Source organism: Miscanthus floridulus, chromosome 3, assembly GCF_019320115.1.
Source record: "Miscanthus floridulus cultivar M001 chromosome 3, ASM1932011v1, whole genome shotgun sequence".
In the NCBI taxonomy this organism is placed as follows: domain Eukaryota; kingdom Viridiplantae; phylum Streptophyta; class Magnoliopsida; order Poales; family Poaceae; genus Miscanthus; species Miscanthus floridulus.
In genome coordinates this window covers 91936369-92008457 of record NC_089582.1, presented here as the reverse complement: position 1 = coordinate 92008457, position 72089 = coordinate 91936369, and the positions used below count along the sequence as shown (strand labels likewise).

At 45.9% G+C, this 72089-nt stretch overlaps 2 protein-coding genes and 1 pseudogene across 2 annotated transcripts; all 3 read left to right on the top strand.

The window, feature by feature from the left end:
* The first annotated feature begins 28479 nt into the window (after positions 1-28479).
* LOC136541908 (uncharacterized) lies at positions 28480-30362 on the top strand (annotated as a pseudogene).
* A 7491-nt stretch (positions 30363-37853) lies between these two features.
* On the top strand, positions 37854-40747 carry LOC136541905 (uncharacterized). Its single transcript, XM_066534079.1, has 3 exons — positions 37854-38263; positions 39151-39911; positions 40075-40747. The coding sequence occupies exons 1-3, from the start codon at positions 37961-37963 to the stop codon at positions 40565-40567; spliced, it is 1557 nt and encodes a 518-aa protein (XP_066390176.1). The 5' UTR covers positions 37854-37960; the 3' UTR covers positions 40568-40747.
* A 221-nt stretch (positions 40748-40968) lies between these two features.
* On the top strand, positions 40969-42750 carry LOC136541909 (uncharacterized). The gene is made up of 2 exons (XM_066534082.1): positions 40969-41484; positions 41590-42750. Exons 1-2 carry the CDS (start codon positions 41170-41172, stop codon positions 42745-42747), a joined length of 1473 nt encoding a protein of 490 aa, XP_066390179.1. The 5' UTR covers positions 40969-41169; the 3' UTR covers positions 42748-42750.
* Positions 42751-72089: the final 29339 nt, after the last annotated feature.

Sequence of the window (72089 nt, the reverse complement as noted above, 5' to 3'; positions counted from 1 at the left end):
ACCTGAGAGGATGACGACTTATGAGCTAGATGTTGATTGTCCATACATTTTTTATGACACACTTTGCACGATGGAAAAATTGGATGATATGCAATTTTAAGTTTATTTGCCCTCAAATATGGTGGATGGTTGATGTAGGCTTTTCTCATGTGTTGGATGAAAATAATCTAACTGAAGCAAAAGAGAAATGCCTAGATCTCGACACCCAAGCTATTGACATCATGTATAGATCTTTGGATGATAGCATATTCAGAGAGATCATTGACATGAAGACCGTCCATGAGATTTAGAGTTATCTCAATGAGAAATATGGGATGGTCTCTGACGATGAGGATGGGCCTAAGGAGGAGGCGCATGAGTGTGTTGAGCATGACCACGATTTGGTGATTGTGGAAGATTGCTCCACCTCATGGTCAAGTGATGATGATGATGATTCTACCACAAGATCACTTGACAAGATTGATGGTAATGATGATGGATCATGCTCAGGTTATGAGAGTGATGTTTCTTCAAGCTCTCCAACTACATCATATTGCTTCATTTCACAAGGTGACACTAAGGTATCTAATGCAAATGTGATTGATCTTGATTCATATGAGGAGCTTCTAGATAGATATGGTTGCATGATCAAAGCTTTAGAAAAAGAGATGGATAAAACCAAGAAATTGAAAAATGAAAACTCTTTTCTAAAGAACACATGTGAACAACAAAAGCATCTACTTTATGTAACTACTTATTCACATGAGGAGCTAAAATTGGCTCATGAGGAACTTAGTGTTACTCATGATAACTTGGTACAAGACCATGCTTTTCCCACAAAAGAGCTTTCCAATGAGAAAATTAAAACTAGTGAGAGCTCTTCACATGGGTCAAATGATCAATTACATAATGTCACTAACCCTTGTGATATAGGCAAGAAGCATGTATCCACCTCTTGTGATGATTTATTAGCTATGCCATATTCTTCACATATAGATGCTTGTTCTACTTTTATGTCTTGTGAGACTAACATTTTGAAGGAGAACATTGAGCTCAAAAGTGAAGTGAAGAATTTGAGCAACAAGTTAGAGAGGTGCTACAACTCTCAAGTCACCTTTGAGCATATGTGGAAGAGTCAAAGAAACTTTGGTGACAAGAGTAGTGTCGGCTTCAAGGCTAGCAAAGTCAATCATAAAGAAAGCCACAATGACATGAGTGGCATTGCCTTCAACAAGAGCAAGATCAAAGGCAAGAGATGGGGCAAGAGAAGATATGAAAGAGAAATGAAGAAGCAAGAGCAAGAGAAGCTCTCTCATTTCATGTGCTTCAAATGCCATGAAGTGGGACATCTTGCAAATGGTTGCCCCAACGAAGAAAATCTCAAGTTGAAGAAAGAGGAAGAGAGGCTAAAGCATGTTAAGTGCTACAAGTGCCGCACATGGGGTCATCTTATCTCTATGTGCCCAACCAAGCAATTGGTAAAGCAAAAAGAAGAGCCTCAACCAAAGCCACAAGTTGAGCAAGAAAAGAAGCCCCAAGTTCAAATCAAGATCAACCATGAAGATGGTGGTGATTTGATGATAAAGAGGAAGAAAACAAGAAGGGGTGAAAGAGCAAGAGAAAGGGCAATGCATCCGAGGATGAATCAAGATGCAAAGAAAGTGAGCAAGAACAAAGAAGAAAAAATGAAGATGATTGCTCACATCAAGTGCCATAGTTGTGACATTTTGGGCCACCTCGCTTTGGGTTGTCCAAACAAGCTTGAGAATTAGGCTCAAGCAAATAAGAAGAAGCAAGGCAATGAGAAGCACCACATGAGCAAGGAAGAGAAGGCTCAATTAAAGAGAAAGTGCTACTCATACCGGGAAAGGGGACACATGGCTAATTCATGTCCCCTAGGTAATAATTCTAAGCTTATTTCAATTGATGATTCTATGCTTAGGAAGGATGACAATAGTACCTCATTGGTTGCAATTGCAAAACATTCTACTACTCATACTAAGACTATGCCTAAGTATGTTGCACCTAACTTGAGAGGACTCAAACTTGTTTGGGTACCATGAAAAAGTGGATGATTGTGTGTAGGTACAATGACATGGGAGGCTTGATTCAATGGAACTCTTATTGTTCATCATATATTGAGTCAAGTATTGAAGTCTAGTGCTATTCTATCTCAATGCCAAGCCAAGAATTAGTGAAGTCCAAGTGCTATCAACATATAAATGCAATATTCATATTGTGGATGGTTTATTGATATATTTGATGGCTTGCAAATATGAGAGTTTAAGCTTGCTAATTGGATGATCATAAGCTAACCAAGGTATATCCCTAATTGATCTCATTCATTTGGGTGCATATAAGTTGATTGAATTGGATAAATATGTATATGTTGCTTGCTATGAGATGATTGAATGGATTAAATGCTTAGAAATCAAATTTGAGTTAGGTTGGATGGATAAATTCATAAGATGACATTTAGTAAGTAGATTGAATGGATATATATCTTGTGAAAGTATTCATACCAGTTAATTTCAAGTTTGATTCACATTTGATAAAGTATAGCTCAAGTATTGAAATCTATCCTTTTTAATAAATCTGAGTGAACCGAGTTCAAGTCTGAGTTTGACTGATCAAATCTATTTGGATTGTCTTGAAGTTTGGTATGCATGCTCTAGACTTATGGTATAAGATGCTGTATGAATCTCATGAGAATTAGATAATAAATGTTTTGGTTTTGGAGTGGATCTTGTTAGCTATAGTGCAGCAGTTTTCAGCATGTAGCAGTGTGGGAAGATATGAAATTTAGTAGCAATCTAGAAGTCCAATGAAGCTCAAATTATTACAGTTGCTAGATGACTTAGTGAAGCACATATCCACCAAATTTTGTGGTATTTGGATATGTACATTTTGGAGATATGAATTTTTTCTTTGAAAGATACAGAATCTGCCAGAAAAATGACAACTATTGGATTGATCAATAGTCACTTTGATTGAAAGGCCCTCAAGTTGGAAACATATCTATAAGTGGTTGGGGAACCTAAGTTTGGTTTTAAGATGTGCTAGAAGCATGATGAGCAATGAGTATAAGGCCATTTGATTGTGGAGTATACTTGGCACACATTTGGTATTCAAATTAGAAGATCAAGATCAAACTCAGGATGAAGATTAGGTTTAAGTTCTAGTGACAATTGGAAATCATTTGATAAAAATAAATAGACTTAAACAAATAGAAAGAAAAGAACTTAAATAAATATTCAAGGTTTCTCATCAAATTAAGTCCATCACTTGGATCAATCAATCAAATCATTTCAAGTGAGTGTCAAGAGTGGTTTTTTGGAGAGGTCACTTCTCCCTATGTGTAGGGGCTTATAGTATTTTATAGGTAAACTAAGTGTGGTACTTGGAAGGCTAACATAAAAGTGATAATATAAGGAACATTTGAGATGCTTAGTTGAAGATATCAAAAGGATTGATCAAGAAAGCAAGCAACACCCAAAAGAGAGCAAATCATTAGAATTCAAGTGGTTTCTCACATTTGGTGCTCTCAAGCAAGCAATGACAAATGATGAAGCAAGCCAACCACAACAAGAAGTGCACTTGATTATTAGTGGTTCTCAAATCATATGGATGAAGAATAGATTTCATTATTAATGATTGGTCTTCACCAAGCTTATAAGTGGACTTCACATTGCTATTGGAGAAATGAATTGGAATCTATGTGACTATCCTCTACTCTAACATAACAAAGGTATCATTGTGATGTGCATGATCATTTTCATCCCTAACTAGTATATGGTTAGTGCATATAGTACATGCTTATAGGATCATGTATGACAAATGAAATTTTAAATTCATAGCCTACCACTATTGCTTAAATGGTTGATTGATCTAGTGGTAGTGTATGAGTTTTGTTCATGAGCTAGTGAACCTAAGTACTTGATTTAATTTAGATTACTAACAAGTATAACATTGGTAAGATAACCCTTGTAAGAGGTGTGAAGAAGCTTGTCGGTTCAAACTGGACTTGGAAACTTAGGCAAATCAATTTAATTCAAGTCAAGAATAGAAGCTCATGATAGTGACAAGAGTACATGAACAAGACAACAATGCAAATGGATATCTAGTTTGTATGTTTCAAGTGGTATCTAGACTCAAACAATTTTTTAAGAAGAATTCACAAGTGGTGTCTAGATCAACTTATAAGTGATATCCTACAAGTGGTACTCATAAAGATAGAAAATATTCAAGAAATGGTTTTTATTGACAAAACCAACAAGTGGCTCCATGATAGAAAATTCTTCCAAGTGGTGTCATTCCAACATATGTGGTGGTGTCCATAAAAATGCAAGATTCAAGTGACAACCATCTACCCCTAAGTGCAACCCTTTGTATCAAAAATAGGCATACCTTTTATGGAAATTGATGACCAAGTGGGAGAGATTGGTACAAAGATATGAAAGATATAAAAGCTTTGGGGGAGAAGTAGTTGTTTGGACATGGACATGGACAAAGAGGGAACAACATTGAGGAATGGAGAAGGATCAAAATTCTTGGACAAGAGAAGCACACAAGTAGGGGGAGCAAGCTCATGAACTTTGATTGGTTGCATTTGATATGTGCATATTCATATTCTTGCTTGCATTGTAAAAGTTTTTAAATTTGATATGCATGCTTGTGTGTTGTATGCTAGTTATAGAACTTGAATGATGATATGATAACTAGCATGCATAGGATGGTAGCTAGACTTGTGTTTTTCAAGCAAACACTAGAACATTGCTTATAATGTTGATCTCATGGGGTTTCTAGTGTTTTTGCTGTCTAGCTACTCATGATGCTAAAGATGGTGTTAAAAGTGCAACTCCAATTAGTATCACGCTTCAAAGGTTATTCTATACACCTTAGCATCACTTAGTAGTGGTAACACTCCCACAAATTTCATATTTATGCATGTGTGCAAACTTGAAACCAAACCATTTGAGCACACATGTAGGGGGAGTTATCACTACCAAGTTGGGTTTTATGGTGCTCATCCAAATCTTGACATAGAGCTTAAATATTGGATAAGTGGCATAAAATCCTAATCAAGTTAGCAATTTACACTTGTGTGAAGTGCTAGCTTGAAAAGAGCTTAATTTCCATATCTTTGTAGTGTTGTCATCAATTACAAAAAAAGGGGAGATTGAAAGGTCCTTGTTTGGTTTTGGTAATTGAGTGACAACCTTAGGTGGACTAATGTGTTTAAATGTGAGATACACAGGTGATTAGTCCACAAGTACATCGTGATGACCGGACTCTGGGAGCTGCGTCCGGTTGTTATGACCTATGCGTTAGGTCATCCCAAAATCTGCCTAGTGAAGGGGTAACGGCTCTATTTGTTCGTGGGGTTATAAGTAGAGCACTTGGATGGCCTTGGGCTGATCATTGAGCACCCTTAAGCCTTGGTGGCTTGTGTAGGTGTGCTTGGGAGCCATCTAACTCACATACACTTGATAGTGATCATCCGATTGAGTGTGAGTGTGATTCTAGTACAATTGCATTGTGAGAGTGCATCGAGTGGCACTAGGTGATCGAGTTATAAGTTGGTGGTGCTTGTTACTCTTAGAGGTTGCCACCTCCTAGATGGCTTGGTGGTGGTCTCCGTCAAAGCATGCAAAGAAGATTGTGCGGTGCTCCGGAGAAGTGATTGTGAGGGGGATTGTGTTCACCCCGTGGGAGCCACGAAGAGCAACTCTAGTAGAGAGAGACGCGAAGGGTGACAAGTGGTCCGGCCAAGTCAAGTGCTAGAGCTTGTGGTAAGTACTCCATGTGGGAGAGTGTGACTTGCATGTCACCACTAGCAAGAGGACCAGCAGCAACCTTGGAGCTTGTCTCAACGGTGACTAGCGTGTTGGCAAGCACATGAACCTCGGGATAAAAATCACCGTGTCATCCTTGTCTTCCCATTGGGTTGCATCCCCTTTACATGAGCTTGTAATTACTTCCATATACATTGTGCTTGTGTAGTTGCTCTTATAATTAGTTATCTTGTGTAGCTTGCTAGTTACCTTCTTGCTTGTGTAGCATAGAAGTAGCTCCCTTGCGTGACTATTTTGGTTTGAGCAACCTAGTTAGTCACATTGCTTAGTTTGTGTAGCTAAGTAATTTGCATTCTCTAATTCATCTTGTGTAGCCTTGTTATTGAGCATTGCTAGTGATTTTAGGAGCTTTGTGCTTTTGCTTACTATATTGTGTAGGAGCTCCCCTGGTTGCTTGAGTATTAGTGGCATAGGTTTGTGTGACCTTGCTTCTAGAATTGGTTAGGTGAGCTCTAGGTAGCCCTACACCTTTGTTGCCTAATTAGGCTCTTTGTAAGGTGCTTGAGTACTTAGATAGAGGGGTATAGTCTTGGCTAGACCGATAGTATTAATTCTATATTTATTTCGGTTAGCCGACGCAATTAGTTTTAGAAAGGACTATTCACCCCCCCTCTAGTCCACCATCTCGACCCTACACCTGTGCATGTTCGTGGGACTCCTCATTGGACTACGCCACACCATGCTCCTAGTGTACGTCAGCCATGGAGGTGATGCCAGACTCTATCACATCGGAGGAGATGTCATTTGCACTAGGTTCAAGGCGGTAGACGTGCTCAGCCCATGCATGTTCGTGGGACTCCTCGTCGAAGTACACCACCCCTTGCTCCCAGCATACGTCAGCCATGGAGGTGGTGCCAGACTCCATCAAGTCAGAGGAGATGGCATCGTAGGACCTCACGGCGGTGGAAGTGCTCAGCCCGCGTGTGTTGTGGGACTCCTCTTGTTGGACTATGCCACGCCATGCTCCCAGCGTACGTCAGCCATGAAGGTGGTGCCATATTTCATCACGTTAGAGGAGATGGCACCATATGACCTCAAGCAAGACTCTATCACATCGAAGGAGATGGCACTGAAGGACTCCATTTGCTAATGTCTAGTTTCTTACACACTCTTATATAGTCATTCTTTCCTTGAGAGGAATGTTGCACAATGGTTACAAATCAATAGGGAAAAACACAGTGCCATGCTAGACTACGTCATGTCAAAGGAGATGGCGCCGCATGTCCTCTGAAAGTGCATCTAGCCCTTTAGTGGGTTTTGGATGATTGAATGACAACACGATTAAAGATCTAACATATTTGCTAAGTGTTGGATACGAAATTAGTTATCTCACTGATACTTGAATTGATTGTATAAATCCAAAATGATGTGTTGTTGTTTAAACAATCTAGTTCAAACATAAGACAACAATGCAAATGTAATTAATGCAAGGCTTACTTATTGTGGGATTTCTATGGCTTATTATAAAGCAAGCACATTGAGAATTAGGTAATGAGACAAGAGGGATTGCATATTGGAATGGTCTCATATTTGAAGCTTGCTGCTTTGAAAGACAACTATACAAATGAATGAGTGAATTATGAGCTTAATGGATGTTTCAACACAAGGTGTGACTTGATGGTTTGTGATGGTGAAGATAACAAGGAAAGGCTTCGAGGTACTAAGCAAGGGTGAAGGGCAAGTGATGGCTTGGCGACCGAGGGACCTAGCTAGGGTAAATAAGAAAGTACTTGCATTTAGTTGAGGTACCAATCAAACTATGATGGTCACATTGAAGTGGAGGATCAAATATATATTGGAAGTGACTTGATACATTTGAAGTTAATTCTCATCTATTGAATGGAATCTAGTCGCATGCTCAAGATGGCTATGCTCAAGAAGAAAATCAAAGTTGACATGTTGACACCCTCACTTGAAGATTCCAAACTATGGCATTCGTTTTGAAGGAAATCAACTCAAGAGGTTTAAATTTCATCTTTCATTTTATCTTGAGTAAAATAGGTATGTCGTACTATTAAGAAGGATGCATCATGTTGATAGATATTATTCATAAGTGCTCAAGCCAACCCATGTGAGGTTTGAGTGAGAGAGAATCACTAGAGCTAACTCAACCTACTATGGCTGAGCGAGTCTAGTATGGCCTTGGTCACAACAACTTCTTCGGTGTTCTCAAGTTTGGTTTGTTGGAAGTTTTGGCAAGTGTCAGGAGTTCCAGGAGTAGGAAGTTTAGGCAAGCGTCGGGAGTTCTGACGCCTCACGTGCCTTTAACTTTCTAACCGTTGGTGCATGCAGGTAATACCGAACATGTTCGGTATTCACCAATGGCTCTATAATGACTAGTTTTTTTAAAGGGGCTATAAATACCACTAAGCCTCCACCTTTGGAGGCTGTTGATTCTGCTTATTGCCCTACACGTTTTTAGCTTGAGAACACTCTTCAACCCTCTTGAGTGAAACCATCTTGTGGGTTGAGTGAAATTCAAAATTGAGAGCAAGCCACCCTTGAGCACTTGTGCATATTTGTTGATCTCATGATTTGCATTTGTTGCTCTTGGACTCTTCGGTCCTAGACAGCTAGGCATCGCCAGAGAGCACCTAAGAGATTGTAATGTGCCTCGGGAAGTTTGTAACGGTCTATTCCACTGTCGCAAGGGAAGAGATCAACTAGTGGAAGGAGAAAAAGAAGTTGGAAAAGACTCTGGCTAGAGTTGACCTTCGTGGGTCCTCTAGAGCTGACCTTTACTGGGTCGCTCGCAGCCCCCCTCAAGGGAGAGTAGGACTCGACGGAGTCTGAACTTTGGTAAAACAAATATTGTGTCTCAATTCCTTCTCATTTTGTATTTGTGATCTACTTGTGTTGCTTGATCTTGTGAGCAGGTTACTTGTGTGAAACACAACATCTAGTAGGTACCTGCAACTTGGATTGAAGATTCACTACTATAGATTGATTTATCACTATCGCTGCTTTCACAGCCATAGTGATAGAAGCGATGGTGTCATACTTCCACTGTCGGTTGGACTGATAGGGGGGCTCCTAGGGAAGGAAACCGACCATTAAAACTTCTACCACCCATGGGTTAATAATAGATGTGGCAGTGGTATTTTCTCCATCGCATGAAAAGCTGAGCCAACTAGGATAGGTGTTCTAGCCGTCAGCCCTACACGACCGTTTGGTCTACCGGTGGTAGTAAATTCAGCATGAGTTATTTCCCTATTTCCTAACTACCCATAACATAGTTGCATCACCAATATTACTCCGTAGTACTTCCACTTCTCCATCTTCAAGGTTGGTGCATTGTTCCTCTTTCCTAGTTTATGTGAACATTGCATGCCTCGCGTCGCGCCACCGCCACCTCTTGTACGGCTGGCGCATTGTTCCTCTCGCAATTTGTATGAATCATTGCATGCATTATGCCACGCCATCGCCAGATCCAAAGGCAAAGGTATGCTTTCGCACTTCATTGATGGATCTTTGTTGGATTATTTTCCTCTTTAGTGATCTCATTACTAAGGAAGCTCTCATCCTACTGCACAATGACAATCGCAGGCTCTTCAAAATGGAGGCAGCCCCAAACAATAGGAACGCACTGGCTAGCCTCACAGAGGATGTTGTTCTAGAGATCCTCCGCAGCCTCCTCGCCCGCTCCTTGTTCTCTTGCAAATGTGTCTATCGCTCCTAGAAGCGCCTCATCTCCAACAACCATCAGGTGTTGTCCTAGACTATGGCTGGCTTCTTCTATGATAGTGTGAACAGCAATTGAAACTTCACTAGCGTCTCAGGTGTACGCCCACCTCCTTCAAATTCTTGCCCTTCAACCCTAACAATGTAGCTGTCTTAAATTGCTGCAATGACCTCATCCTATGCTGGTGCCTTGGGGCTAATGGATACCACTATGTCATCTGCAATCCAATGACCTAGAAGTTTAATATACTACCACCTAGCACCCATGATGTTGGCCATTCTATTGGTGAGGCTCGCTTGGGGTTCAATTCGACAGCCTCCTCGCACTTCCATGTGATTGAGTATGTGGATGTCGACAGTTTGTGTGCAGGTGTGGAGATCTACTCATCTAAAACTACAAAATAGATTATTGGTGTTTGTTAACTTGTCACTTGTTTAAGTAGCCACCTAATGTTTGTTGACATTTTTTAACATCACCTTTGCTCATATATATAGGGAGGAGCGTCAATCCTGAGCCCTCGGATCAAACCGACTTGAAAGAACGGCGTAGATGCAAACCCTAAGGCAGTGGATAACCGACATAGTGAGATGGAGGCTAACATGGGGGCCTACAGGCTGGCTGCCCTATAAGTGGGGTCGGGCCGGCTAGCCCCACCTAGCGGCCACTCGTGGCCTTCTTCGATGGTCTGCCTTCTAGTGTCCTCTGGAACCTTCTGGAGTTGTTTTCGTTGTGGATAAACATGATTAAATCTGACGTTTGGGTCCACCTTGATGGTTTTCTAGATAAACCCTGTTGAAAACACAGATTCACCCAAACTCATGGAATTTGTTAGCTTAAACCCCTAAACCTATATTGATGATTATTTTCATGCCCTTATACAAGTTACAGTAATAGTTTATAATGGTTGTTAACTACCGTCAACAAACTCCCCCAAGCTTAACCTTTGCTCGTCCTTGAGCAATGCTAAACTCAATAATAGATCAGTAGTTTCTTTAATGTTTTCACTCCTCAAAAGTACACATGTGTTCAATCAAGAATTCTCCTCTGGATTAGAATAAACTGATCTAACTTTCAAACTTACCCATATTACCTTCAACCATGGGGCTTCTTAACCTTCACTTGGGTTTTTAGCACTATGTCTCAAGTCAAGCACTATGTCTCAAGTTCTTTCCTCAACCATCATTCTGGAGTTTTTATAGGTTTTAAAAATAAAACTCAGAGCTTCCTTTGTATGACACTCTCAAGTCTCTCAATATATGTGGTATTTGTGGATCCTCACCAAGGCAATAGTGATGTTATGCCTTTCCTTTTCTACAACTAAGGCTTTTGTGGAGCTCATAGGAGTGGAGAAAGCATGAAAGAACATACTTGCAATGCATGTATTGTAAAGTCAAACCTCGGATCCAAAGAGAGTTGAGTCATACAATCAAATCAAGATGTGCATGTGTATGGATTATATGATGGATATATATGGTGGCTAACCTAATTCTACTAGGCTCCTTGAAAATATATCTCTTTTGAAACTTAGAAACAACTTTGCAAGAAAACATGTGTAGGGTCAAGATGGTGGACTAGAGAGGGGTGAATAGTCCTTTCTAAAAATTATCACGCTAGCTAACCGAAACAAATGCGGAATTATAACTATTGGTCTAGCCAAGACTACACCCCTCTATCTAAGTTCTCAAGCACCTTATAAAGATCCTAAATAGGCAACAAAGGTGCCGGGCTAGCTAGTGCTCACCCAACCAATTCTAGCTTGCAAGGTCACAGAAACCTATGCAACTAGTACTTCAAGCAAACCGGGGAGCACCTACACAATCTAGTGATGCAAAGCGCATAAAGCCTAAGCTCACTAGCAATGCTCAATAACAAGGCTAGACAAGCCAAATTAGAGATCTCAAATTACTTAGCTACACAAACGAAGCAATGTGACTAACAAGGCTAGCAACTACACAAGCACAATATATATATATATGAAAGTAAATACAAGCTTGAGTTGGGGACTTGCAAACCAACAAGATGAAAAAGGTTGACATGATGATTTTTATCCCAAGGTTCACTTGGTTGCCACCAAGCTAGTCCTCGTCGAGACAAGCTCCAAGGTTGCCACCGGTCCTCTTGCTAGTGGTGACCCGTAAGTCACACTCTCCCACATGGAGTGCTTACCACAAGCTCTAGCACTTGACCCAGCCGGACCACTTGTCGCCCTTCACGTCTCGCTCTACTAGAGTTGCTCTTTGCGGGTCCTGCGGGGTGAGCACAATACCCCTCACAATCTCTTCTCTGGAGCACCGCACAATCTTCTTTGTGTGCTTCAATGAAGACCACCACCAAGCCATTTAGGAGGTGGCAACCTCCAAGAGTAACAAGCACCACTGGCTTGGAACTCGATTACCTAGTGCCAACACTTGCAATCTCTCATGCACCACACTAGAATCGCTCTCTCACTTAGCGGATATGATTAGCACTAATAACAAGTGAGTTGGAGGGCTCCTAAGCACTCTCACACAAGGACACTAAGTCCCCAAGGTGCTCAACCCCTTAAATGGCCGGCCACCACCTCTATTTATAGAGGGAGGCCTCAAACTAGCCGTTTGGACACGTGCAGAAAAGTGAACTGCGGACAGTCCGCCCTTATAGGCCCGGATTGTCCGCCCTTATGCTGAAACTAGCCATTAGATGCAGCAAAGGTCACCCTAGACAATCCACCCCTTAGGGCCTAGACAGTCTGCCGTTCACCTAAAACTAGCCGTTGATGTTCAAATGGTAACCGTGGACAGTCCGAGAATTATAGGCAGACAGTCCATCGCTCAATCCTGAGAACATGTCTAGAACCTTTGTTCCTAAAAAATTAGCCAGCAAACAGTCCACCCTTATAGTTTTGGACAATCCATCATTGATTTCCAATAGCCTGGACAGAGTTTCCAGTAACCTAGCTCGCCACCGATTTTAGCTGACGGACAGTCCGCCACCCAGAAGCAGATAGTCCGCCGTTCACCTGTCAGCCCATGAACAGTGCAAGCATCGCGTCTGGTCCCTCCCAAGCATCAGCATCTAAGGACCGCGGATAGTCCGCCGCCAAAGGGCAGACAGTCCCCCATTGTCTAGAAAGCATTCCAAAGCTTCCTGCAACCTCCTCCTCGCTTCCAACTTCTTCTCCTTTGTAAATGTGCTAACACCACCTTGTGCTCGTGTGTTAGCTTTTCACAAACATTTTATCAAAGGATTACCACTCTTTTCACCATGCCACTTGATCCTAGTAATGATGCAAAGTTAGATCACTCGAGTGGCACTAGATGACCGATATGCAAACAAGTTTGCCCCTCTTGATAGTACGACCATCTATCTTAAACCCGGTCATCAACTTCTCTACTCACCTATGACCGACCAAATGAAATGCCCTATAAATATACCTTTGCCTTGTGCATTCCATTCTATCTCCTTCGATATTGGTGCAACACATGCACTAACATGATCACAAATGATATGATCCACTTCATATCATCATATGACTGTATTGGTTCATCGATCTTGACTTCACTTGCTCTTCACCATTGCCACGGTCCATCGGCACCAAGTCATCACTCAACTTGCCCTTCACACTTACAACCTATCCATCGAGCCAAGTCTTGTCTTGATCTTCTCCACCTTAGTCACATGACTCAATGTCATGTCTCATATGCAATGAGCTCCTTCATCATCACATGTGTAAGATTTGCAACAAGTTCAAGCCATTTCACCTCCATGGCAAGTATTGCTTACACCCATGTACTTATGGACTCATCACCTATGTATCTCACTCAACCACATGTTAGTCCACCTAAGGTTGTCACTCAATTACCAAAACCAAACAAGGACCTTTGTATCTCCCCTTTTTGGTAATTGATGACAACTCTACAAAGATATGGAAATTAAGCTCTTTTGGATTCATGTTTCTTGCCCAAGCAATTTTACCATGTGTAAATGATTTTGGACAAGTACCATAAACCTGCATTGGTAGTATTAGCTCCCCCTACATATGTGCTAGAGTGTTTGGTTTGAAGCTCACACATATGCATAGATTGGAATTGTGGGAGAGTAATTACTACCAATGATGCTAAGGTGTAAAAATTAACCTTTAATGCATGATACCAATCGGAGTTGCACTTTTAACACCATGCTTAGCACCATGAGTAGCTAGACAACAAAAATACTAGAAACCCCATGAGATCACCACGTGTAGAAATAGAAGTCTAGCTACCATCTTATGCATGCTAGTTTTCATTTCATCAATCAAATTCTACAACTAGCATACACCACACAAGCATGCATATCAAATTTAAAAGCTTATGCTATGCAAGCAAGCACATGACTATGCACATATCAAATGCAATCAAACAAGTTCATGAGCTTGCTCCCCCTACTTGTGTGCTTCTCTTGTCCAAGAATTTTGATCCTTCTCAATTCCTCAATGTTGCTCCCTCTTGTCCATTATCCATGTCTTAGTCCAACTTCCAATGATATCTTTGTACTAATCTCTCCCCTTTTGTCATCAATTTCACAAAAGGTGTGGATCTCTTGATACAAAGGGTTGCTCTAAGGATAGATGGTTGACATTTGAATCTTGCATTTTTTATGGACAGCACTACATGTGTTGGAATGACACCACTTGTATAGCTCTTGAGATACCACACATAGGATCTTTGACCTTGATACCAATTGGTGGGACACCTCCCTCTAAGTCATTGCATGGGTCATCCATTTGCTAAACTTGAGCTCTTGTATGTGAGTGATGCTTTCTTCATTTGATGATCATTTAAAGTTGAGGATCACTTGTGGAACCACCGTCTTGTATGATTGATACCACTTGTAGAAATGTGATACCACGTGAAAGCATGGAACCACTTGATGGATTTGTCAATAAACACCATTTCTTCAACATTTGCTATCTTCATATGTACCACTTGTAGGATATCACTTGTAAGGTGATCTAGACACCACTTGTGAATACCACTTGATGAATCAATTGAATCTAGATACCATTGGAAAAACTAGATATCCATTTGCATTGGTGTCTTATGCTTCTACTCTTATCACTTATCATGAGCTTCTAAGTTGACTTGAACTAAATTGATTTGCCTAAGCTTCTAAGTCCGGTTTGAACCCTCTCTAAGCTTCTTCACACTTATTTGGAGGTTATCTTATCGAGGTTGTACTTGTCACTTGTTGGCAATCCAAATTAAATCAAGTACTTGGGTTCACAAGTTCATGAACAAACTCATACTCATACCACTACATCAATTAACCATTCAAGCAATAGTGGTAGGTTATGAATTTAAACATTTCATTTGTTATACATGATCCTAATAAGCATGTACTATATGCACTTAACCGCATACTAGTAAGGGATGAAAATGATCATGCACATTATAATGATATCTTTGCTATCTTGGAGTAGAGGATAGTCACATAGATTCTAATTCATTAGTCCAATAGCAATGTGAAGTCCATTTTATAGCTTGGTGAAGACCAATCATCATAGATAGAGTCCATTCTTCACCCATATGATTTAAGAACCACTAATGATCAAGTGCACTATCTTGAGTTATGGTTGGCTTGCTTCTTCTTTTGATCAATGCTTGCATGAGAGAACTATGAGTGAGAATACCACTTGAATTGTCATGACTAGCTCTCTTTTGGGTGTTGCTTGCTTTTCTTGATTAACCCTTTTGATTGCTTCAACTAAGCATCTCAAATGTTTCTCGGATCACCACTTCCATATTAGCCATCCAAGCACCATACTTGGTTTACCTACACATAGGCGGTAAGCCCCTACACTAGGGAGAAGTGACCTCTCTCCAAAGAACCATTCTTGACACTCACTTAAAATAGCTTTGTTTGATCGATCCAAGTGATGGACTTAACTTGATGAATAACATTCAATCCTTCTTTAAGTCATTTTGTTTTTACTTGTTTAAGTTTTTTTCTTTCTACCAAAAGATCTCCAATTATCACTAGAACTTAAACTTCACTTCATCTTGAGTTTGATCTTGATCTTCCAATTTGAGTACCAAATGTGTTCCAAGTACACTCTACAATCAAATGGCCTTGTACTCTTTGTTTATCATGCTTCTAGATCAATCCAAAACCAAACTTGGCTACCTCAATCACTTATAAACATGTTCTAACTTGAGGACCTTCCAATCAAAGTGACTCTAGATCAATCCAATTATTGTCACTTTTTTGGCAGATTCTGTACCCTTCAATAAAAAATTCATATATCCCAATGTACAGATCCAATTACAACAAAATTTGGTGGAGATGTGACTCACTAAGACTTCTAGCAGCTGTAAAAAATTGGGCTTCATTTGACTTCTAGATTGCTACCAGATTTCAATTCTTCCACTATTGCTATATGCTGAAAACAGCTACACTATAGCTGACAAGATCCACTCCAAGACCAAAGCATCTCTTATCCAATTATCATGAAATTTGCACAGAACTTAATACCATAAGTCTAGAGCATGCATACCAAGTTTCAAGCCAATACAAATAGCTTTGATCACTCAAACTCAGACTTGATCTCAGCTAACTTAGATTTTTAATTTAGGATAGATTTCAATCACTTGAGATATACTTCATGAAATGTGTATCAAACTTGAAACTAACTTGTTTGAACACTTTTACATGACATATATCCATTCAATCCACTCACTAAAGGTCATCTTATGAACTTATCCAACTCAAATCAATTCAAACTTGATTACTAATCAATTTATCCATTCAATCCACTTATAGCAAGCAACATATGCATATTTATCCAATTCAATCTACTCATATGCACCCAAATAAAATGATCAACAAGAGATATACCTTGGTTGGATCATGATCATCCAATTAGCAAGCTTCAACTCTTGTATATGCAAGCCACCAAATAACACAAAGAATCACCACAACTTTGATCTTGCACTTGTATGTTGTAGCACATTTGGGCTTCACTAACTTGTCATGGCATTGGGATAATGATCATCACTTTGCAATACTTGGCTCAACTATATGGTCAACAAGATGAATATCATTTGAACCAAGTCTTCAATGCCGATGGTACCTACAATCAATCATCCACTTTTTGATGGTATCCAAACTAGTTTGGGTCCTCTCAAGTTAGGAGCAACATACTTAGGCATTGCCTTAGTATGAGTAGCGGGATGTCTTGCAATAGTAACCATATAGGTACTATTACCATCCTTTCTAAGCACTATATTATCATCAATTGAAATGGGCTTAGAATTATTACCTATGGGACATGAATTTGCCATGTGTCCCCTTTCCTGACATGAGTAGCAATTTCTCTTGGTTAGAGCCTTCTCTTCCTTGCTCTTGAATTGCTTCTCATTGCCTTACCTCTCATGAGTTGCTTGAGCCTTTTTCTCAGGCTTGGTAGGATACCTCGAGACAAAGTGCCCCATATCTTCATACTTGAAGCACTTTATGTGAGCATAGACTTTCTTCTTTTCTTGATTCTTGTTCACTATCTTGGTATCTTGAATAAGCGTTGGATGCCTTGCTCTTCCCCCCTTCTTGTTTTCTTCATCTTCTTCTTCATCATTAAGTCACCACCATTTTCATGGTTGATCTTGATTTGCTCTTGGGGTATCTTTTCTTGCTCAACTTGTGGCTTGGGTTGAAGCTCTTCTTGTTGCTTCATCACTTGCTTGGTTGAGCACATAGAGGTAAGATGACCCCTTGTGCGGCACTTGAAGCACTTGATATGCTTTAGCCTTTCTTCTTGTTTCTTCAACTTGAGCTTCTCTTTATTTGGGCAACCATTTGCAAGATGTCCCACTTCATGGCATTTGAAGCACATGAAATGAGATAGCCTCTTTTCTTCTTGCTTCTTCATCTTTCTTTCTCTTTTTCTTTCACCCTTTGTCATGCTCTTGTTGAAACCAAGGCCACACTTATCACCATGTGTCGGGTTCATATACCTAGGGTCCCTCATGGACCTGCTTCCCAACAAAAGCCTAGCCCAGTAGATGATGTTGTGAATGACGCACAACTCCTGGGCCGGCCCAAAAACCTAATGATAGGCCAGAAGGATGATCCAATCTCCAACTGGAAGGCCTAGCCAAGGAGAAACGACGCTCGCTTCTGACTCTAGCCCACCTCTTCGACCGAAAGGCCTCACTTTCAACTCCGATTTGCCTCTCCAACCGAAAGGACTAGCCAACAACGCTTCTGACTCTAACCCGCGTATCCGATCGAGGTTACACCAAACCTATGCTTACAGCTCTTCTCCAACAGGTGTAGTCAGAGCTGACTGAAACCAATCGATCGGGGACACCCACTCAGTGAGGACCAGGAAACGGGTGAAGCAAGTAAGGGAGGACGCTCAAGTCAACCACAAAACCAAGGACCGTACCCTGTACACTTGTAGGACAGTACCGACATGACATGCCAGAAGGGTGCCCTACAACGTTCCAGGCATGTCAGAACCCAAGCAGTATTATGGGCGCCAATGATTTGCCCTACAATGTTGTGGGCGCCATCAATTCCCATACCAGGCAAATATGGTAAAACCCCCCACATGCCTCTAGGCATTGACAATGTTGTGGGCGTCGTCATTTGTCATACATGGTGAATACGGTAAGACCTCCCACATGTGTCTGACACAAATAGTGTTATGGGCGCCTACCATCATCCTATACCCGACGGCATGGGCAACAAGACTTAGTAGCATATGTACTCTCACACACTCTCTCTCTCACTTGTAAAGGCTACCCCCATCATCTATAAAAGGGGATGCACTCTCTCCCCATGGGTTGATCAATCAATTCACAACTCAAGCAACACACACACGATTCGAATGACCAAGGATCCCAACGAACAATAGATGTCCGAACACTTAGCGCATAGCGGAGCTCCTATCACTCTCGGCCCTTCAGACTGGAGTTCAACCGGACCTCTTGCACCCCCCATCTTTTTCCCTTCCGTTTATAACCCCATAGCAAACTTCGAGCACCTAGGCTTAGGAATAAAGTCACTGACCGACTCAAACTGGACGTAGGGCATGTTGCCTGAATTAGTGTAAACCCTGTGTCATTAAGTGCTAGGCCACATCTGATCACAACGTATGGCAAAACTACAAATATTTACGTGTTGGTCACTTTCTGCACCGACAGTTGGCATCGTCCGTGGGGAAGACATTGTACGTTCACACTTTTGGTCATCAGATGGCCCACTTTTCTGCCATCTTCGCCATGGTGGGCTAAAGCGATATGACTCGCTTCGGCTCACTAGAGTTTCCCACACTCCCACCGGTTTGGATGTGGGTTCCACCCGTCTTCGAGCTATCCTAGGCCTTCCTCTTTGGAAGCCTAGACTTCATCACCGACCGTCTTAGCGTGCTGCACCTCTGCATGGAGGCACTTGTTCCGGTGCCCATCGGAGGAGACACGTCCTCCATTGGCTCTGGGACACCCGATGACTTCAATGGTGAGGCGTCTGTGCTTCGTTCCGTGCATACGCTCTACTCAAAGCCCACTATGAGTAATGTACGCTTTGTTATTTACTCACTATTTACTATCTTTCGCTGATTCTCTAGAGGGACCCCTTGTCCCTATCACAACCACCATGCAACCGGTTCCCCTATAGCCTTGTGTCCTCCGCGGATGCGTATGCCCAAGGGCTCTGAAGGATGCTGACATCGCCCCCTCTCATATCTGAATTTGTGGGGAGGGTGAGCTATGTTCCTGCCTCTTTTCACAAGCTCCTAGATGACGATGTTGAGAGCGATGGCTCTAGCATCAGCAATGTCATGGCACCTAGCCACCCGCTATCCTAGGAGTGCGCTATGGCGGATGCCCCAAGACAGCTGTCTATGGTAGTAGAGTCTCTTTAGACCCACACCCCTCTGAACCCACGCGCGGATGCCCTCGCATGTGCCCAGGCGCACGACGAGGAGCTACGACAAAGGCGATAGAACCAGTCACTACCTGCGTCAGCGTGCTTAGCACACTACGATACGCCTCATGCGCGTAACCCGGTGAGCAGCGCTCAGGGTCACATCTGCTAGGTCCAGCACTACATCATCCATAGGAGGGACAATCCCCCACAGTTCGCTCAGGCAAGCCAGAACATCGCTGCAGCGACGATGATCCTGTGTGGCCTCCCTAAGCTGGACAACCCCCAGGAATAGGCGATCCACCAGAACCTCCGGGCATTGGTGGAGACCGCCGCCATTCAACAGGCGGAGAGCTCCGTGTTGCAACACTGACTCATGGCCTCTATCCCCACTAGGGGGCGGGGACGCACTAGACACATCACTCCATCCACTTGCCACTATAGCCACCAGGCGCAGAATAGGAGGGCACAGCTACGCCACGGCCAGACCCGACACCCTCTCCACACTGACCGCCTAAGTGCGAACGCCTTGGGCCAAACCAAGACGCTCGCAGCAGCATCAACAACTGGTGTCGGGCCCGACATGATGATGACGTCCATCGAGCGACAGTGAGAGCAGATGACACAGGCTCTGACCGGACCATCGAGGAGACCAGGGAGATGCACCCTAGGCGTGGTCACTAACCGAATGACCAGAGTCCCAGCCCAGATGGCCTGGGACCATGGGCCTTTGGCCGGCACATCCAGAGAGCGTTGTTCCCATAGCGCTTTTGACCGCTGACCAACATTGCCAAATATACTGAGGAGATGAATCCCGATATATGGCTCGAAGACTTCCAGCTCGCCTACCGAGCCGGGGGAGTGGACAATGATCACTTCATCATTTAGCACCTCCCCATCTGCATGGGGGAACATGTTCGAGCGTGGCTTGAATTCCTCCCACACAATAGCATCTGCAACTAGGTGGACCTCAAGAGGGTCTTCATCGAGAACTTCCAGGGGACGTATGTCTGCCCTAAAAACTCCTAGGACCTCAAGAGCTGCTAGCAGGAGCCCAGGGAGTCCCTATGGGATTACATCCATAGGTTCTCAAGGCGGTGCAACTCCCTACCTGATGTCGTCGATGTAGATGTCATTAGCGCATTCCTCTTTGGGACAACCTACGAGTCCCTAATCCACAAGCTTGGCTGCCTAAAACCCTGAACCACCCACAACCTGCTCGATGTCGCCACGAACCATGCCTCCGGCGAGGAGGCAATCAAAGTGGTCTTCAATGGAGGTCGGGACAAGGGCAAGGCCAAGTGCGAGGACCAAGACGAGGGCCCCTCCACATAGAGGGGCAAGAAGAACAAGAAGGATCGGCACCGACCGGTCAACTTCGCGTTGGTCGCCATAGCTGATCGTGTAGGCAAGCAGCCCCCATAGGGCCTGCCTAACCACTTCAGCAAGCTCATGGATAGCCCCTACACCAACCACACTTACCCCATTAAACACCTATAGAAGGACTACGAGCTCCTCAAGCACTTCCTGCAACAAGCCGGTGGGCCAAAAGAAGGAAAGGGTAAGGAGGCAGCAGCCAAGAAGGGAGGGATGGCGGGCAAGGATGGGGATGGCTTCCTCGAGCCTAAGGAATGCATCATGATCTTTGGGGGATCTGATGCCATCTACTCCAAGCACTAGCACAAAGTGCGCTACCGAGAGGTGTGTGTCGCTGAAACGGCCATCCCCTACTTCCTTCGCTAGTCGAAATCTCTGATCACTTTTGATCGGAGGGACCATCCATCCCACGTCGCCAGACCAGGATGCTACCCACTCATCATCGACCCCAACATCTACAAAAAGCACCTCACCAAGGTGCTAATGGACAAAGGCAGCGGCCTCAACATCCACTACGTCGACACCCTCGACGCCATGCGCATCCCCCGGTCGGAACTCTGACCGGCGAGCTCTTCCTTCAATGGCGTGATCCCAGGAGCATAGGCGTACCCGCTCGGGTAGATCGACCCGCCCGTCATGTTTGGTGACCGAGCCAACTTCCGCTTGGAGGTGCTCACCTTCAAGGTGGTGGACTTCCTAGGGTCTTACCACGCCATCTTGGGGCAGCAATGCTACACTAAGTTCATGGCGGTCCCCAACTACACCTACCTGAAGCTAAAGATGCCGAGATCAAACATCATCATCACTGTGGGTAGCACCTTCTCACACGCCTTCATGTGCGACCATGAGCATTATGAGCTCACCACTACCGTCATCAACTCGTCTGAGCTCCTATGGCTCGGGGAGTTGTCAACCCCAACAGTCCTAGACTGCAACAAACCAACTGCTTTGACGTCCTTCCACCCACTCAAGGAAACTAATGCGGTGGGGATCAACCCCACTGACCCAACCAAGATGGTGCGGATCAGGACCTAGCTCTCGGCCAAATAGGAATGCGAGCTCATCGACTTTCTGTGCGCCAATCATGATGTCTTCGCATGGAAACCTTCCAACATGCTAGGCATACCATGAGAGGTCACCGAGCATGCACTACACCTCATCCTAGGCTCGAAGCCCACCAAGCAATGCCTATGTTGCTTCAATGATGAGAGGCGCAGGGCCATAGGCGAGGAGGTCGCCAAACTCCTGGCATCTGGATTCATCAGAGAGGTATTCCACTTCGACTGGCTTGCTAATCCTGTTCTTGTTAAAAAGAAAACCAGGAAACGGAGAATGTGTGTTGATTATACTGGCCTCAACAAAGCATGCCCAAAGGATCACTTTCCTTTGCCACGCATAGACCAGATAGTCGACTCCACCTTAGAATGCGAGATCCTCTCCTTTCTAGATGCCTACTTAGGCTATCACTAGATTGCAATGAAACAATCAACTCACAACCTCGTTCATCACACCGTATGGTTTGTACTATTATGTAACCATGCCTTTTGGTCTAAAGAACGCTAGCGCCACCTACCAAAGGTGCATGCAGCAATGCTTCACCGACCAAATTAACCCGCTCGATTAGCCTGATCAAACCAAGCGGCCAAAACCAACAATCACCATCTATGTTGATGACATAGTGGTCAAAACGGCTCAAGCTTGTGACCTGATCGCAAACTTGGCCGCAACGTTCATGAACCTCTAAAGGTTCAACATCAAATTGAATCCCGAAAAATGTGTTTTTGAGGTTCCAAAGGGGAAGCTGCTTGGATACATCATGTCTGAATGAGGTATCAAGGCCAACCCCAAAAAGATCATGACCATCTCCAACATGGACCCTACATGCAATGCCAAGGGCATATAGAGGCTCACCGGTTGTTTGGTCGCCCTGAGTCGGTTCATCTTCTGACTTGACGAGCAGGGGATGCCTCTCTACAAGCTCCTCAAAAGGACAAACACATTCATCTAGACTGAGGAAGTGCAACAGGCTTTAGAGAGCCTCAAAACATCACTGATGTCGGCCCCAATCCTCGTTGCTCCCGAACAGGGAGAACCCCTCCTCCTCTACGTCGCGGTGGGCAACCACATGGTGAGCGCCACCCTAGTCATTGAAAGGGAGGAGCCAGGACACCACCTTAAGGTCTAGCGACCCATATACTTCATCGAGGAGGTACTCACTGACCCTAAGGTCTGGTACCCCTAGGTGCAAAAACTCCTATACGCCATGTTGATGGCAACCTTGAAGCTCCTGCACTACTTCACCGACCATGAAGTTGTGATCGTTGCTTTATACCCGCTCTAGGACATTGTCCACAACCACGACACCGCAGGACGGATCTCCAAGTGGGTAGTCGAACTCATGGGCCACAACATCAGGTATTTCCCCCGCAACGCTATTAAGTCTTAGGCTCTCGTGGATTTTGTCACCGAAAATGGATGGAGGTCCAGCTACCGACCCTAGACGTCACCCACGAATACTGGATGATGCACTTTGATGGGTCTGTCATGGCGCTCGGCTCAAGGGTTGGAGTGGTTCTGATCTCCCTAGATGGGAGTAGGCTCTGCTACACCATCCGTCTCCACTTTTCATCCTCAAACAATGCCATGGAGTATGAGGCCCTCATCAATGGACTACGCATCACCATCGAGCTTGGCGCTACGTGACTCTATGTTCACGGCGACTCGGAGCTAGTTGTTGACCAGGTCATGAAGGAGTCCTCCTGCAAAAGCCCCCTCAAGGCAACATACTGCCAAGAGGTGCGCAAGCTCAAGGATAAGTTCTAGGGGATTGAGCTACATCATATCCCTCGAAAGGACAATGATGCCACCGATTTTCTCACCAAATTGGCCGCCAGGTGGGATCCTTCTCCGAGCGGGGTCTTCATTAATGACCTCCATGAGCCATCTGCCCTCATTCTAGAAGGTCCGATCTAGACACACCTCGATGCCAACCTAGCGCTCGGGGGCTCTGACCCCGACGCCAAACCGACACTCAGGGGCTCTGACCCTAGTGCCTCCATGACGACGCCCACCGACATCGCCTTGTTGGCACTCGATCAAACCGACTAGCGAGCGCTGCTACTCACCTACCTTGTCGAGGAAGTTCTCCCATCCAAAAGGACTAAAGCATGGCAAATCGCTCGACGTGCCAAGACGTTTGTTGTGCTCAGTGATGAACTTTACAAACAAATCCATCGAGGGTACTCATGAAGTGCATCCCTACCGACCAAGGGAAACAACTCCTCCTTGAGGTCCATGCTAGAATCTACGAACATCACATGGTCCCAAGGTCGCTGGTCGGAAAAGCCTTTCGCCAAGGTTTTTACTAGCCCACTACACTACGAGATATAGAGGAGGTCATCCGTATGTGCGAGGGATGCTAGTTCTACGCTCGGCAAACTCATTTGCTGGCACAAGAGCTCCAAACCATCCCCATCACCTGGTCGTTCATGATCTAGGGCCTCAACATGGTAGGACCCCTCAAAAAGGGCCTAGGCGGCTTCACTCACCTACTCATGATGGTCGACAAGTTCACCAAGTGGATAGAGGCCAAGCCCATCACCAACATCCACTTGGAGGAGGCGGTCAAGTTCTTCCTCGACATCATCTACCAGTTTGACGTTCCTAACTGTATCATCACTAACCACGGAACTAACTTTACCAGGAAGAAGTTCCTAGACTTCAGTGATGGATATGACATCAGGATCGACTAGGACTCGATCGGACATCCATGTACTAATGGCTAGGTCAAACGTGCCAATGGCATGGTCCTCTGAGGACTTAAGCCATGAATCTTTGACCGACTCAACAAGTACGCTGGGCGATGGGTTGCAAAGGTCCCAGCGATCCTCTGGAGCCTGAGAATGACCTGAACCGATCCATAGGGTTCACACCCTTCTTCCTAGCCTACGGAGCTGAAGCAGTGCCGCCCTTCGACATTGACCACGGTGCCCTAAGAGTGAAGGCCTTCGACCATGATCGAGCCATGGAGGCTCAATAAGACACAGTCGACCTACTCGAGGAGGCCAGCGAGATGACCATCATCCGCTCTGCTCGTTGCCAGTAGACTCTCCATAGGTACCACGAGAGGAAAATTAGAGGAAGGATCCTCGAGGTCGGAGACCTCGTGCTTTGAAGGACCCAATTGCCCAAGGAGAAGCACAAACTCTCTCTACCATGGGAAGGACCCTATATGGTGACTGAAGTGATCCGACCAGGCGCCTACCGACTGAAGGACGACAACAGCGATATTCTCACCAACACTTGGAACATCAAACACTATAGGGGCAAAACCCCCCACCGGCATGGTCCTAGGCGGCTTCTCCTTCGACAAGGCTTGCTCGAGGAAGACCCACTGGAAAGAGTCCACGTACCGCTCCATACCAAATTAGGCCTCGCAGACGGTGATGAAGCCGGCAACATGCAGCACCCTAGCCGGATTGAGGCACTGTAGCTCTAGGCCCCACTCATCAAGAAGCCCACACAGGATCTAGTGCGCCACTTCCTTCAACAGAAGTAGCCCCTTCTTGGCAAAGGCGGCTAGCACCGCCTTGGGTGGCCTCTAGCTCGACATTGCGCTCTAGATTCATGAACTGATCTGTGAGTTCTCCCCCTCGCTTACCCTCTCTCTCACTTAGGAACCACCATGGCACGCAAGCACTCTTGGTGAGAAGGAGGAGAGGCAGTAGTTGGTGAATAGGAAAAGGATTGCGGCAAGAAGCCCTCTCCCTTCCCCTATTTAAGGAGAAGGCGCAATAGTTGGGGAAAGGTGAGGGATTGGGGTAAAAAACTCTCTCCCTTCCCCCATTCAATGCGGATGGGATATGACGGGACGTGCCCTAACCAAGGGGACGCACCCTGCCCGACGAGACGGTGCCTGGTCAGACAGGATGTGGCCTAGCCATGGCCCACCACTACCGCACGCTGGGCGTGGGAAACAAGGCGCAACCGCATGCAGGCGGCCCTCCGCCTTCCCAAGCGGAACTTGGAAAGGCCCAAGTATGGGATCTCCGCCCAGGGGAGACCAACAGGCTTCCTGAGTTGATCAGAAGGCTTAGGTGAATGTTGAGAGATAGGTAAGGAGCAGAGCGATGTCCCATGTGGGCCATGCCAACTCCGTCATGAACGACGAGCATTACCAACCCCCACTATTTCTTTATCCGATAGGAGCTCGTCAAACCCCATCACTTGAGTCATCAAGGTAGCATTACCAACCCCCACTATTTCTTTATATCACCATTCATTCATCTACTGTCATTCATACATTCATACACGCATTCATGCATTCATTCATACTAATCATTCATTCATCCCATACATCCGAAGCATCGCATATGCAGTTAAATGCATCACAACGCTCCGTGTTGCATTACGAAGCGGCAGTTGCCTCATTCAACATGAGCAATGACCGACTGGGTTCAAAGGCTGGCCCATGAAGGGCTCGAGGCTGCCCCGTGCCAAACAGAGCCAGGGGAGAAAACATAGATGAGCCCTGAGTGGCCCTCACCTAGTCTGCCCCGAAGCAAATAGGATCATCTTAGCCTTCTTATTTGATCCTAACCTCAAGCCATGCTCATAGAATCTCCATCGAGGGGATGCCAGCGGGCCACCCGGGTCAATCTCCAGAATGACCCATGCATCTACCAGGATACGGGTTAAGGAGCAGTGGAATGCCACATGAGGGCTATGTCGACCCCGTCACGAACGATGGACCCAAATTTCACTCGAACGTACCCGTTAGCGAGCTCACCGAGCGCGTCACTCGAGCCATCGAGGCAAGCGACGTTAGCTTAGCCTCTCTGGTTGCGAAAACCGTGGATGGGGTAACGCATGAACTCAAAACGCCTTGGCACGTTCGACGTCTAGATCCATGACTCCGACTCGTCCGATCCCTCATTGCACCTAGCGCCTAGATCCGCGACTCTGACTCGCCCGATCCCTCGACACGACCAAAACACCTCGGCACGTCCGATGCCTGGATCCGTGACTCTAACTCGCCCGATCCCTCGTTGCGCCTAGCGCCTAGATCCATGACTCTAACCCGCCCAATCCCTCGACACGACCAAAATGCCTCGGCATGTCCGACGCCTGGATCCATGACTCTGACTCGCGTGATTCCTCATTGTGCCCAACGCCTAGATCCGCGTCCATGCCCAAAACGCCTGGGACCACACTCCTGGAAATGATGGGACAAAAACTAGAAAGAAGAGGCTACATCCACCAAGATGCACGCACACACGCCCGCTAACAACCCCCCTAGCGATTCTGCCCGAATCACCCGGGGGCTACACCCGCGAGTGCGCTCACGCGCACCTGTTCTTGAAACAAAAAATTCCCCCGCTGGCAACATGAACCCCCCCAGATGATTCTACTCGAATCGCCCAGTGGCTCGGGGGCTACACCTGCGGGTGCACTCGCACGCACCCACTGTCAAAGACAAAAATCTCCAGACGATTCTACCCGAATCACCCGGGGGCTTGGGGGCTCCTGTCGGGTTCATAAACCTAGGGTCCCTCATGGACCTACTTCCAAACAAAAGCTTGGCCTAGCAGATGACGTCACGAACGATGCACAACTCCTGGGCCAGCCCAAAAACCTAACGACAGGCCAGAAGGGCGATCCAATCTCCGACCGAAAGGCCAGCCAAGGAGGAACGGCGCCTGCTTCCGACTCTGGCCCGCCTCTCTGATCGGAAGGCCTTGCTTCTGACTCCGATCCGACTCTCCAACTGGAAGGACTGGCCAGCAACGCTTCTGACTCCGACCCGCGTCTCTGACCGGGGTTACACCAAACCTCTACTTATAGCTCTTCTTCGACTAGCGCAGTCGGAGCCGACTGGAACAAACCAACCAGGGACGCCCGCTCGGTGAGGACCAGGAAATGGGCGGAGCAAGTAAGGCATGATGCTCAAGTCAACCGCAAAACCAAAGACCGTACCCTGTACACCTGTAGGACAGTACCGACAGGACATGCCAGAAGGGTGTCCTACAACCTTCTAGGCATGTCAGAACCAAGTAGTGTTTTGGGCGCCGACGATTTGCCCTAAAGTAAATTTTGCCCATAAGGACACATGCCCTGCTGCTGTGGATCATAAAATTCGTACTGAGTTTCGTGCCTAGCAGAAGTGGCCCTGTTCGCTTGAACTACTTTAACAGTACTTTTCAACGAATAAACAGTGTTTTCTCTCCCAACAAGTAGTCCAAAATAGCAGGGCATGTACCCTTAGGGGCAAAAAAACTACATTTAGAAACTTAATGAGAGTGATAAGTGGATCATGAATTAATAATGAAGAGCTAACTATTATATGATAGGCTAAGAAGTATGCTGTAAAGATTCTTATAGGTAGCAGCAGGCTGTATTATTAGTTTGCTCTAACGTGGCTGCTTTTGTATGACGTGGATCTCTTCTCGCCGGCTGAAAAACGCTTAGTATACTTGCTCTAAGCCTTTTCAAAAAGTACAGGCCCAAGTGACATCGTAGCTAGTGTGACCTGGTTATTAATCCTAAACTTTACTCCAACCAAAGACGAGCAGTAATATAGAATTCCCCGCCAAGACAAGACCCAAGATCGCCGGCGACTGCTCTGGTCCGCTGGCAACGGCGGCCGCCCCAATGACGAGCTGAGCTTCCCATCCCGCGGCGGGAGGAGAGGACACTAAGCGAGGGACAGTGCGGAGGACACGGACGGATGGGGCCGGCGGCGTGGGAGCGGCGGCGGACGCTGGTGGTGGTGAACCTGGCGTCCATCATGGAGTGCGCCGACGAGGCGCTGCTGCCGGCGGTGTACCGGGAGGTCGGCGCGGCGCTTCACGCGACGCCCGCGGGGCTAGGCGCTCTGACACTGTGCCTCTCCATCGTGCAGGCCGCCTGCTACCCGCTGGCCGCCTACGCCGCGGCGCGCCACAACCGAGCTCACGTCATCGCCGTCAGGGCCTTCCTCTGGGCCGCCGCCACGTTTTTCGTCGGAGTATCGGACACCTTCCTACAGGTAATTAGCTGCTTTCCGCTGCTGCTTTACAAGTGCTGTTTGATTTGTTCCTTGCCTCTTGCTTCCATGCTGTTCCTTTGAAATTTGCTCTGTAGATCTTCTCTGGTAGACTGGTACAGAACTACAGATGCACAGTGGATCAGCAGAGTCTGACAAGCGCTCATTGACATCCAACACTTGTATGAATGTTCAGATTGCGATCTCACGCGGCCTGAACGGGATTGGCCTAGCTCTGGTGGTGCCATCGATCCAGTCACTGGTGGCCGACTCCACCGATGAGGCGACGCGCGGCTCGGCGTTCGGGTGGCTGGTGCTCGCCAGCAGCCTCGGGTCCATCTTTGGCGGTTTCGTCGGCCTGCTCCTGGCGCAGACCAGGGTTCTCGGCGTCGCCGGCTGGCGTGTCGCGTTCCACCTCGTGGCGGCCATCAGCGTTGCCGTCGGGGCCCCGAACTGGTTCCTCGCCGTGGATCCCCATTTCCCGCCGACGAGCGAGAGCGTTGACGTTCCGGCGGTCGGCAAGCGGCCCGCCACCGCGCGGCAGGTGCTCGCGGAGATGATCGAGGATGCCAAGCTCGTGGTGCGGATCCCGACGTTCCAGATCTTCGTGGCGCAGGGGGTCAGTGGCTCGTTCCCCTGGTCGGCTCTCTCCTTCGGGACCATGTGGCTGGAGCTGATCGGTTTCAGCCACGGCGACACCCATGCGCATGACCATCTTCTGGGTGGCCAGCTCCCTCGGCGGCCTGCTTGGCGGAAAGATGGGCGACGCCCTCGCCGTACGGTACCCAGACGCCGGCAGGATCGTCTTGTCCCAGATCAGCGCCGGCTTGGCAGTTCCCTTGGCCGCCGTGCTGCTGCTGGGGCTCCCCGAGGACCCGTCCGCCGGCGTTGCCTACGGCGTCGTCCTGTTCGTCATGGGCGTCTTCATCTCCTGGAACGGTCCGGCGACAAACTTGTAAGCCATAGCCATTCATCGCATCCAAATGTTCTTGTAATTAGTATTCTGGAACGGAATGATGTGAAACTTTTTCAACTCGATCTTGCTCAATCTTGCTGCCCTATCATGGCGGAGATCGTCGCAGAGAAATCAAGAACCAGCATATATGCCCTCGACGGGACACTGGAGTCCGTGCTAGCATCCTTCGCGCCTCCGATCGTGGGCCTCCTAGCTCAACGTGTGTTCGGCTACAATCCAGACGACAAGGGGAAGAGCGTTCAGCGGGATCGGCAGAACAAGGCCTCCCTGGCCAAGGCGTTGTACACGTCCACGGCCACACCATTCATAGTCTGCACCTCCATATACTCGTTCTTGTACTGCAGCTACTCCAGGGACAGGGACCGTGCGCGCATGCAGTCTTTAGTGGAATCGGAGTTGCGACAGATGGAGGAGCAAGGATCTTCTTGCCCGGAAGACGGCAATGGACATCGGGACGATGGTCAATTAGCTAGTGTTACCTGTGATAGTAAGGAGCTGCGTGAGGCCGAGATGGATACTATGAGATTGTTGTCAGACCATGACCATGAACCGTGAGATGTAGGAGTAATAATTAAGACATGCTCGAGAGTCGAGACAACTAACTGAACATGCACTACTACAGAATGGACTTGTTGTCCCGGACGGTAACGGCTTTTAGTCCTGGTTACCGCGCCGGAACAACGATTCCGGGACTAAAGGTGCCACCTTTAGTCCCGGGTCATCGAGCCGGGACTAAAGAGGGACCTTTAGTCCCGGTTGGTGTTACCAATCGGGACTAAAGGCCCTCCAGCCGAGCAAACGTGGCCACACCCTTTAGTCCTGGTTGGTAACCCCAACCAAGACTAAAGGTTTCTTTTTTTTTTCTTTTTTTTTTAAATTTATTTTCAGTTCAGTTACACGTATTTGTTTAATATATAATATGTTTTTATGTACGTATTCTACGCTGCTAATATAAATACACGCACACATATAATTACATCTAATTCTCATCTCGAGCATTATTATATTCGAATAAAGTATGAACATATATATATATATATATATATATATATATATATATATATATATATATATATATATATATATATATATGTATGTATACAACACTTTCATAATCTTGTTCTCGAAAATAACGATATCAATAAACATTTAATTTACATCATTTATTCCTTAGGATCAAAGTAGAACTCGCCGTTGGGATTTAATACTTTTTCTAGAAGATATCCTGCTATTGACTCTTGAACTGCTTTCAGATGGTCTTTTTGCATGACCCTTCGTTTCAACCATTCAGTCTTGCATTTGAAATAAAAGGAAAAAATATTAATACATATATATATATATATATTCATTTAAAAATAAATAAAAAATTGATATATACGTACTCTGAGGACATCTTTAGGAGTTCTTCTTATGTGCGCAGTGATAAATTCACAAACGTAGTATCCACACAAGTTATTACCTGGTTCCTGCCGCAAACATCACTGTACGAGAAGAAGATTATTCTCATCATCTCACACGTAAATTGAAGTACGATATAGTAATTAAACACGTGGGGAAGTGTATATAGTATAACTTACTGGTATTTCAACTACATTAAGTGGTGCCTTGCAATCCTTGCGATGTTGCTGAATAAACTCTTTTCAAACCCTGTGCGACCAATAATGTACGATCGTTAATAAATTATGGCAAAGTCTATTCAATAATAGTTGTGCGCAAGAGATCAAAATTACCCCTGGATAATGTCTATCATATCTTGGTATAGTGCCCGCTCTTTTCTCAACGAGTCAAAGATTACTAACCGACTTGAGTTTAACTCAATGACAATGAGTATCTAGTGAAACCTGCATTGGTTTATACACACACGTACATGCATATAAGTTGTATTGATAATACATAAAATGTGTAGACTATATTATTATTAACACTTACTCAAAGTTGTACGGAAAAAGTATTGTTATCTTGTCGTGCTGCTTCATGAAGAACATCATGATATTCTCCTGTGCTTCAGATACCCACCGCTCCTTGACAATAATACCGGTTTTGAATACGATATAAGGATCAATGAAGCCAACACTGGTGTCTTGTATTCTTTGGAGCTCTGACATCTAAAATCTGTATATAAATATAAGTTACATGTGAGGATAATTATATACACATACGCATGGAAGTGAGTTTATTAAATAAAAGTAAGAATCACTTACAAACAAAAGGAGCTAATGATTGATTTGTCCAGAGTGTCCAAATAGAATAGTTGATGCAATTCTTCGAAACTAATATGTAAGATGTCATCGCCACGGAAGTAATGATGGTCTCTAAATCTGACAAAGATCCACTGCTCACTCCTACCACACGCCTGCATGTACCACTTGTTGAGCAAGTACATTTGCGTACCCAATTCATTCAGAGCTGCAGGGTTGTACAGACTTTTGCCATATTTATAAGTCTTCCAGGTATCAACTTCCAGGTTCTGGATTGGAGCTTTGCCCGTCAATTGATCCAAGGTTAAACCAGTATCTTAAAAAAAAACATTAAGGGCTTGAACCGACACTTCTCCAGAGTTGTCTGGTCGATAGACTTCTATGTTGGAACCATATTCATTAGCCATAATTATAAAATGCGTAAGAAACTCACATCACGATCCGGGCACTTGTAGAAAACACGACCCTTGTTGGGTCCCTGTCTCTTGACTCGGTACTCCATCAAAATCTTCTGCTTACACTTGCCGCAGATAATGAGAGGGAGTTCTGGCCTCAGTCGTTTCGCAACCGAACGAGAGGCCGAGGATCTGGTACCAGTTGTCATCTACTTTCTATACTTATTTTTGCAAACTAGTGTAAATTTCATATTTTCTAAAATGATATATTTAAATAAAACTAGTACAGATTTAACATGTTTTAATAAATAACCATCCGTACTAGTTGACCTTGCTTACGTGATCATCTCGGTCAGCATTTCTCCACCGGACGGCACCATACTTGGCCAAGGAAGAGCTCCGATTCTACGAGAAAGGGAACACGGTCTTCCACGACCGTTGCCGCTCTCCCTCGTAGAATCAAAGTTCCTCCTTGACATCCGTTACCACTCGGCAGAGAACATGTTGGCCGAGCTGAATACGGTCCGCAAGTTCAACTAGTACGGATTTTCTATAATTTTCTAACTATTTACTAAGTTTTTTATTTCATGGAAAATTTAATTCTAAAAAAAGGCATGATTTCTAAGTAGTTCATTTCATGGAAAAAATAATTCTAAGTGACCTGCTCGATATCGGCGAGCTCACGGACGTTTAGGTTGCCGAGGATAGTAACATTTGTAGATGACATTTATAGGTCTGAAGTTATCAAATATCCATCAAATTATAGCTCAAAAACATGTTTCAATAAATAACCATCCGTACTAGTTGACCTTGCTTACGTGATCAACTCGGTGAGCATTTCTCCACCGGACGGCACCGTACTTGGCCAAGGAAGAGCTCCGATTCTACGAGAAAGGGAACACGGTCTTCCACGACCGTTGCCGCTCTCCCCCGTAGAATCAAAGCTCCTCCTTGACGTCCGTTACCGCTCGGCAGAGAACATGCTCGCCGACCCGGTCTGCAAGTTCAACTAGTACGGATTTTCTACAATTTTCTAACTATTTTCTAAGTTTTTCATTTCATAGAAAATTTAATTCTAAAAAATAAAAGGCATAATTTATAAGTATTTCATTTCATGGAAAAAATAATTCTAAGTGACCTACTCGATATCGGCGAGCTTGTGGGCGTTTAGGTTGCCGATGATAGTAACATTTGTAGATGACATTTGTAGGTCTAAAGTTATCAAATATCCATCAAATTATAGCTCAAAAACATGTTTCAATAAATAACCATCCGTACTAGTTGACCTTGCTTACGTGATCATCTCGGCGAGCATTTCTCCACCGGACGGCACCGTACTTGGCCAAGGAAGAGCTCTGATTCTACGAGAAAGGGAACACGGTCTTCCACGACCGTTGCCGTTCTCCCTCGTAGAATCAAAGCTCCTCCTTGACGTCCGTTACCGCTCGGCAGAGAACATGCTCGCCGAGATGAACACGGTTCGCAAGTTCAACTAGTACGGATTTTCTACAATTTTCTAACTATTTTCTAAGTTTTTTATTTCATGGAAAGTTTAATTCTAAGATCACGTAAGCCACCGGGGACGAGGATGGCGTGTGCTCCAGCGAGGACGAGCGAGGCGTGATTTTGATGAACTAATTTAACTTTTGTTTATCCAAACATATATGCAAATCATCATGTGATTTTGAGCTAAAATGACATATAAAATCATAATAAAGTCCAACATATAAAGTTACACATGCATCTACATCGCAAAATAAGATAAGCTACTGATAAAACATAAAAGGATTACGTTTGTTACCTCCAAAATCGAAGAGCAACACCAATGGAGGGAGAGAGAGCAAGAACAACAGCAAGCTGAAGAACAGAGGCAGTGAGTTTGAATGGAATGGCTCGGGCTCGGGTAGGAAGAAATGAGCTGAATTATAGGCCGGGATGATTAGTCTCGGTTAGAGTCCAAACCGGGACTAAAAGTAAACCTTTAGTCCCTGTTGGTAATACCAGCCGGGACTAAAGATCCTTGCCCCGCGGACGATCGTTGGGCCGGGACTAAAGGGTCCTTTAGTCCCGGAGGCAAAAAATGCCGAGGCTAATGCCAAATTGGGACATCGTTCTAAAGTCTGTTCTCTAGTAGTGATGTCATTAGAGCAAGGCTTACAGCGCAACCTACCGTTGATGTATATAAATTTACGATCAATCTATCAGCCTACTCATATAGTGGTTAGCTCACCTATGACCTATTTATTTGTCTCACAAATTTTTTGGTTTTTTCGCATAAGCTGGTTATAAACTTAGGCCCTGTTTTTATTCTTTCCTCTCATCTTTCCTTTACCTTAGCATAGAGATGACCTATAGTCTCTTATTATACTTGCTCTTAATTGAATCTAGGTGGCTGAACAGAGACGATATATATGACCTGGAGATACATATTAGAACGAGCTTGTCCTAATGTGTCAAAGTTAGAAAGTGTGTTAACCCTACAACAGGTCCATATTAACCGTACAAATAGCTATGGTCCATCCAAAGTAGGAACGAATGACGTGTTCATGTATTTCCATAGGTTGAATGGAAATGGAGGTTACCTTAGGTAGAAAAAAGGTATTAACCATACAACAGCTTGAATGGATCCCTTGGAAACAGTAAAGATATATACAACATGAATTCAATCTGATAGCAATCCAAATTTTGTTAATTTATAGTTTAGAGATATTAGTGTCCTTGCCCTCGTTGTTGAGGCTAATTATGGTTTTACCCTCCCTTTTGCAGCTGTGGTTTTGCCCTCCTGATTAAAAATGTACACATCATTCGTTCCTACTTTGGATGGCTGTTAAATGTACCAGGTATGATTAAAAAGAAAAGAAAAAACAACAATATGTGATTTTACTATTGTGTTTCGAAATCGAAAGTGGTGGTTGTCCCCTACTTTAAATGGATTTTAAGTGTACCTAGATTAATCAAATAAAAAATATAAAAATAAGAGAGACACATGAGAAAGGACTAAAGGACCCTTATCCTCATCCTCTCGTTCCCACATCAAAACCCCCACATGCCACACTCTACTACATCTTCAAATCTTTCCCAAGCTCTGGTGGCAAGGTAGTGGCCTATGGCATGTGGCATGAGCTGGAGCAGGAGCAGGAGCAGGAGGTGCGGACAGGTGAGCCCTGGCTCATAGCGTGTCGATCGAGCAGGGCATGCGCGGTAGAGTTCAACTTCTTCCCGATTGTTTTGACGCTTGTAGCCTCCGTGAGCCCTTGGCTTTGACCCCATCCCGAGACCTCAATACCCATAGGGGTGGTCGGTACAAGCGCGGGCTTCCACGAGGTCAAAGTGACTTGAGTGTCAATTGGCGAGGCACAGCTACAGCATGGTGAAGCACAACATAAGCGCACAAATCTGGTGTAGGTGTCTAGCCATGACGAGGGCACATGGTCAAGCGTTTGACCTGTTTGGCTCTAGCCCTTTTGCTTGTTTATTTGCAGCACACTGTCACACTGCCGTGGACCATTGCCATAAGATCGCCAAACAAACGGTTGGGCCTAGCCTAGTTCCAACCCACATGGGCTTAGCAAGCCACCCAGACACAACATCAGGAAGTCATTCTCGGTATATTACCAATTCATTCTTCATCCATACATTCATAGTTCATACACAAATCAAATTGAATCAATTTCCACACTGTCTCCTCCGATCCGTGCACTTGCCGAGCCTATGGCGCTTTATATGCTTCCGCACGCCAGCTAAGACCGATCGATGCGCTATCCAGGGCTCGGCCACCGAGGAAGCAAGAGGGAAGTAGAAACCCTTGGCTTGTGCTCAGAGGAGACGTACGATGATAAGAGAAAGAGCTAAGAGGAGAAGTCAGTGATGGTAGAAGAAGAGTGAATTAGGGTTTGGTGTTTTAGGACCAAAGGTTGTATATGGGATGAGTAACGGGCCGCTTTTAGGCCACCATTTAATCAGGCGCGCCATGCATGGTACCCAGCAGGCCCAGGCGAGTAGGAGCAGATTAGGCCATGCCGCTCATGCTGACAAAATGGCCTCATGCCTTTTTGTACATCATCTATACCCATGTTTGGCACCCGCTTACTCCTGTGGCCTGTGGTATGAGCACATTGTGGTTGGCTGCATCTCCTGATTAGATAGAACAGCAACTAGCAATGGCAAAGCTAACAGTTCGGTGTGTAGATGTTAACCGCTATAATCATTCACAATTATTTCGAAATATGTGAGAATGCTATCAAATATTTGGTTTGATGTAAAACAATATGAATGAAATCACATGGTACTTAGAAAAATATGGGCAAATCCACATGGGCATACGGGTCTTCTTATAACTGAATTAACACTGTTAAATGCTATAGACGGAATAGGGGCAAACTTAGACTTCATTTCAAAGAAGCAAGAGCAAATTAATACACTCCATTGTAGGGGTATGAACATAAAAGCCCCAATGATTTATGATGCTTCAAAGCTCAAACACTCGTAGAAGTATTCATCCCATCCTATAAGCAGTGGCGGATCCAGGAAATATTTCAGGGGAGGCCTGAACAATACTGCTGCTCGATCTTAAGTCTCAGGCCCCCTACACTATAGAACTTTGCCTAAAATTTCATGGGGGCTCCACAGGGGTTCCACTGCTCCGGCATGGGTAGGGGGGCTCGAGCCCCCCCCCCCCCCCCCTGCCACGTTGGATCCACCCCTGCCTGTGCATATTTGTCTTACGAACATTTTTATTATCTCATATTTAGGTACTATGGCTATATTCTAATATGAAACAATTGTAATGGGCTAAAGTTAAAACCTCAGTACTGGGAAAAAAAAATCCATGTGCATCAAGTAGTTATGGCACCGTACTTTTTTTCTTTGAAAAATAATTGCTACAATCTAAAATAATAACCTTGTGACGATCTCATTCGCAACGAAATGAAAATCTCAATAGTCAACACCAAGTTGATTGTGCGATGCTAAAACCATAACATATAGAACAACATGGCACAAATAATTTTCTCGTCGTTCAGCAAAAAAAAAAAAAAAACTTTCTGCTCAGCCAGCAATCGCGCGACATTTTATTATATTAGCCGCCAGCCGGTCCTAATCAGCTAATCTAGACACAACACGCACCTTTGTACACACACACACACAAAAAAAGACACAGCGTGCCAAACACGAGAGACGAGACAGCTTGATCACTCCACACCATCCTTATTACTGTGTCTGTGTTACTGACAAGTGGGACCCGTGGGGAATCAGTTTACCGACCAATGGGAAGCTCCCCAACTACCTCGCCTAGCTCGCTTTTGCCTTTTGCCTGCTTGCCCAAGTCAACTCGCCAGCCTAACTGACTCGGTCACTGACATAACGTCCCACGGGTATGATGGCCCACATGTCACTATGCTACACGACTACTACACGCGAACCAAAAGCGAGCGATAAATATAAAAATTCTCCCGAGGAGAAGACCCAGATCGCCGGTGGCTATTGGCTTGCTTGCTGACCAAGGGCGGCCATTCCGAGCGGAGCGACAGCCCAAGGCGGAGCTGAGCATCCGGCCTGAAGAGGAGAGGCGAGAGCGTGGAGGGTCCTCAGAAGCATGGGGCCGTCGGCGTGGCGGGAGGGGCGGCGGACGCTGGTGCTGGTGAACCTGGCATCCATCATGGAGCGCGCCGACGAGGCGCTGCTGCCGGCGGTGTACCGGGACGTGGGCGCCGCGCTCCACGCCACGCCCACGGGGCTCGGCGCCCTCACGCTGTACCGCTCCATCGTGCAGGCCGCCTGCTACCCGGTGGCGGCCTACGCCGCGTCGCGCCACAACCGTGCCCACGTCATCGCGCTGGGGGCCTTCCTCTGGGCCGCCGCCACCTTCCTCGTCGCCATCTCCGACACCTTCCTCCAGGTCAGCCGCCCGGCCGCCATTGGATATATTCCTTTGCTGCTTGTTCTATTCGTTACAAGAATACATAGCGAGTGCTGTGCTGCAGCGGTTAGAAAGATCAGATTGCATCAGGTATCTGTCTTTCGGTTTGGCTCTCAATCCCAATCTCCAACATTTTCCTGCTGTTAGTTCATCAGCCTCAACCAATTAAGCAGGTAAATTTTGCTTAAGGAGGCGGGTATTTTCAAGAAATCATGCCTTTATCGGGACTGCAGCTTGTGAAAAGTATGCTTGAGGCCGTGAGTCAGGCCGGGAAAATGACAAACCGCCGTTTGGCCAATCTTCCGTTTTCAAGGTAGAATTCGTGGTGGAGTAGGTGGAATTTTACACTTGACACTTGACTAAGTAACAACCTAGAAGCAATCGCTTATCATCTCTTAAATTGTTCCACTCGACGTATAATGAGAGGACAACGAACTATTTCCTCCTCAACCGATGGTGACACTGATGACGTTTTAGACTTTCAGCATCCTTTCGACTAAAAATAGATGGCATTCAAGGAATTTCTTAATACACATTCTTTGGGATCATACAAATGCACTATTTCCATGTTTCTGATTATAACAGTATACTGACACAACATAATTTTACTCCATGGAGACACTACCTTCTTTCCAATTTTTAGACCAAACTAAATCCTTCTGTGCTCTTTTTCTTCAAAATTAACCTGCACGATTGGTTAAATAAATTTGGAAAATTTTGTTCCAAGGGGACTCAGTGCAGTTATGAAGTGCTTCTTTCTATCCATTATTTGTCTTCATACTCTCATTCCATGACAGTAATCTTAGCTGAACATATGGATACTGCTACAAATGATTACTCATACTTTACTTCTTCTGCTCCTCCAGGTGGCAATTTCAAGGGGCTTGAATGGCATTGGTCTAGCTCTCGTCATACCAGCAGTCCAGTCGCTGGTCGCTGACTCCACTGACGACGACAACCGCGGCACAGCTTTCGGTTGGCTGCAACTGACCAGCAGCATAGGCTCCATATTTGGGGGATTCTTTGCCTTGATGCTGGCTCAGACTACAATCTTGGGGATTGAAGGATGGCGTATTGCCTTTCATCTCGTCGCAATCGTCAGTGTCATCGTAGGCATCCTCGTGTGGTTCTTCGCCGTGGATCCCCATTTCCCCACAAACAATGCTGCCTCACATGCTGCACCAGTCATCCAAAAGTCTGCACTTGATGAAGCAAGGGAGCTGATCATTGAGGCCAAGTCCATAATCCAGATCCCAACGTTCCAAGTCTTCGTCGCGCAGGGTGTCAGCGGCTCATTCCCATGGTCAGCACTGTCATTCTTGTCCATGTGGCTTGAGCTCATCGGGTTCAGCCACGAGGACACCGCCATTTTCACGACGACCTTTGCTGTCGCAGCCTCCATTGGTGGCCTTCTTGGTGGCAAGATGGGGGATTTCTTTGCGCAACGATATCCGAACGCCGGGAGGATCATCCTGTCGCAGATAAGCGCTGGCTCTGCTGTTCCACTGGCTGCCGTTCTTCTGCTGGGCTTGCCTGATAATCCATCCAGATCCAGTGGTGTAGCCCATGGACTCGTTCTGTTCATCATGGGACTCATCATCTCTTGGAATGGAGCTGCTACAAACTGGTACGCCACACATTTCAGATGTCGCCTTTTTCAATTTTAAACGCTGGTTTCAAATCTTTGGTCTGTGTTACTGAAATGTGTCAGAAAAATGCCTTCTATTTGTGTCAATTGTTGCCTTCACGTACTCCCTCATGCCTCCTATGTGGAAAACTCTGTTGTGCAGCCCGATTTTTGCAGAGATCGTGCCCGAGAAGCAAAGGACAAGCATTTATGCTCTGGACAGGACCTTCGAGTCGATTCTAGCCTCGTTTGCGCCTCCTGTCGTTGGCTTGTTATCACAGCACCTCTATGGTTTCAAACCGGACGTCAAAGGGAGCAGCCCTGAACAAGACCGGGAGAACGCTGCGTCGCTAGCCAAGGCGCTGTACACGGCCATTTGCATCCCAATGGTTATCTGCAGCTCCATATACACGTTCATGTACCGCACTTACCCTCGAGACAGGGAGCGTGCGCGCATGCAGTCTATGATTCAGTCAGAGCTAGATCAGATTGAGCTGGGCGGTTCGAGTTTCGGATGTGGCGACGACAGGTTTGAGCTCTTTGAATCGGTGCACCATGGTGATAAGCCTGATGAGGTTGATGGCAGTTATGGTGCTGAAGAATATGCTGAGGCCGATGCTGGCACTGAAAAACTATTAGGAAACCATGAGTTGTGACGAGCAAAAGAATCTTAGCTACAATGAACGTTCATGTTGAAGAGGATATTCTACCGATTTTAGGAACTTGTAACACAACAATCAATATGATTCACTAAAGTGACCATTCTTTGTTCTTCCATATCTTCGTTATGCTGCTACTGCTACTGCTATGCTAGTATACAACATAACCCACTGACTTCGTGATGTACATGAGGGCACATCAATGTTGACAGAAAGGAATTATTTTTGAGTTATATACATATCAGCGGCACCAAATGCCCATCTAATTTAAACAGCGTTTGCTGAAACGTCAAGTTTAAAGTTCAACTCTCTGCTCCCTATAACAACTTCACGGTTCACGCAAATGCCAAATATTGAGGACGTGTTTGGCAAGATCATGGATTCTCGTCTGGAGCGGCCGGAGCCTATCCAAAGTCCAAACACCAGATCCCTGGAGACTGGCAGCATCGAGGAATCGAGGATTATTTAGTAGTTAATCGTACATGTGCTGCAAAGTCTTTACTGCCCTTGAAAGATTCCTCGGTCTCAATCTGCTCGCCCATCGCCGTTGACTACAAAGCACGGTGGTGGAAGTGGTGGCAGCACCGCAGCAGCACGCAATGGCGGAGCAGCAGGGCTGGAGGCAGCGGCGCTCACGGAGGACGACGCTGCTTCTGGCGTTCGCGGCGCTGGCCATGGAGCGCGCCGACGCGGCGCTGCTCCCGGCGGTGTACCGGGAGATCGGCACCGCGCTGCAGGCATCGCCCACGGCGCTCGGCTCCATCGCGCTGTCACGCTCCATCGTGCAGACCGCCTGTTATCCGCTCGCGGCGTACCTGGCGGCGCGCCACGACCGCCTCACCGTCATCGCGCTCGGCGCCTTTGTCTGGGCGGCGGCCACCTTCCTCATTGGCTTCTCCACCACCTTCCCACAGGTACGCCGCCCGTGCACGTGCGCCGTGGCTGCCGGCTTGCCGCCAGCTTCCTCATCGCTTCCATCTTGCCTGCGGCAAAACTGAGATGTCTTGGGAGGAGTGCAGATGGCGGTGACGGCGGCACTGAACGGCGTCGGGCTGGCGCTGCAGATCCCGGCGATCTTTGCCTTCGTTGCTGATTCTGTCGATGGCGCCAGTAGGGGCATGGCATTCGGATGGCTCGCGGTGGCTGGCAAGGCCGGCACCGTGGCTGGCACCTCCCTCGGCCTGCTCATGGCGCCGACCACGTTCTTGGGGCTGCCAGGCTGGCGGCTCGCCTTCCTCTTGCTTGGTGTCTTGGGGGCCGCGGTCGGCGTGTCCATCCGCGCGTTCACCGCGGGCGACGGGGCAAGAAGCCGCGCGGTGACCCCGGCCAGCGTCAAGCCAGTGAGGCAGGAACTGCAGGAATTCGCCAGGGAGGCCAAGGCCGTGATGCGGATCCCGTCGTTCCAGGTCATCATCGCGCAGGGCTTGACTGGGTCGTTCCCCTGGTCGGCGCTGTTGTTCACGACGATGTGGCTGGAGCTCGTCGGGTTTTCCCACGGCGAGACGGCAGCGCTCATGACGCTGTTCAAGGTCGCCACGTCGCTGGGATCTCTCTTCGGCGGCGAGATGGGGGACGCCCTCGCCCGGCGGTTCAAGAACTCGGGCCGCATCGTCCTCTCGCAGATCAGCTCCGGTTCCGCGATCCCCCTCTCCGGCGTCCTCCTCCTCGCGCTCCCCAACGTCCCGTCCTCCACGGTCAAGCATGGTGCGGCGCTGTTCATCTTGGGGATCATGGCCTCCTGGAACAGCACAGCTACGAACAGCCCGATACTCGCGGAGATCGTCCCGCCAAGGGGAATGACGACCGTGTTCGCGCTGGACCGGACGTTCGAGGCAGTGCTGGCCTCGTTCGCGCCCCCGGTGGTCGGCCTCCTCGCCGAGCGCCTGTACGGTTACAAGCTAAACCGCTCCGCAACTGGCGGCAGCGTAGACGAGCGCACGGCCGTCGACGTCGAGATGGAGCGGCACAACGCGACGTCACTCGCCAGGGCGATATACACCTCAATTGCAGTCCCCATGGCAATGTGCTGCGCCATCTACTCGTTCCTCTACTGCACCTACCCCAGGGACAGGGAGATGGCGCGGGCTGAGGCGGCGCGAGATAGAGGGGATTACGGGGATGGAGGATTTGGATCCGAGGACGAAGGCGATGGCGAGAGGAAGCTGCTGCCGCAGTGAGGACGAAGTATGGACACTCTCTTAAATTTAGAAGATTACAACTCTCTGTGTTGGATGTTGTTGGATACATGCACGTAGACATAGATATGTGTCGTGAAACATGTTTGTATCCATACTTCGTCCATAGGGACAGTCTCCAAAGTCCTAATTGAATCTATAGTTGGTAACCCATGATTATATACAACTAGCAGGAACCCCGCGCGTTGCCACGGGCGCAACAGAGCAAGCTAAAAAAAACGGAACCAAGTGGTCTGGCACAATTAGAAGTGGGATCATACTTATCAATCGACTGACAACATGATTCAAATAACAGTATGCTAACGTTCAAAGGATATAAAATATAGAAAGAAAGACTGACCATTGCACATATATAGTGAAATGTTCCTTATATAGAAGTGGGCAATGGACATGTTATTTTTTAATCTGAAAACCACTGCAAGCAGAGTAATCTTTGAATGTATCATAAATAATTTTAGGCTCCTATGAATCAATAATTTCATTCGATAGAAGATAAATTAGTTTTAGATTTACAATCTGAAGTGGCTAACATTCTTCATCGAGTCTTAGATTTACAATCTGTAGTGGCAAAGTAATTTGTATTTTACAGAAAATAGTAAACTATCAACTTCTTTAAGGAATGGCCTGTTATTATGAAGCTTTTCTATAAAGAAGGAATTGAAAAGTAAGCTGACATGCTTACAACATACATGCAAATAAATGTAAATTAATTGAATGCTACACCCAAAAAACACATGTATTTCCAGTTTGTGTTTGTCATTTCGCAGGCAGGCAAAGAGAAAGAAAATACAGTAGGATTTGGGAATAAGCAACAATCTTGAAGTCTTGCCTCTTTTTTTTTACCTCATCCAATGCCATCACTCAAAATTCATTCCCCAGTCTTTGTCTATCTGACAGAAAAACCTTCATCTATGAAAAGACAAATATGAGTTTTTTTATAGGAATAGGTCACAAAAAATGAGGAACATAAGAAAGGATAATCGTTAAGCATGACCAGAAGGCACTCATTGAGCAGACATCATAAGAATTCAGAGAGAAGTGCCTCCTGTCTTACAGTAGGACGAGCGATTCAGTCGTCCAGAAGACTCCCCTGCTAAGCGTCCTCCTGCATGGACAAAATGAAGATGTTGAAGCAAGAACTATTGCTCATTTGGTCCACAAGACTATTCACGAAGCCTTTACAAACCACAATAAGGTGTTGGCCAACACAATTGCCAATGTTTTGAAAGAAATCTTCTTTGGAGCGCCAGTTGATCAAGTAGGACCAACATACTTCAATGGCTTTAATCCTTCGGCTGTGGAAAACAACATACTTGGTTCTAGTCAGCAGCCGAATGGTAGGTAGTTCCAACAGCCACCAATACAACAGCTTCTAGGAGGACAGGGTCAAGATCAAACCCTACAAGTAGCAGGGGGCAAGGTCAAGCCCTGCCAACCACAGAGGGCAAGATCAAGCCCTACCAGCGGTAGGGGGGCAAGGTCAAATGACAGGAGGCAACCACCAGCACAACAATCACCAAGTACCCCTGTCATGCAGACGAATCAGCAGCCTACCAGACAAAACCAAGTTTATTCAGTCCAGCAGCCAACCTCCCTAGCTACTTAGCAAGTTGCGCAACAGCCGGTTCAGGGAAGATTCAGTACTTCCTATCAAACGCCTCAGTCGACCCATAAAATTGCTCCATCGGTGCAGAGGATCATCAAGAATGTTGATCCCAACTACTTCAATAGTCGGTTGGAAGGATACACGACTCACAATGGTCAGTCGACTATCCAGAGAGATACCACCTGGTTTCTGTTGCTAGTATATATGAGCTTATGCCACATCCCGGGTATCAGAACCCTTATAGTTATAATGCACAACAACTCCAACAGTCTCCAGCTCAGAATCAACAAGTCCAAGTACAAGGATCTCAAGCTCAGGCTCAAGGACAGCCAAGACAAGAAATTGCCAGCATGGATACTGAAGAGTTATCAACTAGATAACTACTATGATGTAGAGCTAGTTTGGTCTGAAGCCTAAAGGACAGGTTGGCTCTTACCAGCGCCCATACCCCGCCTGGTATGATATTGTGCAACTCCCACCATGCTACAGAGTCCTAGACTTCTCCAAATTTACTGGGGTAGATGAGATGACAACCATGGAGCATATCAACCGCTATCTCGTTCAGCTAGGAGAGGCATCTATTGAGGAGGCACATAAAGTTAGATTCTTTCCCTTGCCCCTGTCTGGACCGGCCTTCAGTTGGTTTTCATCGCTAGAACTAAACTCGATCACTAGGTGGGCCGATCTGGACAATAAGTTTCATGCATATTTCTATAGTGGGATTGGTGAGAAGAAGATTACAAACTTAACAAGCATGAGGTAGAAGAACAATGAGTCAGACTCTGAGTTCGTCCAAATATTTAGAGAAGTAAGGAGTCGTTGCTACTCATTGAATTTGTTTGATGGCCAATTAGCTGAATTGGACCTTCAAGGGATATCTCCATTAATTAGAGAGAAATTTAACGGCTAGGAGTTTGAAAGCTTGGCCCATTTAGTTCAGAGAGTGTCTTCCTTTGAGAGCCAGCATCGGGCCCTACGCAAAGAGAAGTATTTGAAGGGTACTGCTACTATGATTGATCCCTATGATACAAACTCTGATGGAGATGATTTAGAAGTTGTGATCGTCGAATGGACATGGGACAAGGCTCTTGTATCTTGTCCATGGGTGCAAGAGTCAGAAAACATCTATGACTTCGATGTTAATAAAGCCGACAGGATCTTCGACTTGCTGCTAGAGAAGAAGCAGTTGAGATTACCTGCTAACCATGTGATCCCTTTGGCTGAAGAATTTAAGAGAAGAAATACTACAAGTTTCACAATGCTACCAACCATAGTACCAACAAGTGTAGAATCTTTTGCTTCCACATTTAGAAGGCCATCGAGCAAGGAAAGATCAAGTTTGAGCCAGCTAAGAAACCGATGATGGACATAGATAAGCATCCTTTCCTAGGGGTGCACATGGTGGAGTTCCAATTGGCTAAAGGGAAGATGAAGGTCTTAACATCGGCTAAGAACAAGGAAGATGGGTCGGTTGACCCCAAGGTTCAAATATCGGCTAATGAGTATGAAGAAGCCAAGAAGCAACGCGATCAACAAAAGAGTCGATATGAGCAAGGTGAAACATCCAAAACTGGTGCTATGCGTCCTCGTGTAACTTCCAGGATCTTGTTGAACAAGTGGCAATGCCAGAAGGAGAAGGACTAAGAAGAAGAACATGAGAGTCGGTGCGACGAAGAAAGGTACGAAAGAGAACAAGCAGAGTTACATTGAAATTGTCCTTTCTTCCAACACTGTTGGAACGAAGGTTTGAAATTACCTACAAGACGTAACTGCCTAGAGTGCAGTAATCAATATTCAGAGTTTAGGCAATCTCAAGCCAATCGCTGATCCATCCATAAACGTTTGAGTTTTCAATCTAACAACATGGATCGGCGCATAAAAAATAAAGGAGTTCATGATTGCCTAGGCAAACATACATATGATCAGAATTAGGCCAGTGGTGATGAAGAGAAAGAGTATATTTGGCAAGAGGGTCAATGGTGTCTAGGAGGTCTCACAAGAAGCTAGAAAAGAAGAGTTCAGCTCCTAAGGAATAGAGAATTAGAAGCTCAGGAGTATAGCAGACCTCAGACTTGGCACATTAAGCAAGCGGCCGACAAGGGTATGCCATCAGCTAATATTAATTTGGTGTCTGCTCACCCTACAGAGCTTGAAGCATCTTTAGGATGTGAACAAGGGAAACACAAACGCCTTCGTAGCGAGATAGTGAAGACATCATTAGAGTCAGCAATGAACGTCAACAACCGATCCAAGCAGTTGGCTTTAAAAATGTGTCTTAACGGATTCCCCAATCAACGATACTGAAGGGAAGTTAGGACAGGGGTTTACGTTGGCCGATTTACTAGAAGTCAATATTGGACCTGGTGATAGGCCCAAGATGATGTATGTAAGTGCTAAATTAGATTCTGAGTATAAGTAAGAATTAATAAATCTTTTAAAAGAGTATCGAGATTGTTTTGCTTGGGAGTATTACGAGATGCCCAGTATTAGCCGATCGATCATAGAACATCGGCTACCTATCAAAGTTGGATATCGACCGTTTAAACAGGCCCCAAGAAGATTTAAACCTGAATTACTTGAAGATATCAAAAAAGAGATTACAAGGTTGTATGAGGCCAAGTTTATTCGACAGTGTCGATATGCGGATTAGATTTTGAATATAGTCCCCGTGCTTAAGAAGAATGGGAAACTAAGAGTCTGCATTGATTTTAGGGACTTAAACAAACACACACCAATGGATGGTTATCCAATGCCGGTAGCTAATCTATTAGTAGATGCAGCATTAGGGCGCAAGGTTATTAGCTTCATGGACGGCAACGCAGGATATAATCAGATTTTTATGGTTGAAGAAGATATCCCTAAGACTATTTTTAGATGTCCTGGAGCCATTGGTTTATATGAGTGGGTAATTATGACTTTTGGCCTAAAAAATACCGGTGCAACCTATCAGCGAGCCATGAATTATATCTTTCATAAGTTGATCGGCAGGATAGTTGAGATCTATATCAATGATGTAGTTGTGAAATCCAAGAGTTACAAAGAACACCTAGCTGATCTGCAGGAAACTCTAGAATGCACGAGGAAGCATGGACTTAAGATGAACCCAAACAAAGGTGCTTTTGGGGTATCAACTAGAGAATTCTTGGGTTTCATGGTGCACGAAAGAGGGATTGAAGTTGGGCAGAAAAGTATGAAAGCTATCGATGAAGCAGTCCCACCAACAAATAAAACCCAGCTACAATCTTTGATCAGCAAGATTAATTTCATTAGAAGATTTATCTCAAATCAATCAGAAAGGATGTTGCCATTCTCCCCCTTGTTGAAGCTGAAAGTCAATAAAGAATTTAAATGGGGCAACATACAACAAAAGGCATTCGATGAGATTAAAGAATATATGAAGTCTCCACCAATGTTAGTCCCTTCATAGCGTGGTAAACCCTTTAAATTGTACGTGTCGGCTGATAACCATACAATTGGATCGGCCTTAATACAAGAGTTTGGAGGGAAGGAATAGGTCATTTTCTATCTGAGTAGAAAGCTTTTGGACCCAGAAACAAGGCATTCTCTCGTGGAAAAGTTGTGCTTGTGCCTATATTTCTCATGCACCAAATTATGACATTATTTGCTATCGGCCGAGTGTACTGTGGTATCTAAGGCCGATGCGATCAAGTATATGTTGTCGATGCCAATTCTAAATGGTAGAGTAGGAAAGTGGATTTTGGCATTGTCTGAGTTTGACCTGAGATATGAATCGGCCAGAGCAGTGAAAGGACAGATAATGGCCGACTTCATGACTCATGATCATGGATCTAGTATTGGTTATGTGGACCGATGCCTTGGACTTTATCCTTCGATGGCTCATCATGCAAGCAAGGCGGTGGTATTGGCATTGTTATCATTTCACCTCGAGGATCAAGTTTTGAATTTGCATATACTATAAAGCCAATGACGACCAATAATCAAGCTGAATATGAGGCTATCCTCAAAGGGCTTCAACTTCTTCAAGAGGTAAAGGCCGATGCAATTGAAATCTTTGGAGATTCTCAGTTGGTGATTAATCAGTTGATCGGCATGTACGAGTGTAAAGATGATATCTTGAAAGGTTACTATGAGAAATGTCAAAGTTTGATCGACAAATTCCCTATGGTCACCATCAGGCATATCCCAAGGGCTTAGAATCAAGAAGCTAACTGGCTAGCTCATAGTTCTTTTGGTTATCGACAAATTCAAGACATCCTCAGCAATGAGGTCATTGCCAATGATTAGAGGGAAGAAATAATGAACTATCTTAGGAATCCATCACAGAAGGTCTCTAGGAAGCTCAGGTATAAATCAATCAAATATGTACTACTGGATGAGCAGCTATACTATAAGACAATCAATGGGGTGTTACTTAGATGCCTGAGTCAAGAAGATGCTAAGGTCCTCATAGGTAAGGTCCATGAAGGAGTTTGCGGGGCTCATCAGTTGGCTTATAAAATGAAATGGATTATGCGAAGATCAGGGTATTTCTGGCCGATGATGCTGGAAGATTGTTTTGAGTATTATAAAGGATGTCAGGATTGCTAAAGATTTGGTAATGTTCAAAGATTGCCAGCATCAGTCATGAATCCTATAATCAAGCCATGGTCATTCAGAGGTTGGGAAATTGACATAAATAGCCAAATTTATTCACCATCCAGCAAAGGTCATAAGTTCGTAGTGGTGGCGACAGATTATTTCACCAAGTGGGTTAAAGAAATCCCACTAAAGATGGTGACATCACAAAACATGATTGACTTTGTTCAGGAGCATATTATTTATTAGTTTGGGATCCCTCAGACTATCACTACCGATCAAGAAGCAATGTTCATTTCTGAAGAGTTCGAGAGCTTTGCTACTAGTACAAGATTCAAGTTATGAACTCTTCTCCCTACTACACCTAGGCCAATGGACAAGCAGAGGCGTCCAATCAGACATTGATTAAGTTGATCAAGAAGAAGATAATCGTTTGGCCAAGAAAGTGGCACTTAACATTGAATGAATCATTATGGGTCTATCAAATGGCATGCCACGGATTGACTAAGTGCTCTCCTTATGAATCAGTTTATGGACATGCAACTGTTTTCCTTGGGAGATCAGGACTAGATCACGACATGTTGAATCTCAAGAGAATCTAACAGCCGATGATTACAAAGTTTTGATGATGGACGATCTGAAAGATCTAAATTGTCATCGGCTTCATGCATTGGAAAACATTGAAGCTAACAAACTAAGGATCACCAAGTATTATGACAAGAAAGTCAAAGCCAAGTAGTTCCATGAAGGTAAATTAGTTTGGAAGCTGCTCTTGCCGATTGGGACCAAAGACAGCGCATATGGCAAATGGTCGCCTAACTAGGAAGGGTCTTATTGTATTACTCGATGTGTGCCTTGCAATGCTTACTTCTATGAGATGGTAGAAGGTGAAGAGTTCAACAAAGTGCTCAATGGAAAGCACTTCAAGAAGTATTATCCTAGTATTTGGGTCGATGCTTGAATTAGCCGATGGAATTTTCAATCGAGCTTTTACAGCCGATATAAGAAGGTATCACCTTCAGAACAAAAAATGATCAAAATTCAGCCTAAGGAGGCAAAAGCTGGTGTGGTATGCATCACCTTTAGAGCAAAAAATTAAAAAGCAAGATCCTCCTTACACAAGGAAATAAAAGAGGAAAAATCACTTCAAACGTAAAAGGTTTATTCGCTAGTTTCCTGTTATAATCTAAGGGCCGAGAAACTCTTTGTTCACAATGTCTTTGACCATAGAAGAGAAAGCTATGGTGTTGGAGAAGTCTTCAATCAAGCTCTCATGATCTTTAGGATGGTCGGTCGCTGGAAAACCATGGGAAAGAAGTCAAAGCTCGCATCTAGAGTGAACTTGTGCCACGGCCAGGGCAACGGCAGCACCGTGACAAACACCGTGAAGGGTGATCTCCCTAGCACAATTGGGAATATCATGTAGGTGAACCACTGGTATGATGCCCCTAGCGTTGACTGATTGTGTGGCATAATCTGCAGCCAATTGGAGACTTTCTAGCTGCATCGACAGGGCTGGCAAATTTGGAAAAAGAGCGGTCAGAAGACTATAAAATCAAGGTTGAGAAGACAAGGATCGCCATGAAGGGTCTCACCTATGATTCTGGCTTTAGCCTTAGCCAACCTCACTTGGACAGTGTTGGCCCTATTCTCCTAGATGGCCTGCATCGCATTCAGATGGAAGTCCATCTGTCCAAGATCACAAACTACATTGGAGTACAAGGCCCAGGCCTCATTTCTCTCTTAAAGAAGATGACAAGCATTGTCCCCTTAGTGAGGGCTAGAAGGTTCAGAAGATGAGCTTACGGGGGCCGCCATCTGCACGCCATCAGGCCCGATGATCATACGAGGAAGGATGCCACCATTCGAGTTGGCCCTATGTATATGAAACATTGAGCCGATCCATGCAGAAACCATGAAGCCACAATCATTCTTACCCTTGGAGGCAGAGACATTGGTGTGATGGAATGAGCTCGTCAAGAACCTCATCGGTGGGTCGGTTGCCATTCTCCATCTCGATGAAGAGGTGGTGATTTTAGATCTGAAAGATGAAAGAGGCGGTTCACACTAGAAGCGCAAGGGGCTAACAGAGGGCAGATTGGTTTCTCATCCATGACCATGGCCTTTATTTATAGCCAAGAAGACGCAATGGTAGACCCCCCCCCGAGGTTATACGATCAGATTAGTTATGGAAACAGATCATCACTCCGGAGATCGAGGGAACAGTTTGTGAGGAGTTAGGAGACGCAATAGATTCAAAATTTATTCCTTTCCATGACATGGTCACCATGGATCCTAGAGGTTTGTTACAAAAAGGATTACACCCAAAACTGACTAGCCAGCCCAAGAAGACTTCATTGGAATGAAGGTAGTTTAGACCCCGCAAAGCTAAAAAAACATAGACGAAGATCACATCGGCTAAAATATGGAAGTAGCATCAGAGGGAGAAGGAAATAGGCCTATTCATCAAGAATGCACTAGTTCATTTCACAGGCTTCTTGGCATAGGAAAAGCAAACAAGTGGAATGTGTCCACACATTCAAGCCCTTGCAAACACTAGAACAACCACATATCGATGGTAAGAAGACTCAGGTGATATCACAAGAATTCTTCTAGCCATGGCAACTGATTCTCTTGCTTGACAAAGCTCTAAGATGGGCAACACAATCACCCTGAACACAAGAGAATTCTTCTAGCCAACGAGGGTTTTCATGATGAGGCATTGGTCCATGGAGGATCTAATAAAGCCAAAAGCACTCGGAAGAGCTGAAATGAGAGGAACATCACTGGAGTGTTGAGTCATTCTCATCAAGATCAAATGAGTATTTATGCTCGGCCAAAGAAGCTAAGTTTGGGCACCCGTGAAGTAATAGCGCACCCGTGAAACTTTGGGGTGTGGGATACCAACAAAGAAGTAGCATACCCGTGAAGCATGCAAACGACCGAGAGCATGAAGGGAAAAAACCAGTGAGCCCTAGAGTAAAGTTCTCGGTCCTTGTTGAAGACACATCGACAGCCTCGAGCTGACACAAAGGATAATTTTAGAATAAAATCACTTTTATCCCAAAATTGGGGGCATGTGTTGACACCAGAATTTGGTTCATCAAAATCAGCTGAATGTTATGATCTCGTCACCTCGAAGAGAAGCTTTGATGACAAAGGTGACATTGATCAGGAGTAGAAGAGACACGTCGGACTCCAATGAAGGGAAAGATTGGAGTCCAAGTTATCTTAAATTAGGACATTTTTGTTTTCTTTTCCAAATCTTATAATCGGTCTTATTGGACTAGGACTCATAGTTTAGCCTTGGATATAAATATTGAACCCTGGCTATTGTAATAGACATCTCTCATCGATCAACCAAAACAAGTACCTTTACTTTTTGGCTTAGGCCACCCCTTAGGGTTTTGGGCAAGCAGGGCTGCATTGGATGACCTAACCTCCGGCTTGTTTGTGAGTATCTGTCACAACTTGTATTGTTACTTGCAAAGCTACAACAAACGACCGATCGACAGTTGGAAGATGTTAACATATGAGGTTGCCTCACTTTCTTGAGTATGGCACAGTTTCCAAGGCTTACAAGTTAGAGAAAGTATTTGTATACCCTATCCACCACACTCAATATCACATCTAAGGGTAGGATAGGCACCATAGTTCACCTTTGCGAAGTTTAGGCCTTGGAACTCAAGATTTTGAGTGACTGAGACATGTTTCCCATGTGTCCTAGTGACCTATAGTTCTTGAGGTTTTTGTGGACTTCTAATGAAAGTGTGGTAGCCTTCAAGGCGGTGAGCCTCCATTTTCAGTGTGGAGCAGCGTCATATCGATGTGTAGGGGATGAGGAGACTCCTTCCCTCATGTGGAGAAAATCTCCATAGTGGATACAATGTCAAGGTGACTAGGATCAGGTGGAGGTTGTGAGACTAAGTGACTCACTCCTGCCTTTGGTTGTTTGTAATTTGACACAGTGACCAAATTAGGTGCCAATGGTGGAAACTGTGAGACTGGGTGACTCATGACACTGTCTTTGATTGGTGGAGGTCTTGTGTGGCAGTCTAACACCCTAGTAGAAATTGAGTGGCAAACACTATGATCAGAAGAGACTTGATAATTGGGAGCATGCTTCAATGGAGCTTTAACGTGGAGTATAGGTTGTGATTTGAGAATGCGTACCATGGGGTACTAAAAGCTCTAGTTTGGTTTTGGTGAATTGATAAACCCAAAGTACTAACCCTTTTTTCTAAGTGATCATGACATAGGTTAGTACTAATCCAAGTGGTGGAGCAAGTGGCTGATGATCATGATGATGGTGGAGGCCATTGTGATGATCAAGTGCTCAAAGCTTGGAAAAGAAAAAAGAGAAAAACATAATGGGCTCAAGGCAATGGTATATTTGATAGGGCCATTTTGTTTTGGTGATTGAGACACTTAGAGAGTGTGATCATATTTAGGATAGATAGATGTACTATTAAGAGGGGCAAAACTCATTGTGAAATGCGGTTATCAAAGTACCACTAGATGCTCTAAATCATTGCATATGCATTTAGATTCTAGTGAGTGCTAACACCTTTGAAAATGTTTGTGAAAATTTGCTAACACATGTGTACAAGGTGATACACTTGGTAGTTAGCACATTTGAGTAAGGGTAGAGAAGTTTGAGAAGTGGAGGAGCTGTCCCAAGGTGACCGAACGCTACTTTGGCAATGACCGGACTTGCAGCTGTGTCCTGTTAGTTGCTTGCAGTAAAGAGCGCTCTTGGTCCTTTGACTGGATGCTAGCGAAGAGGAAGCACTAGACGCGTAGGGGGTGTGTCTGGTTAGGTTGACGTACGCTAACATAGGGTTGGCAGCTAAGGTAGAGAGGGACCAGACTCGACAGCGTATTCGGTCATGCGTGACCTAACCTGTCCGGTCGTCAAAAACCGAATCTAGATGCTTACTGGAAATGATATGACATGCTTTGCTACTGAGTCTGATCGTATTATGGTGTGTCCGATCCTTGGCTTCGAAGGCGTGGGCATGAGCGCAACCTAACGCGTCTCGGGCACGTCCAGTCTCCTCCTGGCACGTCCGGTCTTGACTTAAGGCGTCGGCGCGTTCGTTTTGACCGTTGGGATCGGGCGACACAAGTTTAAAGTGTGGACACATGGCAACAGATGCATGACCAGACGTTAGGGTTGTTGCATCTAGTCAATGTGACCAGTGTGTTCGGTCAGTGCGTATGGGCACCCCACATTGACCCTAACGGCTCTATTTCATGGGGGTGCCTATATAAGTGGTTTGGCTGGCTTGGGCTCACCCTTTTGGCCATTTCTATTTTGATTACACCCTAGTGAACCTAGCCATTCCTCTCTCACTCATCTAGATTGATTGATTCATCATTTGGTGAGATTGGAGAGCATCCAAGTGCATTGCTTTGAGTGATTGCATCTAGAGGCACTTCGTGATTGTGTTTCATTGTGGATTTCACTTGTTACTTTTGGTGGTTGCCACCACCTAAATGGCTTGGTGCAGCGAGGATCATCGAGCGAAAGAAGGTGATTGTCTCCGGCTCCGATCATGATGATTGTGAGGGGTTCTTGACCTTTCCCCAATAGAGAGCCAAAAGGTACTCTAGTGGATTACTCGTAGCTTGTGGATCCCCATCTTGTGTTGGTTGTGCGGCCCGATTACAGGTTAGGCGTGTGATGCCTATTACTGCGTGAACCTCCAAGTGGGTTAATCGCTATAATGGGGACGTAGCTTGCCGACAAGCAAGTGAACCTTGGAAAAAAATATTTGTGTCATCATTGTCTCTGGGATATTCTTGTGATTGATTGATTATCTCTTGCCAAGGTGGTATAACCCTCACTATCTCTCTCTTGTATTTACATTCTAGTGTAGCTAAGCTCTTTAGTGTAACTAGTTTTGAGAGCTAGCTTGTGTCTTGTTAGTTTGGTTAGTAAGGCTCTTTAGTTAGTCTTTGAGAGCTCACTAACTTAGAGAGTAGTGACTTATCCCTTGTGTGATTTAGAGATCATAATAGCTAGAATTGTGGATAGGAGGCTTGCATTTTTAGTAGGTTGGCGCAACACTTGCTTTGCTTCATAATTGTCTAACAACTTGGCTTAAGTGTTGTTGTAGAATTTTTTATAGTATATTCACCCCCTGTAGTCATTAGGACCTTTCAAGTGGTATCGGAGTCGTGGTCACCGTGATTTGAGGCTTAACAATCTTCGGTGTCAAAATGGCTCAAATCAACAATGCCAAGAAGCCACCCCAATTTGATGGCTCAAATTATCCATATTGGAAGGCTAAGATGACCACCTATACCAAGTCAATCAATAGAAAGGTTTGGAAGGTGGTGGAGACTAAGATTGAGGTTGCCAATGTGGAAACTCCCACCACGGTCGAAGAAGTATTGCTCCAAAACAATGACATTACTCTTAGTGCCATTCATGATGCTTTGGATGAGAGAACATCTGAGTAAATCAAGAACATTAAGATGGCTCATGAGGCATGGAAGAAGTTGAAGGAATCATTTGAGGGCACACAAGCGGTGAAGGGCACCAAAGCATATATCCTTAAGGAGAAGTTTGCTAGCTTTAAGATGAAGGAAGATGACAGTATGTCGGAGATGTTCCATAGGCTTCAAGTGCTTGTCAATGATCTCAAAGCACTTGGAGAAGAGGTAAAGTACAAGGACTTCTCACACAAGTTCTTGAGATACTTGCCATCAAGATTTTGCACATTGGTCACTATTCTAGTGAGGAGTGGTTTGGATACCATGACACCAAACTAAGTTTTGGGTGATGTGATGACCAATGATACTTATAGAGATGATGATGAGAAAGAAGAAAAGAAGGAGAAGAAAGATGAGAAGAAGAAGAGTGTGGCATTCAAAGCCACATCATCCAAGGGCAAGGCCAAGCAAGATACATCAAGTGAAGATGAAGGCTCATTTTCTTGGGATGATGATGATGATGAGAAGATGGCTCTCTTTGTGAAGAGGTTTGGCAAATTCATGGTGAAAAAGAGCTATCATGCAAGAAGGAAGAAGTCATCATCAAGGAACAAGGATGAGGCAAGGAGGTGCTTCAAGTGTGGTAGGAATGATCATCTTGTTGCTCAATGCCCCTACAATAGTGAGAATGAAGATGATGACAAGAAGGGCAAGAAGGAGAAGAAGGAAAAGAAGGAGAAGAAGGAAAAGAAGGACAAGATGACTTCCAAGAAAAATAAGAAGGGTGGTTCATATGTGGTCACTTGGGATAGTGATGCTTCCTCAAGTGATAATGATGTAGTGATGATGACAAGACCACCAAGAAGGCTCTTGCAAGCATTGCTATCAATGAGAAGCCTTCTCTCTTTGACACTCCATCAACTTGCTTCATGGCTAAGGCCACTAAGGTATAAATTTGTGATGATGGGTGTGATGAGAAACATGATAATGAAAGTGAAAGTTATGATGATGATGAACCAACTAAAAATGAACTAATTCACATGTTAGAAGATGCTAAAGAACATTTTGATATTAAGAGAAGGGAATGCAAAGACTTGCGAAAGGAACTAAAAGCCCTTAAGCAAGCCTTTGATGAGCTCAATGCATCTCATGAGAGTCTAAAGGAAGACCATGAGGAGCTTGGCAAGGCTCACAAAAAGCTTGAAAAAACTCATTTCTCTCTATTTAATGAGCAAAATGAGAAGGAGCATGTAGTAACATGTGACAAAGGCTTAACATGTGACATAATTAATGAATCATTCTATAAGCCTATTGTTGTTGCTCTCGCTAACCCTTCATGTAGCTCATCATCCACTTCCACCTCATCTATGAGTGATGGTTTCACTTGTGATATCTCACTTATGGTTGAGAATGAGACCTTGAAGAAGGAGGTCAATGAGATCACTCATACCTTAGGCAATGCCTATGGTGGTCACTCATACTTGTGATATCTTGCTTGCTAATGTGCTTGGATAGCCAAAGATTTTCCCTCAACAAAGAGGGATTGGGCTATACCCCCAAGAAAGGCAAGATGACCTTTGCTCCTCACAAGACTAGTTTTGTGAAGAACAATGGTCGATTTTTCAATAGATGCAAGCAAGTTGGGCATGTAGAGCAATATTGCAAGAATAAGAACAAGCAACCAAATGTATCCTCAATTAAGTTTGATTCTTGTTATTTACTTACCAAGGGTGTGAATAAGAGTGAAGGCTAAGTTTGTTGGTACACCAATTATGGGCTCAAAGAAGAAAGCCATTTGGGTTCCAAAGAGCTTAGTAACTAACCTTCAAGGGCCAAAGCAAGTTTGGGTACCTGTCGATAGAATATGCTCGGCAGTCCTTCGAGGGGTATCCCACGAAGGTAGATTGATCAGTAGAGGAGCGTGAGATCAAGAACAAGAAGGCAACAGAGACACACGAGTTAGATAGGTTCAGGCCATCAGTATGACATAATACCCTACTCCTATGGTCTGTTGGTTTGTAATAGCTATCGTATGATATGCCGTGATTTTTGAGGGGGGGTCCCTGCCCGCCTTATATAGTCCGAGAGGCAGGGTTACAAGTTGGTTAGATCTGAGAGATAACCGGAAAGTAATAACCGATTACATGAATCTTGGGATCATACATATCCTAACAGATCTCGTAGTATCTTCAGGATATCTTCCCGATGTCTTACGGGAGGCGCTGAGCAGAGTCGTGCCTCGCAAGGCTTCTTCTTGTGGGCTGGGCCACCCCTAGGGGTGTAGCCCATGTGGCCTACCATGGGTATCTAGGGTCGTACACCCCATAGCTAGTCCCCGAGCACCTTGTACCCGTTGTGCAACGCCATCTTGAGCTCATTCAAGCAGGTGCGAATAATGCCGAGCAGTAAAGCTCATGGTCCAACCACCATGTTGAACTGTCGAGCAGCGTGAACCATCGCCGAGCAGTGTGAACCATCACCGATCAGCGTGACCTGTCGCCGAGTAGCGTGAACCATCGCCGAGTAGCATGAACCGTCGCTGAGCAGCATGGACTGCCGCCGAGCAGTGTGAACTAAGTACGGCTTGCCATAAGGGTGTAAGGAGCTCAAGTTCAGAATCAAAAATTTCTTCGCAGTGGACCAAGTGTGCCCACTTAGAGTCCAAACAAAGCAGTAGGAGTCAATCTTCTTCTATTGGCATGTAGTGTTTGAGAAAAAAATTCCACACACTCACCGCGAGGTGAAGTGTGCCCACTTAGTCCCCGAGCCTGACAGCAGATGATGTAGTCATGTGGTGCCAGGGTCAGAAATTAGAAGAATAGTAGAAAAACTAGCCGAGCAGGCAGCCAGTCCCTAGGCGTGGCCCAAAGAGACAAATCACATTCATCGCAAGGTGAAGTGTGCCCACTTAGTCCCCAAGCCTGACAGTAGGTGACACAGTCACGTGGTGCCAGGGTCAAAAATAGAAAAATAATCAAAGAACAGCGTAGCAGGCATCCAGTCCCTGAGCCACATGCGTAGACATAAGAGAAATGAAACCATGGAGAAAAAACTAGAGTAACAGCTGTACAGTATTAGTTACTGAGCCTCAATAAATGGCGGAGAAGTCGGTGATATTTTGGCGAGGAGCAACTGATGGCAGCGATAAATGAGCGACATGGGCTGCGGTTGCGTAGAAGCCCAGGTAATGGGCCCATATACCACATCGGAGAAACCGAAGCAGTGTAGATCGTGGGAATGGTTCCCAAAAAACCCTTGAATGCGGAACGGTGGGGGAAGTCCTATATAACAGTGCCGTCGCACACCCCATTCCCACCTTTTCTACTTCATCTTCCTCCTCATCTCTCGCACCACCGAATCCACAACCACATTTGCCTTCACCGCCAAACCCTAATCAGATCTGAGAGATGGCACCAAAGAGAGGAGCTACGAAATCGAAGAAGACGAGTCCCAAGAAGACGGCCGCCGCCGTCATGAATAGGAGAAGAGGAGCTAAACCGATTGGTGGAAGCCGGCGTTCTCCCCGATCGTGCTACCGTTGGATGGTGGCCAGCCCTCGGTGAGTCCTTTCCAACACCTCATACTAATGAGGTAGTGGTATTCAAGGACTATTTCTAGCGTGGGTTAGGGTTTGTTGTTCACCCATTTCTGAGGGACCTATTGGGGCTCTGGGGGGTTACTCTATGCAATCTCCACCCCAATACCATTTTGCACATCTCAATCTTCATCCACTTTTGTGAGGCATACCTCGGAATCCTACCCCACTTCAATCTTTTCCATCACCTATTTTGGCTGAAGAAGAGGGGCGGCGCTGGTTCCAAGGTGGTCAGCGAGGTGTATCTCCAGCTGTGGGATGGAATGGCGAGTGAATACCTTACCATACCGCTTAACACGTCGCTGAAGGGGTGGAACACCAGATGGTTCTACATGAAACAAAGCCACCTAGCGGTTCGCTATAATGCCAAACACATCCTAGAAAGCCAAAGGAGTTGGTCGAAGCTACAGAGCAAGGACGATATGGAGCAAGTGAATGAACTCCTTGACTTGATAAAAGGCGTGAAGACCAATGGCGGATTGGTGGCGACAAGTTTCATAGTGTGCCACATCCAGCCCTATAAAGAGAGGGCGCACCTAGACTTTGAATTCAAAGGGGAGACCGATGATACCTGAGAGAGGCTAGAAATACTATCCAGGAATGTCATCGAAGAGCGGACTACCGAGCTATTCGCTCCGCTAGCCTCCTTCAAGTTGTCAGGGTACACAAAGCCCTTCAACTGCAAGAATCTGCCTCCTCAGGTGAATATCCCAACTATGTGTTTCCGAGAAGTTTTTTTATATGTTGTCATTTGCCGAGCAATAAACTGATCCTACTCATGTGAAGATCCATTCACAGGATAGGGCAGTGTATTTCTCAGGCGTGCCAAGAAACGATTGGCCGCCGTCAGTTGATGCACGACGACCGGTTCAACCTAAAGAAAGCTCTGTTGGCGTCTCCTCGGAATCTGGAGGTATGGATACTAGTCGGACGGAGAGTCCTCCCCCGGTGTTGGTGAAAATCCGGGGGAAGAGGCCAGTGGCAGATGAGCCAGCCCAAAAGAAGAGGAAAACAGTAGCTACTGCTCCTCGCAAACCAGGCGGCATCTCACTTGACGATGATCAGACCAATCGAACATGAAGGACTATGGTTTTCGATTGGTCTGACGATGATGAGATTCTCATGAACCCTCCCTAAGCACGAAAGAGCCTCCACGCAGCCCACACATGGAGGAACAACCCGAGATAGGTAACGAAGTCCATGAAGCACCGATAAGGAGAGTCCTCGAGCAGCGAGCGGAGGGAATTTCTATGCATCAGACGACGGAAGTCCCCATGGGGCGAGCAATGGGAGTCCCCGAGCAACAAGCGGAAGCAGACTCGGAGCAGCAGGCAAAACCAAGGCTGACCAAAGAAGAGCTGAGAATTCCCCCACCGAACACGGGAGTCGACCCCGTGGCTATGCTCGGAGGCTTAGGCCAGCACCACCGGTTCAAGAAATTGAACCGTCAGACCAAACCATAAGTGTCCTTGTGCTGAAGTTACTTTGCTATATTTTCTTTACTTCTATGGTGACTGAATAACTGATTTGATACAGTGCAAGGCAAACAACAGATCTAGCCCCACCCGCTCAGACTGAGCAGCAACCAGAAACTAGCTCTGGAGCGGGGGAGATGCCAGTAGACCCCATCCTAGAGTCCTCGAGTGCTCAGGAGCACATGGGGGAGCCAATTGCTGCCCTTGGTGGGCTTGGTGGCAGCGAACGACTGTCTACAATGGCGAATGAGTCAGCAATAGCACCTTCGGCGGTGGTAGAATCTAGAGCAGAAAAGCTTTTGGCGCCGAAGGAGCAGACGGCAGTCCCTGATGCTTTGGAGGGCATGGTCAGACCCATTATCTGACCACTAAGCCCCCAGGTGATGCCTCTGGCAGCAACGGAGGAGGATGAGGTGGAAGAGATTGTGCATGACGAACCTCGACCCCAAGCAGTCCAGATCCTTCGAAAGCGCGGTGATGAAATAGTGATTATTGAAGAGGAGGACACCACCAAGGAGTTCAAGAGACTGGAGACTGCCCTTACCGGTGTGATGAAACAGATCAAGGTGAATACTGCATCTGGAAAGGTCCTGGTTGTTTAATGGAATTGGATAACGATACTGTCATCGTGCATTTTGCAGGAAATATCTTGAGTTGCCGAGCAGCGCCGCAAGCTGATAAACCGAATGGAGCCCCTTGCTGAGGAGAATGAAAAACTCAAAGAGGCTAGGAACCTCTTGGAGAAGAATATCCAGAGGGCCCAACATGAACAAGACCTTGTAGAGTCAAACGTGTGGGACCTGGAATACCAGAAGGGGGTCCTGACCGAAAAGCTGGCGACTATGTCCGAGCAGGTGCGGAGCCAGTTCGAGCAGCTAGCCACTATCTCCGACCAACTAAGAAGTGCTTCCGAGCAGCTGGTGAGGAAAACCGAACAGCTCAACAGTGTATCCAAACAGAAAGCAGGTACAGTATATCAACGAATGTACTTTTGTATTGCTAAACAACCACATTTTCGTTAACAACTGTAATGCTTGTAGAGCAAGATGCTGAGCTCGGCCAGATGCACCAGGCCATCAATCAACTTCGCCAGGAGAAGGCAAAGGAAGCAGAGCGGGCGGACAAACTTGCTGAGGAGCTGAAAGGTGAATTCCTCCTTGTCGAAATTACTATTGAAGTAGCTTCCTTGTATAATGGAGCATTGTAACGCTTGCAGGCTATCATCATAAAGCCAAAGCATAGTTTGATGTGCTGGTGTAGGAGGCCAAGGTCCAAAAGGAGAACTTCGATGCTGTAATCGCCGCAATTAAGCTGATGCTTGACTGCGTCGACCTAGAACCGGCCGCTCAGCACGATGGCAGGCAGCAATGTCCCGACACCATAATCCAGAGGTGCAAGGCAGCATGGGAGAACTTCAAGACCTTCAACCATGATGCCATTATGATCGTCGCTACCCATGTCCTCACGGTTGTTCGGTCCCATTACCCGACCATCGACCTTCAGTCGATAGGGGGTGGATTCGCCGAAGGACTAAACGACGCGGGGACCCAGCAGCTGGAGGATGAAGTGGAGGATGCAGTGAAGATGCTGGCCGGCGATATAGATCTATTTGGTGAGATGGATGATAACGGTGGAGCTCAGTAATCTGCTCATAGATTATCATCTATAAAAGCTTGACAGTGTAATTAGAACGCGTGAAAGCGCAAGAAACAACTATTTATCGAATAAATGTTATAAGGTGCATGTATATGCAATATATGTAGTTTGCTTGTATTTCGGCAAAAAAATCTTTGCAGTTTCAATCCTGACGCGATTATGTGTAGTTCAAATAACATCCGAACAGCTGGTCTGCTACTGATCCCTATTGCCTTGGCCAGCCCATAGTCCATAACATCGAGCGCGGAGCCCGTGCATGTGTAGGAGTAACAGGCGTGACCCAGGAACCGTAGCCGACCACCCATGACGTAGAGCGTGGAGCCCATGGCACGTGTAGGGAGAGATCGGTGACTAGGTCTTCTCCATAAAAACAGCACGGAAAGTATGCTTCTCGGCAGTTGTTGTACGAACTTGGAGATAAAGGCAACATAAGCGGCGTCCGAGCAATGTATTCTATGTTGAACTCTCGGCCTTGGCTTACCCATAGTCTATAACATCGAGCGTGGAGCTCGTAGACATGTAGGACAAACAGGTGTGACCAAGGGACAGCCGTCGACCACCCATTACGCAGAGCACGGAGCCCGTAGCACGTGTAGGGAGAGATCGAAGATTGGGTCATCTCCGAATATAACAGAAAAGAAAAGATGTTGCTCTCCGATCGAGAAAGTGTTCGACACGATTTGGAGATAACGTGTTCGGCGATAACGTTTGGAGAAAACATGTTCGACGATTTTGGAGAAAACATGTTCGACGATTTTGGAGAAAACATGTTCGGTGATTTGGAGAAATCGTGTTCGGCGATTTTGGAGAAATCGTGTTCGGCGATTTTGGAGAAAACATGTTCGGTGATTTGGAGAAATCGTGTTCGGCGATTTTGGAGAAAACATGTTCGGCGATTTTGGAGAAATCGTGTTCGGCGATTTTGGAGAAAACATGTTCGGCGATTTGGAGAGACGTGGTCGGCGCAGTTATGGTGATTACATCTTGGAGTTCATTATGAAGTAGCATGGAGCTCGATGACCGCAAGTGGATGTTAAACCACAATAGAGACAAAACAGAGACAAGTTACAGAGACCAAAACTTTACTGAATATAAAATTGGAGAGTACATATCTAGAGTGTTTCAAGGATAGAAACATATAAGGTGTTCGATGTGCCATGAGTTGGGAACATCAACTCCTTCTAAGTCACTTAGGCGATAAGAACCTGGTCAAGTAACCTCTTTGATGACATAAGGCCCTTCCCAAGGGGAAGAGAGCTTGTGCATCCCTTCAGTTTTTTGTTTTCTATGGAGAACGAGATCGCCGACAGCAAATGAATGACCTTTGATGTTTTGGTTGTAGTACCTCCGCAAGTCCTCTAGATATTTAGCTATACGGACATAGGTGATTAGGCGTTCTTCCTCGGCCCTGTCGACGTCCTCAGATCGAACAGCCTCTGCCTGCTCTTCATCATAGTTTTCCACTCTAGGTGCTTGAAAAGTAACGTCTGCTGGTAGTATGGCTTCTGAGCTGTAGACCAAAAAGTATGGAGTCATGCCAGTGCTGTGATTAGCTTGAGTACGCAGTCCCCAGACTACAGCTGGAAGCTCCTTGAGCCATTTGCCTAGGTGCTTTTCTTCTTTCTGATACAATCGCTTTTTGAGGGCGTCAAGGATCATGCCGTTCACCCGTTCGACCTGGCCATTGGCCCTTGGATGGGCAATGGAGACATATTTGACGGAGATGCAATGGTCTTCGCAGAAGTCCTAGAAGTGATGGCCAGTAAATATAGTACCGAGATTGGTGATGATGCTGTTTGGTAGACCAAACCTGTGGATGATATCTTTGAAGAGCTCAACTGCCTTCTTTGTAGTAGCCAAGACAAGCGGTTTATATTCAATTCACTTAGAGAACTTGTTGATGGCGACATATACGTACCGAAAACCACCTGGTGCTGGTTTGAAAGGCCCGATCATGTCCAGTCCCTAGCATGCGAAGGGCCAGGAAGCTAGGATGGTTTGCAGCTCTTGCGTCGGCACATGTATTTGCTTAGTGAAGAATTGGCATCCTTCACAACGTCGGATGAGGTCTTCTGCATCAGTGATGGCTGTGGGCCAATAAAAACTAGCTCGGAAAGCCTTGTCGACCAGTGTTCTCGAGGCCACATGGTTGCCATAGGAACCAGAGTGAATTTCAAGAAGTAGCTTTACTCCCTCCTCTTGGGTGATGCATTTCTACAGTATCCCTTCCTTGGCACTTTTCCTCATCAAGCTACCATCCACCAGCACGTAAAGCTTGCTTCGATGAACTAGGTGTTTAGTTTCAGTCTTGTCTGTGGGTACCTTGGCGCTGGTGAGGTACTTGATGAATTGCTCCCTCCAATCGGTGACCGACGAAGGTATCGCAAGTACCAACTGCTCGGCAGGGGGAACCTCTTCGACTTCCTTATCTTCTTTGACGGATGGCGCTGGGAGATCTTGAACAAAGACCCCCGGTAGGATCGTGGTGCGAGAAGAGCCTAGCTTGGATAAGTGGTCGGCGAGTTGATTTTGGTCACATACCACATGGTGATACTCGATGCCATAGAATTTTCCTTCAAGCTTCCTGATTTCAGCGCAGTATGCATCCATCTTCTCACTGGAATAGGACTAGTCCTTGTTGAGCTGGTTGATAACTAGCTCAGAGTCCCCGTACACCATGAGGCATTTGACGCCAAGCTAGACGGCTATATGGAGACCATGGAGACACGCTTCGTATTCCATGGCGTTGTTGGAGGCCGAAAAGTGTATCCGGAGAACATAGCGTAGCTTATCCTTGGTCAGCATAATGAATAGAATGCCCGCACCAGCACCATTGATGTTAAGGGTGCCGTCGAAGTACATCACCTAGTGTTCGGGGCAAGTAGCGGCGATGGGCTCTTGGATCTCGGTCCATTCAGCGATGAAATCAGCAAGCACCTATGACTTATGGAATAGGTGTCGAGCTCAATAGCCCACTTAATGATGCGGCCATTGGCCTCTTTGTTGCGGAGAATGTCCCCCAGAGGGAACTCAATGACCATAGTGATCTTGTAGTATTCGAAGTAGTGTCGGAGTTTGCGCAACATAATAAGAATGGCGTATAACAGCTTTTGTACCTGAGGATAACGAGTTTTGGGCTCATTAAGTACCTCACTGATGAAGTAAACCGGATGTTGTACTTTATAAGCGTGCTCGGCCTCCTCATGTTCAACGACAATGGCTGTGCTCACAACGCGAGAAGTGGCGGCAATGTATATTGGTAGAGTCTCATCTGGACATGGTGCCGTCATGATCGGAGGCTTTGTGAAGAACACCTTGAGCTGCTCAAAAGCTGAGTCTGCTTCCTCCGACTAGGAGAATAGCTCAGAGGCCTTGAGTAGTTTGAAGAAAGGTAGCCCTTTTTCGCCGTGGCAAGATATGAAACAACTTAAAGTAGCCATGCAGCCTGTAAGCTTCTGTATATCCTTGATGCATGTCGGCCATTTCATATTAGTGATGGCAGAGACCTTGTCAGGGTTAGGTTTGATACCTCGAGGACTGACGATGTAGCCCAGCAGTATACTGGATGGAACTCCAAAGACGCACTTTGAAGGGTTCAGCTTCCATCGGTACTTGTTTAGGTTGGCGAAGGTTTCTTTGAGGTTGGCGATAAGGTTGTCGGCTGTCTTGGTCTTGACGACCACAACATCTATGTAGGCTTCGACATTATGGCCGATCTGGTGATCGAGGCACATCTAGATGGCCCTTTGATAGGTAGCCCCAGCGTTCTTGAGTCCGAAGGACATAGTTGTGTAGCAGTATGCACCGAAAGGCGTAATGAACGATGTCTTGATCTGGTCTTCTTCCTTGAGGGAGATCTGATGATAGCCAAAGTAACAGTCAAGGAAGGAGAGCAGTTCATAGCTGGCGGTAGAGTCTACAACCTCATCTATCCGAGGCAGGCGGGCAGTGTTTGTTGAGATCAGTATAATCAACACACATTCTCTATTCTTTATTCTTTTTTCAAACGAGAATAGGGTTTGCTAACCAATCTGGATGATACACTTCTTTTATGAACCCAGCAACTAAGAGCCATTTTATTTCTACCCTAATAGCCTCCTTCTTGTCTGGCACGAATCGGTGGAGTTTTTGCTTGATCAGTTTGGCAGTCGGTGAGACATTCAAGGAGTGCTCGATCTTCTCCTGTGGTACCCCTGGCATATCTGTAGGTTTCCAATCAAACACATCAACGTTGGCACGTAGGAAGGAGACAAGTGCGCTTTCCTATTTGGGATCAAGGTGAGCCCCAATCTTCATGGTCATGGAAACATCGTCGAGGCCAAGGCCGACCTCCTTGATTTCCTTGGACTTGGCAGAGGCACAGGGAAGCTCCAGCTCTGGGATCTCCATGTCATCGGTAGGCACTGTCTTGGCTTTGGCGACCACGCTAGCCATCTGGATGGAGAGGTTGGTGGCTTCGGCGAGAGCAAGACTCTCTGTCTCATAGGCGTAGGCAACGGAGAGGTTGACCCGTAGAGTCAAGACTCCTATAGGCAAAGGCATCTTCATCACCAGATATGCATAGTGCGTTATGGCCATAAACTTGGCTAGAGCTGGCCGACCAAGTATGGCATGGTAGGCGGTGTCGAAGTCGACGACATAGAAGTTGATTTGCTCGACGTGGTAGTTGCTTGCCATGCCAAACTGTACTGGTAGGGTGATCTCTCCGAGTGGTCTAGATGCCCTTCTGGGTACCACACCCTAGAAGGAGGAGTCCGAGGGTGTGAGATCTATTATCGTGAGGCCCAACTCCCTTAGGGCCCTGGCGAAGAGTAGGTTCAAAGCACTGCCACCGTCAATGAGGACTTTTCTAAAGAGCACCTTCTAGATGGTTGCGTTGAGGACAAGGGGGAAACACCCTATGTAGGGTATGTCTACCCACTAGTCAGCCCTGATAAAGGTGATGGGGACCTCAGACCATGGGCGATAGCTAGGGTCAGCGGTGGTTTCCTCTGAAGTGATGGCGAGCACTCTTCGGGCAGTGAGCTTCCATTCTCTTCTACTCTCAGTGGAGGTGAGGCCCCCGAAGATGGTGGCGACCATCTTATCATGGTCCTGAAAGGCATTGTTGTTGCCCTAGGTGGTCGGTGACCTTTGGCTCCACCGTTGGTGTTGTCATCGAGCCTCTTGTCCTAGAACTCCTTAGGTAGACCAATGCAGTCCTTCATCTTGTGTTTGGTGTTCTTGTGAAGAGGGCACGGGCCATCGAGGATCTTTTGATATAGTTCATCATAGTTGCACTTGGCGCGAGGTTGACTGACAGCGGCGATGATGTGTTCTAGCCGGCGGCAGTGATTTTGGCTAGGCCTGTGTCCTCCTGTCCAATCATGGCCACTGTCGCGATGGTAGCTACGATCGTCGGGCGGCGGTCGCAGTGACGTCGGTCATCAGGGTGATTGTCGTAATGGTGAGATGGGCACTGAGTGCCTACATCCTCATTAAAGCGCACCTCGGCTTTCTTAGCGTCGGCGTACTAGTTGGCGGTAGTTATCATTTTGCCAATATCGGTGGGTGGCTTGTGGTTGAATTTGGAGCGAAGCTCGTGATGGTGGAGTCCTCGGATAAAGGCGGTGATGACTTTAGCTTCTGTGATGTTGGGAATAGAGTTACTCATCTCGGAGAAACACTGAATGTAGCTATGGAGGAGCTCGGATGACTTCTGGTTGATGCGGCTGAGATCATGCTTTGTGTCGGGTCGAGTACACGTGGCCATATAGTTGTCAGTGAAGACTTTCTTCAGCTCTTCCTATGACCCGATGGAGTCCGGCGCAAGGCTGATTGACCAGCTCATGGCGGGTGGCATGAGCATGATGGGGAGATAATTTGCCATGGCACTGGTGTCTTCTCCGGTGGTGTGGACAGCAGTGGTGTAAGCCTGCAGCCACTGAATCGGGTTCATTCTTCCTTCGCAGAGCTCGACCCCAGTGATCTTAAAACCACAGGGCCACCGAAGCGTTCAGAGTGCCCTTGTGAAAGCTGGAGGCCCCTCAGGGTTGTCGGCACCGTTGTCTATGGCATTGTAGTCAAGGATAGGCTCGAGGGCTGAGTCTAGGTTGCTGTACTCCTTTTCGTAATCCTGGTGGTGACGCACTTCGTCTTCATGGCGACCGAAGCAACATTGCTTGATATGCCGTTGTGCATCCCAGAGGTTGCTGAGATGCACTCTAGCATCCTGTTCAACCTCCTGGTCATGCTGGCGATGGTGTTCGGCGTGATGTCCCTAGGTCCCCCCTAGAGAGGTAGTGACTGGTCGGTGAAACGACTTTGACTGGGGCAGTGATTGGATCTTGGCACAGCCAATTGTTGAATCATGCTCGTAGAGCATGAAGGTCTCTGATCCTCGTGAATCTCATTGACCTGACAGTGAGGTGCTTTAAGCATGGTGGTGATCTTGGTGAGCTCGAGCGTTTGTGGGAAACGAGCGAGCTTGTTGGCGGCTACTACCAAATTGGCGCTTGGAGTCTTGAAGACGTCATGGACGTCGATGCGGAGAAATTCTTCGTCGAGATTGTGGTGGAGCAGGAGTGGTCTTCCTTGAGAATTGAGCCGATTATTCCGAGCAGCCTCGGCCCTCGTGATGGCTGCCTTGTTTTCTCACCGCTGCATGCGGTTGACATTCTAGTTCTCCCAAGCAACGCGCTCCTCCTCGGTTTCATCATTCCTAGGAGGGCTGTCGATGCTGACATTGAAGATTGCACCACCCCAAAAGGGTGGAAGGAGAAATTGATCGGAGAAGGTTTTGGCGAGGGTCTCCGTAGAGCCCTGAGACTCGAAGCTTAGAGTTTCTTTCAGGATTGTCTAGAGGGGCACCCTAGGGCTCTGGCCTAAGTGTAGCATGTTGATGGTTGGCGAAAGCTAGATGGCGACCTGGTTGGTGAGTAGACGGGCGCAGTCCACCTGGTCGGTGAGTTTGCCCCTCAGGGCTTGTTGGTAAGCGGCAGCGACGTTGGTGAACTCGAAGGGTAGCATCGTAACCCTTATAGTTTCCCAAGCAGCCTCCTATAGATCTAGATTGGAGGGTGGTCGGTGCTGAACCAGAGTGTCCAGTGCCGATTCGGTGACTGAGAGACAATCGACGAGCTTTAGTCTGACCCGATCGATGGATTTGATCAGACCATCATTGTTGATCTGCCTCCTCTGGTAGCGAGGAAGTGGATGGTGAGTCATCGCCGAAGGAGACCTCAGAATCGACTTTGAGATTGGGTCTGTAGTTGTAGGTGCGGGGGTGGCCGACATAGAACCGATCTGCCCCGGCTCGAGGAGCTCTCTGACTCCGTCAGCGTTGATGACCCATGAGATGGATCCAGCCATGAAGATCTGGCCGGGCTACGGAAGGGATGAAGAGCCTATGGAAAAAGCCATCTTGTTCGACAAGGAAATAGCATGCACCCCCTACCTAGCATGCCAACTATTGACAAAATATGCTCGGCAGTCCTCTGAGGGGTATCCCACAAAGGTAGATTGATTGACAAAGGAGCATGAGATCTAGAACAAGAAGGCAACAGAGATACACGAGTTAGATAGGTTTAGGCCATCAGTATGATGTAATACCCTACTCCTGTTGTCTATTGGTTTGTATTAGCTATCGTATGATATGCCATGATTTTAGAGGGGGTCCCTGCCCACCTTATATAGTCTGGGAGGCAGGGTTACAAGTCGGTTAGATATGTGAGATAACCGAAAAGTAATAACTAATTACAGGAATCTTGGGATCATATATATCCTAACAGATCTCGTAGTATCTTTAGGATATCTTCCTGATGTCTTCTAGGAAGCGCCGAGCAAAGTCATGGCCCGCAAGGCTTCTTCTTGTGGGCTAGGCCACCCCTAGGGGTGTAGCCCATGTGGCCTACCATGGGTATCCAGGGTCGTACACCCCATAGTACCTAAAAATAATTGATCTTCTTTTGTAGGTCGATTACAAAGCCAGAGAGAGGCATTGGGTTTTTGATAGTGGGTGCACTCAACACATGACCAGTGATGCAAGAATGTTCAACTCAATCAACACCAATGATAGCAATGGTTATGATAGTATCACATTTGGTGACAATGGCAAAGGCAAGGTCAAAGGGCTTGATAAGATTGCAATATCCAATAACATGAGCATATCCACTGTGTTGCTAGTTGAGAGCTTGAACTTCAATTTACTATCCATGGCTCAATTGTATGATCTTGGATTTAAATGCATATTTGTGGTAGATGATGTAGAGATCATAAGTGTAAATGGCTCTAATTTGATCTTCAAAGGCTTTAGATTTGAGAATCTATACTTGGTTGATTTCAATGCTAGTGAGACTTAATTGTCAACATGCTTGTTCACTAAATCTAGCATGGGTTGGTTATGGCATAGAAGGCTTGGTCATGTTGGAATGAAACAATTGAACAAATTGATTAAGCATGACTTAGAGGCTTGAAAGATGTCACATTTGAGAAGGATAAGCTATGTAGTGCTTGTCAAGCTGACAAACAAGTTAGAAACACCCATCCTAAGAAAAGTATAATGGGCACTAGTAAGGCATTTGAGTTATTGCACATGGACTTGTTTGGGCCAACACAATACATTAGCATCAGTGGAAACAAATATGGCTTTGTGACAGTGGATAACTACACTAGATACACTTGGGGCATTCTTTCTAGTGAATAAGAGTGATGTGTTTGCAACTTTCAAATCATTTGTCAAGGGCATTCATAATGAGTTTGAAACAACCATCAAGAGAGTTACAAGTGACAATGGTAGTGAGTCCAAGAACACTAGAATTGATGAGTTGTGTGATGATTTTAGAATTAGACATCAATTCTCGGGCAAGTACACTCCACAATCAAATGGCCTTATTGAGAGGAAGAATAGAACACTTATTAATATGGCAAGGTCTATGCTTAGTGAGTATAATGTGAGTCAATCAAGAAAGCCCAACATTGTTGAATTCTTGGCCATTGTCGCACTGGACGCTCTTGATGGTGGTGCCAAACTACGTGCGAATAAGAGCAAAAAAATTAGAAAGAACAGAAAAAGTCTCGGATTTGAGGCGAAGAGGAAAGGTCCACATGTAATGTGAGCAGTCATCAAGAATAACAAGGTAATACTTATAGCCTAACACACTAACAATAGGAGATGTCCATAGATCACAGTGTATTAAATCAAAATTATGAACAACCCAAGAGCTGGAGGAACTAAAAGGAAGACGCACATGATGACCAAGTTGGCACACATGACATATGTGGTCTAGATCATCCTTATTACAAGAAATAACACTAGAACTAATAAGTTTGGATAGAGCTTCATGCCCAAGATGCCCAAGATGAAGATGCCAAAGGGAAGTGGGAGCGGCGAGGAACGTGGTAGCGCTGGTGGAGGTGGGGTTGAACGGGTAGAGGTCGCCAGAGCTATTGCACCTAGCGATCATGTTCCTGGTGTGCAAGTCCTTCATAGAAAGGCCAAAAGGATCAAATTCGATGGAATAGTTATTATCAGTGGTAAAACGATGGATAGAAATCAGATTCTTAATAATGTTGGGAGACACCAAAACATCGTTAAGAACAAGATTGTGACTCGGGAAAGAAAAAGTGTGTGATCCAGTGGCAGTGATAGGAAGTAGTGCACCATTTCCCACAATGATAGATGAAGGAGTAGATGAAAAAGGTGGGGAAATGGTAGAGAGTTTACCAGCGTCCGCGGTCATGTGGGAACCAGCCCCTAAATCAGCGTACCACTCGGGTGATGGAGCCGGCGGGTGGAGGGTCATGGTGTTGAAGGAGTGCGCCAGGGAGTCCTAATGCCATGAGCCCCCATGGGTAGGATTCCAGGGCACCACTGGAGTGACCTGGTGGGCCAACAGTGCCAGTACCAGTGGTGGAGGCATGGCTCCCCCATAGTATGAGCCGACGCTCCCAAAGGATGGGCCATACTGAGGAGGCGGAGGGCTGTAGGTACCACCATATGCGCCATCGAAACCAC

What these genes read in the sequence shown, in the direction of transcription:
- LOC136541905 (XM_066534079.1), top strand. Translation starts at nt 37,961, where the DNA reads ATGGGGCCGTCGGCGTGGCGGGAGGGGCGGCGGACGCTGGTGCTGGTG. An exon ending in TCTCCGACACCTTCCTCCAG is followed by an intron (nt 38,264 to 39,150) that starts GTCAGCCGCCCG and finishes CTGCTCCTCCAG; the next exon opens with GTGGCAATTTCAAGGGGCTT. An exon ending in AATGGAGCTGCTACAAACTG is followed by an intron (nt 39,912 to 40,074) that starts GTACGCCACACA and finishes TCTGTTGTGCAG; the next exon opens with CCCGATTTTTGCAGAGATCG.
- LOC136541909 (XM_066534082.1), top strand. Translation starts at nt 41,170, where the DNA reads ATGGCGGAGCAGCAGGGCTGGAGGCAGCGGCGCTCACGGAGGACGACG. An exon ending in TCTCCACCACCTTCCCACAG is followed by an intron (nt 41,485 to 41,589) that starts GTACGCCGCCCG and finishes GGAGGAGTGCAG; the next exon opens with ATGGCGGTGACGGCGGCACT.